At 32.3% G+C, this 71,279-nt stretch overlaps 7 protein-coding genes and 1 non-coding gene across 10 annotated transcripts; 2 read left to right on the top strand and 6 right to left on the bottom strand.

Annotated features, from left to right (window-relative positions):
- Window positions 1–19,050: 19,050 nt before the first annotated feature.
- On the top strand, window positions 19,051–22,639 carry LOC18047440 (beta-glucosidase BoGH3B). 2 transcript variants are annotated; one of them, XM_006443389.2, is made up of 10 exons: window positions 19,051–19,160; window positions 19,683–19,917; window positions 19,998–20,202; window positions 20,294–20,384; window positions 20,479–20,624; window positions 20,770–21,013; window positions 21,121–21,225; window positions 21,318–21,500; window positions 21,580–21,814; window positions 21,906–22,639. In XM_006443389.2, the coding sequence occupies exons 2-10, from the start codon at window positions 19,707–19,709 to the stop codon at window positions 22,391–22,393; spliced, it is 1,908 nt and encodes a 635-aa protein (XP_006443452.2). In that variant the 5' UTR covers window positions 19,051–19,160; window positions 19,683–19,706; the 3' UTR covers window positions 22,394–22,639. The 2 variants fall into 2 exon arrangements, with proteins under 2 accessions (XP_006443452.2, XP_024043593.1); XM_024187825.1 differs by lacking the exon at window positions 19,051–19,160 and having other exon boundaries at window positions 19,827–19,917; window positions 20,081–20,202.
- A 328-nt stretch (window positions 22,640–22,967) lies between these two features.
- Window positions 22,968–26,151, bottom strand: LOC112100081 (DNA ligase 1). Of its 2 annotated transcripts, none has more exons than XM_024187827.1 (2): window positions 25,900–26,151; window positions 22,968–24,239 (listed from the first exon to the last, which is right to left on the bottom strand). In XM_024187827.1, exon 2 carries the CDS (start codon window positions 24,173–24,175, stop codon window positions 23,138–23,140), a length of 1,038 nt encoding a protein of 345 aa, XP_024043595.1. In that variant the 5' UTR covers window positions 24,176–24,239; window positions 25,900–26,151; the 3' UTR covers window positions 22,968–23,137. The 2 variants fall into 2 exon arrangements, with proteins under 2 accessions (XP_024043595.1, XP_024043594.1); XM_024187826.1 differs by having other exon boundaries at window positions 22,968–24,251; window positions 25,900–26,150.
- A 6,798-nt stretch (window positions 26,152–32,949) lies between these two features.
- On the top strand, window positions 32,950–38,618 carry LOC18047439 (syntaxin-132). Its single transcript, XM_024189399.1, has 14 exons — window positions 32,950–33,144; window positions 33,257–33,308; window positions 34,409–34,513; window positions 34,731–34,787; window positions 35,234–35,282; window positions 36,015–36,103; window positions 36,212–36,285; window positions 36,400–36,442; window positions 36,560–36,620; window positions 36,732–36,757; window positions 36,834–36,911; window positions 37,236–37,316; window positions 37,958–38,023; window positions 38,192–38,618. The coding sequence occupies exons 2-14, from the start codon at window positions 33,291–33,293 to the stop codon at window positions 38,363–38,365; spliced, it is 921 nt and encodes a 306-aa protein (XP_024045167.1). The 5' UTR covers window positions 32,950–33,144; window positions 33,257–33,290; the 3' UTR covers window positions 38,366–38,618.
- A 184-nt stretch (window positions 38,619–38,802) lies between these two features.
- Window positions 38,803–45,377, bottom strand: LOC18047438 (protein EMBRYO SAC DEVELOPMENT ARREST 30). The gene is made up of 11 exons (XM_006443386.2): window positions 45,081–45,377; window positions 44,645–44,862; window positions 44,421–44,505; window positions 43,555–43,625; window positions 43,386–43,474; window positions 43,043–43,286; window positions 41,755–41,867; window positions 41,335–41,425; window positions 40,967–41,095; window positions 40,224–40,777; window positions 38,803–39,769 (listed from the first exon to the last, which is right to left on the bottom strand). Exons 2-11 carry the CDS (start codon window positions 44,810–44,812, stop codon window positions 39,337–39,339), a joined length of 1,977 nt encoding a protein of 658 aa, XP_006443449.1. The 5' UTR covers window positions 44,813–44,862; window positions 45,081–45,377; the 3' UTR covers window positions 38,803–39,336.
- A 1,780-nt stretch (window positions 45,378–47,157) lies between these two features.
- Window positions 47,158–50,248, bottom strand: LOC18047437 (probable glycosyltransferase At5g03795). Its single transcript, XM_006443383.2, has 3 exons — window positions 49,812–50,248; window positions 48,591–49,155; window positions 47,158–47,776 (listed from the first exon to the last, which is right to left on the bottom strand). The coding sequence occupies exons 1-3, from the start codon at window positions 50,134–50,136 to the stop codon at window positions 47,269–47,271; spliced, it is 1,398 nt and encodes a 465-aa protein (XP_006443446.1). The 5' UTR covers window positions 50,137–50,248; the 3' UTR covers window positions 47,158–47,268.
- Window positions 50,249–53,079: 2,831 nt separating this feature from the next.
- Window positions 53,080–54,058, bottom strand: LOC18047333 (transcription repressor MYB5). Its single transcript, XM_024187540.1, is given in 2 exon segments — window positions 53,080–53,650; window positions 53,757–54,058. Coding segments are annotated over 2 exon segments (873 nt in total).
- A 2,406-nt stretch (window positions 54,059–56,464) lies between these two features.
- On the bottom strand, window positions 56,465–56,537 carry TRNAE-CUC. Its single transcript has one exon. It is a non-coding gene; the product is annotated as a tRNA-Glu (tRNA).
- Window positions 56,538–56,718: 181 nt separating this feature from the next.
- On the bottom strand, window positions 56,719–62,348 carry LOC18047332 (T-complex protein 1 subunit alpha). Its single transcript, XM_006443381.2, has 17 exons — window positions 62,117–62,348; window positions 61,950–62,014; window positions 61,751–61,840; window positions 61,558–61,644; window positions 61,351–61,410; window positions 61,220–61,270; window positions 60,995–61,090; window positions 60,686–60,751; window positions 60,276–60,493; window positions 59,665–59,761; window positions 59,235–59,321; window positions 58,568–58,702; window positions 58,063–58,167; window positions 57,584–57,712; window positions 57,379–57,482; window positions 57,184–57,274; window positions 56,719–57,085 (listed from the first exon to the last, which is right to left on the bottom strand). The coding sequence occupies exons 1-17, from the start codon at window positions 62,187–62,189 to the stop codon at window positions 57,002–57,004; spliced, it is 1,638 nt and encodes a 545-aa protein (XP_006443444.1). The 5' UTR covers window positions 62,190–62,348; the 3' UTR covers window positions 56,719–57,001.
- Between the last annotated feature and the right edge of the window lie 8,931 nt (window positions 62,349–71,279).

Raw genomic sequence — 71,279 nt, 5'->3', positions numbered from 1 at the left:
TGCCATGCAACGACTGTTACCTTTGCTTATTCTAGTATGCACGTGGGGCTTTCAACTATCCCGTGTTCCCTGTCCCTTTTCAGTTGAGATAAGCGAATGTGCGATAACGGATTACCTTAGTCTCACGCTCCGAATGCGCGTCAAACGCACGCTGTAGACTTCACAAGAGTCAAGACTCAAGAGCGAACTACGATCGACATATTTGGTGCGCAAGCAAGAAATTTCGATTCTAGAGAGAAAAAAAGTGTTGGGTAGCAACTTTGTGTTCCTTGGGGGCAATAAATGAATCACATCAGTGAATTCCTATCAGGGTCCATTTTTTTTGGCATTTAATAAGGACTTTGATGGTTGATGCCGTGAAGTTTTTATTGTTCTTTATGATGGATGGATGCAGTTCTGGAGAAAAGACGAATGGGAGGGAATAATTGTATTTCATTGGTCTAAAAATTCAATTTATAGGACAAATTCAACGACATGATAAGAAAGATCAAAACATTGGAGAGAGAGAAAAAAAAACAATAGCTTAAACAAATCATAAAAGGTAGATTTTGTAAATTGGTAAAATTGATAGGTCATGCTGACATTATCACTAGCAAGTTAGCAATCCACCCAAAATATAAAATTGCAGGAGTGCCCTCGTTGATATTATATCATTGCATTAAATAATTTAAAAAAAATTACTGTATTAAAGCTACTCTATTTAACCCTCGGAGAATTTTCTATCCAAAACAGCTAAATTTTCTCAGTACTCTCTTAGTAACCAAACTCCCCCCAAATGGAATATTGAAGTTTGCTTTTGGTTACCATCGTATTAAAGGCTGATTCTCAAAACCGGTATATTTTACTCAACTTTCATTTATAAAGGAAACGCATTATAACCAAAAATTCTCAAATTCTTAAAGTTAATAAATCAATATCGGTTTTCTTAGCCTCAATTTCCAAAGACTTTGAAAGTGGATTGAAGATTGGCTCTGACATGTAGTCCACATATGTTTGTATATATGTCACAATGACCTAATGTTCTCTTAACACATGGGTTCTCCTAAAAGATTATCTGTAGATAATTGTTTCCTTCGTCGGCTTTTATGCTTTTTCTCATTCGTCAAATACAACAACAGATTTGACTGGAAATTGGAAACTTCCCACATCTAACCCAAAAATGGTCGTAAAAAAAAGTTGTTAGCTTTGATGATGCGGACAGAGTAATTTATTATTATATGATTCCCATTAATTATCCAATAACATATGATATCACCATGCTTAATTATGCACTTATTACTAAATTTTAGTAATTTATTATTATTATTATTGACTTTTGTGCATCTGTCTAGTTTTTTTTTTTTTTTTGAAGTCTGTTATACACAGATATTACTGACATTATATCAGACATTACAATTAGTATTTACAATCATACTATATAACTGGGACCACCATCATACATTGACACACAAAAGTATATGCCCAGATATTTTTAAACCCTCTCTAATATTCGAGGGGTACCTACTCCACTCATATTTTGTGAGGAAGAGACTGTTTCCATTCAATTAATTGATAATTGAGAAAGAACTGTAACTACCAATGAGCATCTGTCTAGTTGCAATCACCTACCCATACTCAACTCCTTGGACCGTAAGAAATTCTTCGTTAACATGCTCCAATGGTGATAGTGACCACCGAAGCAAAGGAATTGCTGGCTGCACATAGCTGTCAGAGGCTATATTACATAATAAAATTTATTGAGTATTTATCATTTTTAAACTAAAGTTTCATATTTATATTTAATATCTTTTTGGGTCTATAATTTTTTTAATGGTAAAAAGTCACCTAAGTGTGGTTTTCATACACTCAATGCATTGCATGCAGACTAGAAAACAAAATTCAGAACGCAAATATTATTATTTTTTTCTGCATTTGTTAAGCAAAGATAGAGAATGAAAATATTTTATTCTCCATACTTTCTCATTATAGCTACGCCGCCCGGCCAAACGCATTTTCTATTTTATAATTTTTATAAAAAGAAAAACGCTCAATAAAAAAAATGATTCCAATCGCACCTTAAGCCTCCATGCAAGTCCAAAACTACAAAAAACCTGGGAATAATGCCAACGTACGACACAAGCATATGAGAATACTTATGGTCCAAAAAGCTAGAAAACTAAAAGTCTTCAAGTGACCTATCATTTCAAAACATGAGAAAGTTAATCAGTACTTTCCAGTAAAATTTCCACACTCATGTTCCAAATCCTACCTCCACTCTTCTCCGTCTAATCGCATTAGTTAATTAATTTTTTAATTACTTGTTTAACTAATTAATTAATTTTCTCAAAAGCAAAATTAGTCTATTTGTTCAGATTTTGAACAAGATTTAATTGCAAGTAAAAATATAACAACAACTCATGAAGCCAACTAAAAAGTACTGACAAAATTAGTAGCCACCCACAACAATAGCAGCAAAAGAAAAGAAAAAAAAAAAAAGTATTCAAACCCAGAAAGAAAAAGACATGCTTCAACATAAAAAGTAATGAAAATTTATGCGGATTTAAGTGTACTGGAATAATAAATTTATGAGGAGTAACAAAAAGTGATTTTACCACCAAACATGAGATAGTATATAGGATTTTAATACTCTATAATCCAAACGTGCCAAACATGCCCTTATAGACCCCTGTAAAATAGAATTACAACTTAAACAAATATATAATCCAAACGTGCGAAACATGCCCTTATCTGGCTCTATTGACCCTTGTAAAATAGAATTACAACTTTATTGAGATAAAATATAAAAATATTTCCTAACCCATGCATGGTACGTAGCCCATAATAGCTTTAAACACCTTGACTGCTTTCTGCACTTTGATCTTGTACTTGCCCCCAGTTGCAATCTCTGCTTCGTTTTGTTCTTTAAAAAACAAAACTTTGTCATCAATTTTAAGCTTCTTCTGCCGAACAAAGCTGCGCCAACCAGCAGATATAACAGGCTTCTTGTGCTTTCCCTTACGAATTATCAAGCGAAACAGCCATTTCTTCCCTTCTTCATCCTCTGCGTTAAAATCCTGAGCATACGTTTGAGCTCCAAAGGGAGGGAAGGATGCAAGGCTCTTGCTTTTCACCGAAAATTTGTTGTTAATGTCTGTCTTGGTGAGAGTCTTTGAGAACAGACACTTTTCATTAGTTTTTCCCATTTTCAGCATGCGATGTGTATTTGCTTACAGAGACTGATTTAGTGATTTGTTTAGAGGATTAAGATTTGAGACAAATAGATTTTAATATTAGATACGTGGGACCACCTCCGGTACGCGCTCGCTTTTCTAAGAATTGAACACCTGTACCGACCTTTCACCGGCAACAACTTTATATCCGTCACTTATTAATTATTTTTAAGTCATATGCCATTTAACCTTTATGTTCAAATAGTAAAAACTGCTTTTCTCTTCTTGTGCGAACGCACAGCGTTTGTATGTGAAAGTGTTAATATGAAAATATAGTCTCAACTCTCAAGTCACCACGGGCGTAGCTAGCATAGGACCACCTGGGGCCTGTTAAAATTTCTTTTGATGGTTATCTTAAAAAAATATATTTGATTTACTATTTATAAAAATGTCCCACCTAAATTGTGGAATTTTGAAAGTGCCACATGTAATTTTTTAAAAAAAAATTCATGTTACCCCTAACTTAAATGTCTAATTCTAAATAATTTAATTAGTTATTATAATTTCATAAAAATTAATAAAGACAACAAGAAAACCGCTTTTTACGGAATGAAATCCATTAAAAAATCAATTAAAGCAAGTGAAGTCCGAAATCCATTAAAAAAATCAATTAAAGCAAGTGAATTCCGAAATCCATTAAAAAGGTCAATTAAAGCAAGTGAATTCCAAAATCCTTTGAAAAAATCAATTAAAGCAAGTGAAGTCTGAACTTTATTCTTTCTTTCGTCTCTTCCATTGAATAAAGTGTGGTGTGTAGACTCCACAGCAGATTTCGTCTCTTTCATGGAATAATGTGTGGTGTCATGGTGTGTGGACTCCACAGCAGATTATCCAATTAGCAGTGCTCGACTGCTAGTCACCGTGTGCCTGAATTTCTTCTCACTTTTCACTTTTCTTTGTTTGTATGGTCTGAGTTTTAAAATTATAAATTTATTAATTCTAATTTTTTATTATTTTGTTATTTTATCCATTTAGAATTCTTAATTTTATTATATATCCATGTTTGATTTTTGTGTTGCCATATATGAATATTTTTGCCATTATTAAAAGATTTAAGAACAAATTAAGTTATTAAGATCAATAGACCCCCTGTACACTGAATTTTTAATGAAGACTCATAATATTTTGTCTAGTTCAGTAACTGTAATTTTCATGTATATTCTTTTTTATTTATGTTGAAAATTTTCTTTGAACAATGAATATCATACTTATTCAATAAATATATTTATTTAAATAGCCATGGATAAATATTTAAGAAAGAATTCAACAATTGCAACCTCATCAAGAAAAATAAGTGGCAATTCAAAAGAAAAAGTTAGAGTTAATTTGCATGATCTTCCAAGGGATCTCGGTTTACGAACGATAATTTCAAAGTTAGATCCTAATATTCAAGACGAAGTTCGGAGATCATACTTGCAAATGGGTCTTTTTCAACCTTAGAGCCATGATTTTCCTACTAGGCCGTTAGGAGAAAAATCACGATGATTTGTCCGGAGTTGGTTCGATAATTATCCTGATTGGTTAGAATAAACAAGGATGCAGCTTTTTGTCTTTACTGTTATGTTTTCAGAGAAGAAAATGGTAGTCAATGGGGTGGTCTATGTTTTACTGGTGAAGGGTTTAGAAATTGGAAGAAAAAAGAAATGTTGAGACAACATGTTGGTGGTACAAGTACAAATAGTGCTCATAACATAGCGAGGCGTCGTTGTGAATCATTGATGAATCAGAAGGCACATGTTGCCACATTTTGCTTTAACCATTCTAAAAAAAATTAAAAGGAAGTACTGAGTTTGTTTAATTGCTGTAATTGATTGCATTTGATTTCTTTTGAGACAAGATCTTGCATTTCGTGATAATAATGAATCTCAAAGCTCAAACAATAGAGGAAACTTTCTTGAGCTTCTACGATTTCTTGTTGATCACAATGATGAAATTAAAAGTGTTATTTTCAACAATGCTCTAGCAAATCTCCAAATGACATCCCCTGATATTCAGAAACAAATTGTAAATGTTTGTTCAGCTGAAACTTCTAGAGCTATCGTTAATCGCCCGAAACGTAGCACTCAATCAGCAATCTACCAACCAAAAGGGCTTTGCATGATTAACTTTGACTGTTTGGCTGTCGTATTGCCCTTATAGAATCCTAACAGTTTTTAATTTTATTTTGTGTTCGTTTAATGCTTTCTATTTTCTGTGAAGATCTGTTTAAGGTATACTAAAATACCCAAAATAACTGATTACCCATTAAATCCACTATTTATTCTTTTTGTCTTCTGGTTATGGAATCGGTTAAATTATTGACTACTGAAATCTGCTAATATTTCTTTAATACAATCTAAGTATTTTCTTATTTATTAATGCTACCATTCACTGGTTTCAAACAACTGCTTAGTCCAACTACAAACCTAGAAATTTTGTCTTTTCTCCTAAATTAATTAGTGGTCTAAAATAAAATTCTCGTCATTGCTAGTACGTGGGTCCAGTTCCAAGTGGTTGATCAGAGGCGAAACGAACCGCCCGCACCGTGGCACAAAGATCCAAAAAACGATGCATCAATTCACAGACAAGTGTGAATCCAACTCCAGAAAATGAGAAAATCCTTTTGACTTTTATTAGAAGAGAAGAGTATTGAACTAAGAATCCGAAAATTCTTATTGAGAGCCAGTTCCTTGTCTTTAATCATAAATTCTTCTTCTACTAATGAATAAAAAATACATAATAATATTGAACTAGGAAATAGGTTAGAAGCGCATGGAATAGATTTGTACTTACAAAACATTTTAAAAGTAGAAAAAAAAAAAAAGCAACTTGCTGCTTGCCCAATATATTTATTTAGAAGATGCTCTGAATTTGAAGTCATTTTCTTTCTTTGTAATTGAAGACACTTTTGTTCTTATATTCAAGTTAATAGTGCTGGCCAACAAAACTCTCTCTCGCCCCTGAGAGTGAAAACTTTTGAGAATTATTTAGAAAACATAAATTTCTCTCTTATTATTAATTCATGAGCTCAAAGGCTTAATTTATATAAGGGTAAAAGCTTGTTTAATCCCTATATTTTGAAGTTAGTGTCCGTTTAGTCTATATATTTTTAAAAATACTTCAAAGCATCCTGTCATTAAATTACTAACACCCTTACCATTATCTTTTGTTCATTTTGACTTATTTTTACAATATTATCCTATTACAATAATGTTTCTTTTTTTAGACATTATTAAAAAGAAAAAATTAAATTACCAATTTAACACAAAAAAAAATAAAAAATAAATAAATATATATATATATATATATATATTACTTTTGTGGAACACTCTCCTGAGGAGTTAATATATTAATTTTTCTAAAATAATTGATAGTCTACTTTTTTACAATATTAATTATTTTGAACATACGTGAGCTTCCACAAAAATTAATATTTACCTTGTTGTTTTTATTTTATTTTTGGTGTAATTTGATAATCGAATTTTTTTAATAATATTAAAAAAAAACATTACTGTAAGAGTGTAATATTGTAAAAGTAAGCTAAAAAGAATAAAAAATAATGGCCCGGGTGTCAATATTTAGCAACGGGGACGTTTTGAGGTGTTTTTAAAAATATAGGAACTAAATAGACACTAATATTATAATATACAGACTAAACAAGTTTTTTCCCTTTATATAAGTATCTGAAATATGAAAAAGAAAATGATGTAATTGGTATATATAATTCGGGAACAATGATTATTAGTAAAGATTGGGTCAATCAATTATTATATTAATTTACTATCAATCTATCGTAATCCATAATTAAAATGAAGGCAATTAATTATTTGATTGATTGTTTTTTCTATTAATATTATTTAATTTTATCATCAATATTGTCAATCTTACATATAATATTTTTATTAAGATTTCTCTTATTCTATTGGTATTGTACTTACGGAATCCAACCGTTGTTACAAGTTACTTTGTGTTTTTGTAATATTTTATGTTTCTATTTTTAGTATATCAACTATGCTTCTAATTTCTAACTCAGCTGGTTTAGGAGTTTTAATATCTAATAATATATTAAATCTGCAATTTCTTTTTATATTTTGGGATCTCTTAATTTGACTATTGGAATATGATAATATTTCTTCACTACAATCTAAGTTTTTTTCTTAATGTATTAATATTACTAATTTCAAAGAACTGTCTACTCCTATTAATAACTTAGAAATTTTGTCTAAATTAATTTCTAGATTTTGTCCTAAATTAATTAATAGATTTGCTATAAAATTTTGTTGACCATTGCTAGTATGTGGTATATGTTTAAACTAATTTCTAAGTGTCGCATATTACAACTAATCTTAATTTTTTTAGATAAATTTACTTTGACCCCTCTATGGTTACTTGTTTCAAGATCTAAATATTCTATGAATTCAAGGAAAATCTCTTTATATTTTTGTGGGACTATGAAAAAAAATTATTTTGGCAAAGTTATTTATTAATTTAAGAAGAGTTTTATATTCTAGTTTTTGCATCATCTTGGTACATGTACTATTCTTTTGACTAAGAAGATTTATGTATGAATTTCATAAGAGATAATGTATATACAAAAATATTAATTAATGTTATGATCATGGACATAAAAGTCCAAAAGTTAATGCAAGTACATTGTATATAGGCACAAAATGATGTGTGTACTTTTTAAAAATAATGCCCAAAAAGGCAAAGTGTTTTACATGCTTAAAGTATATAGGACATAAATTCTATAAATACATCGGTAATTAGTTTTAATTTTAGCTTCAAATCATAAGAAGTATATTTTGAAAAAGAGTTGATTTGAGAAATTGAAGTTCTCAAGAATAGACCTGTTAATATTATGAATTTTATATGTTATTTCTTATTAGTAATTTTTGTTTGACTAATTATTCATTATTATCTATGTATTTAGCCATATTATTAATTTAATATATTAACCTAAGAGGAGACGAAAAGATTTTATTATCAATATTATTAACTTATTGAGTATTTGTTTACCGAGATTTTAATGTAATGATCTCATACGTTTATTTCTAATAAAAAAAAAAAAAGGAGGATATAAATTTATTTTAAGATTAAATTTTATATTAAAAAAATACTATATTTTGATATTTTGTGAGACCGAATCTGCGGCGCTCCCTGCCAAGCAACGCCTGTTACGTTGCTTATTCTAGTATGCACGTGGCGCTTCCAACTATCCCCGTATCGCCGAAAAGCGAAAAAGCGATTACGGATTGCCTCAGTACCACGCTTCGAATGCGCGTCAAACGCACGCTACAGACTTCACAAGAGGCAAGAGCGAACTAAGATCGACATATTTATTTTTTTACCCCGCACATGTAATATTTATTATTTGGCCTCTTTGAGTTTTGCTTTCTTTCACTATAGTTCCAAATTTCGATGGTCTGCCGGCCCTTATAAATGTGCCATTCCGTGACTTATGAAAAAAAATGAGTATTAACTTTCACATTTCATTTTATATGTTCACATACATAATTTTAATTTCCTTTTTACATGCCGAAGCAATGACATTAGACCTATACTGTCAATTCAGAAGTAATAGGCTAATAGCTCGCTGGGTTTTAGCTTTTAATATTATATATACAACTATGCTTTTAATTTCTAATTCAGTTGGTTTAATATGTAATAATATATTGAAGGATGAGATTATTTGAATCCGCTAAAATATTTTATAAACTTATTTATAAAAAAAAAGCTCACTACTAAAATATGAAAATTAAGATTTCACTCTATTCATCCATCTTAATACCAAATATGCTCTTAGATTATTTTAAACACATAAATATACTAACTACTACACCCATTAATTTCCTTCAAATATAAACTCATTTTTAATATAAAAATATTATGGATAAGTATCAATCATCTAAACAAGTATTTGATTGGAATCAATCACAGAAACTAACAAATTCGATTTAAAGAATTTTTCGTTTGCAATACATCCAGACGAGTTTAAATAAATCGCCTATATACATGCCTCTAGTCATTGTCTAACTTGTTTGTGTTCATAACAAATCAAAATAAAAAACCTGTAAAAAGTAAATATCATAGTTAATAAAAAAAAATCTTTGCTGGAAATTATTTTTTGTTGGTTTCATGTACTTTGTAACTAGATATCATCTTGTCTTGGTAGGAAATTTATCTTGCAGACAAACTTCAATTTGTAATCTACATGACACTTAATTCTTCTTCACATTGAAGCTTATCTCAAAGTGCCTAACAATAAACATTATTGTTTTGTTTGGCTTCATGAGTCGAGATTGAAAGCACAATATAAGCGGCTGTTGAAACCTGAAAGAAGAGCATATGAATTAAATTATTTTTCTTTAGTTTTATCGTCTTGTCTAATGTCTAAAATCATAATTTACATTTGGGATATATTAGCAGCAAAAATATTTTTTAAAAGTATGGGTGCAAATAGAACTTTGATGGGTTCAAATATCTTCACCCTATATTAAATCTAACATTTCTTTTTTATATTATGGAATCTCTTAATTTGACTATAAGAATATGATAATATTTTATAAACATGGCTCAGTTCTCACTTTCAAAAGCACCACGCGAGTGAAGAGCATTTGTATGTGAAAGTTTTAATATGAAAATATAGTCTCAACCGCTACAAGGAAGATTATGAATCCTTGAAGTATTTTTTTGGTGAATATTTATCAGATGTTGGTTCTAAATTTAACAATGTTTAATGATGGTAAAACCTTCTTTAAATACTTATTTATTGTTATAATTTATTATTAATGTCGAAATGACATTTATTTATAGATATAGGTTGGAGTATATTTATGTTCAAACAATAAGACTTCTAGATACTTTCAAACTATAAAGAAGTTCTCAAGGCAAGGCTTTGCTCTCCGATGGAAAAATGTTCAATGCACAAAGGAGAACTATTTTTATAATCAATGTACTTTGAACAAAATTGCTTCATTATAAGTAGCCATAAATTTTGTTGGATGTTCTTCTTTTTGTAATAGAACCGTACTCCAAAAACCATTTGGGACAATGAAACTTATAAATCGAAATTGTTTCAGTTGAACAATTGAGAGTGTTGGTTTGTAAGAGTTTGGGTTGTATGATTTTTCAGAATTTTTTATTAACAAACAAAATGAGAGGGGTAATTTAGTACTTTAACAGAGAAATAAATGATATTTTGAGTGTAAATATGTTTAAAGTAGTGGGAAAAATAATATTGAAAAAATGGGATGATTCTGTTGTCTGTGGATGCTAGCAAACGAGAAAACTGGATACTTGCTGCTAATCGCCCGAACCGTAGCACCCAATGAGCAATCTACCTGATTAGCTGTGATTGATTGGCTGTTGTGTTGCACTTGTAGATCCAACTGTCTTTTGACTTTTATTAGAAGAGTATTGGACTAAGAATTCGAAAATTCTTATTGAGATCCAGTTACTTACCTGTTTTATGCTAAAGCTGTTGAATATGTACATTTTATTTTTCACTTACTGAATCTTTTATAATCTTTTGCAGTCTGGAAAAAATGAGATGGTGCAAAAGAATGCTGCCCAAAATATTATACACGTTCAAATGTGGAGAAGCATAAAAGGTGGCCAAATGGCCATATTTTACTTGCATGAAAGTGGAGAACAAAGAAAGATTAATAAACCAAATATGTTATACTTGGTCTATGGAGGATTATGTCAAATTTTTGTTAGATTATCTACATTACTCAAAGTTGTAGTTACTGAGTTTTTTTTTTTTTTTTTTTTGCCAATTACATATGAATCTATAACAATTGCAGCAGCTGTGACCTGTGAAGACATCACAATTATAAGTAGTTATAAATTTTGTTGAATCTTCTTGTTTTTGTAACAGAGAAATAAATAGTATTTTGAGTGTAAATACATTGAGAGTAGTGGGTATAATAATGGGACGACATTGTTGTCTGAGCAATCGCCCGCCCGAGCGAGCGAGTTAATCGCCCGACACGTAGCACTCAATGAGCAATCCTTTTTTTTTTTTTTTTTTATATAAATCTGAAAATATATTAATAAAAAAAAGAGAAGAGTTAGAGCAGCCTACACGATGTCCTTTTCACGATTAACTTTGATTGATTGGCCGACTGCCTTCGTCTTGCACTTATAGAATCCAACAGTTTTTAAATTTATTTTGTGCTCATATATATATATATATATATTGAAGATCTGTTTTAGATATTAAAATACCCAAAATAACTGAATAATCATTAAATCCACCATTTCTTCTTTTTGACTTCTCCGGTTATGGAATTGCTTAAATTGACTGCTGAAATCTCATAATATTTCTTTAATACAATCTAAGTTTTTTCTTAATTATTAATACTACCATAACCACTCACCAGTTTCAAAGAACTGCTTAGTCCGACTAAAATGTAGAAATTTTTTCTCCTAAAGTATGCTCAGAATCTTAACGACCAAAAGATTAATAATTCTTATTGAGATCACTTCACAGATAATCACTCGCCGCTGTGGGAGCTTCATTTGTCCACCGCCAATCAAATGAATCCAACTCCAGAAAATCCTTTTGACTTTTATTAGAAGAGTATTGGACTAAGAATCCGAAAATTCTTATTGAATTTTCTGAATTTGAAGCGATTCTAGAAGCAAAGTTTATCATTTTCTTTCTTTGTAATTACAGACACGTTTGTTCTTATATGCAAATCAATAGTGCTGGCCGACAAAACTCTCTCTCGCCCCTAATAGTGAAAACTTCTGAGAATTATTGAGGAAACATAAATTTCACTCTTATTAATTCGTGAGTACAAAGGCTTAATTTATATAAGTATTTGAAATATGAAAAAGAAAATGATGTAATTGATGTATATAATTCAGGAACAATGATTGTTAACAAAGATTGGGTCAATCAATTATTATATTGATTTACAATCAATCTATCGCAATTCGTAATTAAAATGGAGACAATTAATTATTTGATTGATTGTTTTTTCTATTAATATTATTTAATTTTATCATCAATATTCTCAATTTTACATATAATATTTTTTATTAAGATTTCTCTTATTCTATTCGTATTGTACTTCGGAATCCAACTGTTGTTGCAAGTTACTTGGTGTTTTTGTAATATTTTCTGTTTCTATTTTTAGTAAATCAACTATGATTCCAATTTCTAACTCAGTTCGTTTAGGAGTTTTAATATCTAATAATATATTTAAATCCGCAATTTCTTTTTATATTACGGGATCTCTTAATTTGACTATTGGAATATGATAATATTTCTTCAATACAATCTAAGTTTTTTCTTAATGTATTAATATTACTAATTTCAAAGAACTGTTTACTCCTATTAATAACTTAGAAATTTTGTCTAAATTAATTTCTAAAAATTAATTTCTAAATTTTATCCTAAATTAATTAATAGGTCTGCTATAAAATTTTGTTGACCATTGCTAGTATGTGATGTTTGTTTAAACTAATTTCTTAGTGTCCCATATTACAGCTAAGCTTAATTTTTTTAGGTAAATTTACTTTGACCTCTCTATGGTTACTTGTTTTTAATATCTAAATATTCTAAGAAACCTCTATATATATTTTTTTGGGACTATGAAAAAAAAATTATTTTAGCAAAGTTATTTATTAATTTAAGAAGAGTCTTACGTTCTAATTGTTGCATCATCTCGGTACATGTACTATTCTTTTATTAATATAAAAATAGATATAATTTTAGGAGGCTGCTGATCTGCCCCCATACGCGCGTGTGTATAAAGGCTAATGCGCTTGGCTTTTATTAGTATTAGTTTGGGCTTTGATTTAGTTCAGGCCCAACAAAATAATAGATTTTTATTTTTAGTGATGTATAAAGAGGCTATTAGGCTCAGCTTTTTTTAACTGTTAGTGTGGGCTTTGAATTAGTTTAGGCCCAACAAAATAATTAACTTATATATTCTTAACATAATGACTTATATACACATAAGTCAAGGTATTACAGAAATTTCAATCAAACGGAATGTCAAAATACAAAAGGAAAAGTGATATCTACACGATTTGGAAAATAGTTATGTAGATCTCTAAATTTTTAATAAAAGACACCAAAATTCCTTTTAACGATTTGAAAAAATGGCTATGGCAAGTGCCATGCAGTTGTGATTTGTGAAGACGAGTGAAAAAAGCTGTAGCTAATTGAAGAAAAGTGACGTAACAAAACCTGCTAAGCTAAGCATGTACTACTGTTATCAAATGTCAATATTAATGTAGCAAAGATTGCGCCTGATGGTGAATGAACGATTGGCTAGCATAGATGGTGGAGATGCCGGGTGGGTATTTCTTTGTGGCAATTTTACTTCACAGATTTGGTGGTCTACGTGCATTAACTAAACCAAACTGAATTTTGACATGACAGAAGTAGGCCACGACTAGAAAAAAAAAAAAAGACAACAGCTTTAACAACTAAATAAATGGTAGATCTTGTAATTTAGTAAAAGTTGTTAGGTAATGCTGTCATTAACTAGCAATCCCCATGAACAGGCCCAAAATGCAAAATTAATCTAATGTTATATTTGTAACAGACTTTGTTGATTGAATCAATAGTTTGTCACATTTTAATATTTTTTTCTTTAAAAAATAATAATATTATTTGAGTGATCGTGGTATCAAAGAGCATTCCAAACAAGAAATTTGGTGCTTCAGTGCCATCATATCATATAATCGACTGGTTCTTAAAAGATAAAACAAGTATATTTACTCATATTTTAGCTCTATAGCGGCCAAATCATTACCTAAAATTTTCAAATTCTTAAAAATAATAAATCAATATCAACTTTCTTCGTTTCAGTTTTGGAGAATTGGTATTGGAGATTGGCGATGACATGTATACACCACATCTCTTTTATATCAAAAATAATAAACTGAAAATCATAGCGTTGAGAATGAAAAAAGATCAATTTAATTATCATTTATTAAAGTTCTAGAACTTGTATCCCAGTCTGCAACAAATCTAATTAGTTAGCTAGATTTACTTAGTAGCAGTCCTATCCACGTCTTATATATTTTTTATATATAAATAAAATTAATTTATAGTTTTTCATTATTCAACAATATCTTAAAAAACAGAGATATCATCATCATCATCATCATCATTCATTATCTTCTTATATTATATATCTTCATTTTTTTCGGAAAATTTTAAATGGGTCCATAAGACACAATATAAAATTATACTGAATCCTTTATAAATAATAGATAGAAACTAAACTAAATTCTGGTCTAATTTGATTTTTAAATTCTTTTAACTCAAAATTGTACAAAGCATTTGAATCAGTCAACACGCGAACTAAACAAAACAAATTTCAAATATTCATGGGGAGCACACATTATTCACATGTGACTGCAACAAGGGCTCGATGCTTGCCAAAAGGTCAATTTTTTCCTTTTAACGTATTAATCTTTAAAACTCATTCGTGGATTGGATATATAGGTGACGTCTTCCTTCGTCTAGCATGCATCAAACCAAACTTACCTTTGTAACAAGCAACGGATAAGTAAAAAACAAACAAACAATATAATGGATCCTAAGATACTTAAAGGGTACCTTGGGGATTGGACTGCAATATGGGAGATCAGGGAGAGAAAATGATGGACTATGTGGATATGTAGACTCAGACTTTGCAGGGGATAATGACAGAAGAAGATCTTTAACAGGTTATATGTTCATGTTAAATGGCTGTCTAATCAACTGGAAAGCAAACCTTCAACATATTGTAGCTTTGTCAACTACAGAAGCTGAATACACTGCAGCTACAGAGGCTGTTAAAAAAGCATTGTGGCTTAAGGGTATGTTAGCTGAATTGGGCAAGAAGCAACAGTCTGTTGATATCCATTGTGACAGCTCGAGTGCAATCTATCTGAGCAAGAAATCCAGCACACCATGAAAGAACCAAACATATTGATGTGAAGCTACACTTTATCAGGAATGAAGTGTCTAAAGGAGTCATCAAAATGGTTAAAGTTCACAGTGACAGTAACCCAGCTGACATGCTTACAAATGTGGTACCTACAGCTAAATTCAATCTCTGTTTGGATTTGACTGGAGTGTGCAGCTCCTGAGAAATGCACACGATAATGAGGAGAAAGTTTATCAGGGATGATTTGCTTCAAGGTGGAGTTTTGTTGTGTATTCAGTGAATCAAATCAAAGAGGATGAAACGGCAGTGCTGACTCGCGTTTTGTGATGCACTATAACTTAAGCAAAACGACATACGAAGACTGCGTTTTAATAAGTAAATCAAGTGCTTGTTAGAACGACCAACAATCTTGTTGTTTTGGAGTTAATGAAGCACAAGCAGAACACGTGCAAACAAGAAGGTTGTTAAAGAAGCCGTTATTCCACATGATCATCACGTGTGTTTCTGGAAATGCCTCTGAGGTGGTTTATAAGCTGTTGTACACAGTTGAGAGAAAGAGAGAGTTGACGAGAGACTGAGAGCATTATAACGAGAGAAAGAAAGCTTGATATAGAGGATAGTTTTCTTGTTCTTATTGAGTGCTTGGTAATCTCTGTAATCAAGACTTGAGCAATATCAATAAAGTTGATGCGTTTGTTCCCCCGTGGATGTAAGTCAATGCAAATTGACTGAACTACGTTAGCTAGCTGTGTTCTGTGATTTCTTGTATTTCGATTCAATTCTTTGTTTGTTTCTAAACACAATCTTAGTCTTAGTTAATTGAACATTATTTCGTTAAGCTTTCTAATTGATTTGTGAGGCATCTTGTTGATTCTAATTCAAGATCTTTGGGGGAGTATTCTGTAAAGCTTCTGTTATCAGCTTATCAGGATCTTCACACGTCTTATATTTTTTTTATATGTAAATAAAATTAATTTATAGTTTTTCATTACTCAACAATATCTTAAAAAACAGAGATATTATCATCATCATCATCATCATCATCATTCATTATCTTCTTATATTATATATCTTCATTTTTTTTTGGAAAAATTTAAATGGGTCCATAAGACACAATATAAAATTATACTGAATCCTTTATAAATAATAGATAGAAACTAAATTCTGGTCTAATTTGATTCTTAAATTCTTTTAACTCAAAATTGTACAAAGCATTTGAATCAGTCAACACGCGAACTAAACAAAACAAATTTCAAATATTCATGGGGAGCACACATTATTCACATGTGACTGCAACAAGGGCTCGATGCTTGCCAAAAGGTCATTTTTTTCCTTTTAACGTATTAATCTTTAAAACTCATTCGTGGATTGGATATATAGGTGACGTCTTCGTCGTCTAGCATGCATCAAACCAAACTTACCTTTGCAACAAGCAACGGATAAGTCAAAAATAAGCAAACAAACAAACAAACAATAATTAATAAAGACCCCAATATAATTAATCAATATAAGAAGAATCCAATATGATAAAGAAAAGATTAGCATTAACGTATTTTATACCATCCATTTTACGTCTCTAATTAGAGTATAGATATAGAAAGTGATTGACGACCTAAAATATGTGTACATGCATATAACACTTATATAACGTGGTCTAAACTGCTTCCATCTTAAACAATCAATGCATATATAATCTGTGTTTTAGGCACAAAATATATTGCACGTATTATTACATAATCTTAATGGGCAGTCTTTGAAAGAATTAAATCGTATGAGACACTTCGGGGCTTCACATCTCTTCATCATCACGCCTTATGTTGAATATTTGCATTGTGTATAATTCAACTGAACACAAGTAGAGTTAGAATTGTATTCTTTTGTAATGGATAAGTAATTCTGGGTATTGACACTTTTATTAATTAACCATAATCTTAAGATTATTAGCCACGTCGGTCCATCGTGTCATCTATATCAACAAAAGCTACAAGATCATTAATTGTGCATGTATCTCATATACAAGATCATTGTACGTACGTGTGTATTTCATATAGAACAGAATATTATTAACTCGACGACATTATCCAATTTGATTTCCAAATTGGTACGTGATGTATTAAATTATAATAACAAAAAAATGTTGGATGAGGATATGCTTCTCTGGTCCCAAAGGTTTGAGTTAATTACTTAATTAATTTTGGTATTTTCAAAATTACTCAAAATACTCTGTGGAAATCTATTTGATTCTTATCTACTTTTTACTTATTGGTTGTCACATCTGTTCGAATTTTAATTTAAATAAAAAAAATTCTTTTATTATATCCTTAAAAAAGTCAGATTTAACATCTATAAAAGTTGTGAAGTATAGATATTTTAGGTAAAGTAATTAGACAAATGCTCCATTTGATACAATTTTTCAAGTAAATCTTATTTAAATAAAACTTTTGTTAGTAGATTTTTACACATGGAGTTTTTACCAAAAAAAATTTAGTTGTTTGGTTGTTAGTAAGAACTTTTATTAAAAATTTATGAAATTACTTTAATAAACAAGTTTTTTAAAGTTATGTTATAAAAAAAATAAAATAAGATTGTCAAATAAGTAGATGATATTTTAATATTTAAAAAAAACTTTTTAATTTTTACTCGCAAAAATTTAAAATTTGAGATTTTGTTAGTAGAGGCAAAATAGCTTATTTAAACTTAAAAAACTCTATTAGGAAAACAACCAAATAACGACCAAAATTATGATAAGAATTTATAAGATTAAATAAGTATTTATGATCATTAAATAAATCATACTAAAGAAGAATTAAACCTTAAGAACCAAAATGGCGTTTTACACTAAATTGGGTGTTCAATTCGGACAAGAGATGATAAAATAATTCATACGTCAACTTCTAATTGATTTATAATTAATGCAAATATGCAATGCTAAGCTGGACAAACTATGCCTTTTGATTATTTTTAACAGAAGTAATTGGGCGTATATAATAATATCGATTTGGTGAAAGCTAGCCAGGCAACAAGCAAGCAATAAGCAGACCATTATTTCGTTTGACAGGTAGTATTGGAAGAGCAGTTCACTTAACGGACGTGTTTAAAACAACTACCTTTATTTAAAAACGAAAAAAAAAAGTACCCAACGCACAAGTTGCCAATTTTTTAATTTTTAATTAATCAAATTATCATCAGAAAAAAATGTACTTGTCACAGCGATCTTATATCTTGGCTTGTAAGAAATGCTCAAGAAAAACTGACAGGCGATTATTTTGAAAGATTTTAAGGAAAACAAATCAAACCGACCGAGTTGAAAAAAGATGTTTGTGCGGATAAAATCAATAAATTCAGTTGAAACTCGACATAGCACGATGACGTGAGTTTGATTATTGTTTTGTTGCAGTTGTAGAATTTGTGTATCTTATCCAACTTTGAATTGTAATAAACCCTATCCACTCCAGTCGGGCTTGCGTGAATTACCCTGAATTCAATCACGTTCTTTTCTTCAGGTTCAATCATCAAAATGTGAATGCATTCTTTTTATTTTTTTTCATCATATTTCGAGTAGTTTCCTGTGATTTTGGGACAGTTTTTCCAGTTACTTTATTCGTCATTGTTGTGCTCATCAAGGGTTATTTTCAAATATTTTTTTGTCATTGTGGGGATCAAGCCTGATCAGTGATGGACTTTTAATTGTAATATCAATAAAATTACACTGTAATATTGAAATTAAGAATTGAATTTAAGTTAGATTCAAGATTCTTTCTTTATCTATGCAAGAGGAAGTTTGAACAACCTATTACCTCGGAAGAATTGGATCATTTTATTGTCTAGATATATATTTGTTGACCGTTAGTGTACACTACCACAACTGAATTTCATCCTTCCACGTAACAACCATGTTGTTTTAGAAAAGTAAATTAAGGAGCAAGTTTCTATAAATACCAGCTCAAGCTCTGCAGCATTGTCGTACAAACTGCTGCTTCCCATTTCAAGGAGACAATTTTTTTGAGTCCCCATTTGTGAAACTGAGACATAACAAACAGACTAATCTTTTGGGTATATTTATTTCAATGTAAGTTGTAATCTTTCTTTTCATTTCTCGCATTTTTCTTGAACTTTCTGTGTATGCACTGCTGCTTTCAGTTAATCCTCTGTTTGTTTTCTGAGAAAATGTAGGAAAACAAGAAACCTCTGTTGCTTAAAGACTGACGCGGTTCATTCATATGAGTCCCCTATGACTCTTTTTTGTTTAAATAATTATAATAATGATAAGAATAATAACAATCAAGCTTCATTATTACGAAAGCCAAATGCAATGGTCACCTAAAAGATATTCTTTCACTTTTGTTTGGATGTACACAGCTTTGAATTTTCAATTTTACGTTTTATGGTTTCTGTGTTTGTGTATGCGCCCATTCATATATTCTTATGTTCCTCATAATATTCTGTCTTCATTTGTTAATTAGCCAGTCTCTTTGTTTTTTTATTTCAATCACTTATAATTAATTAGTCTTCAATGTAGAGAACAAATTTTACATTTTTTTTTTGTCTTGTCTCAAATGGGAATTTAATGGACATTTCCGGTTTTTTTCAGCTTTGAAGGTTGGTTTACGAAAATATGGCTAGAACTCTCATCTCCTTGATGGGGCTTCTGCTCTTGTGTTGCTTGGCAGAAGCAGAATACCTGAAATATAAAGATCCCAAGCAGCCATTACATGTCCGAGTGAACGATCTGGTTAGCAGGATGACTTTGGAGGAAAAGATAGGCCAAATGACACAGATTGAACGTGGTGTTGCTTCAGCTGAGGTGATGAAGAAATACTTCATAGGTAAGCAAGCAACGCTAACAGATTGATGATTGATGAAATATGTCTAAAGAAGTTTTTAAAGAATTTTAAGTTTTCGGCAGGGAGTGTTTTGACTGGAGGAGGGAGTGCTCCGGCAAGACAGGCTTCTGCTGAGGCTTGGATTAACATAATCAATGATTTTCAGAAGGGTGCTTTATCCACGCGACTTGGGATTCCAATGATTTATGGGATTGATGCTGTTCATGGTCATAACAATGTTTACAACGCTACAATTTTTCCTCACAATATAGGCCTTGGAGCTACAAGGCAAGTGGATGTAGCTCTGTGGATGATATTGTTCTCTTTAAACTTGGTTTTGTAAATCCGACATGAGTTAACATTCTGTTGATTCATCCAGGGACCCCGATCTTGTTAAAAGGATTGGAGCTGCAACTGCACTTGAAGTTCGAGCTACAGGCATTCCATATACTTTTGCACCTTGTATTGCGGTACCTATCAGATTTTAAATACTGATTTACATAAAAGAAAATGAAAATCCATCTGTGCAAATGGCGATTCCTTATATTTGTTTTGTTTGTTCAGGTCTGCAGGGATCCAAGATGGGGTCGATGCTATGAAAGCTACAGCGAAGACCCCAAGATCGTCCAGGCGATGACTGAGCTTATACCTGGACTCCAGGGGGACATTCCTGCTGGGTCCCCAAAGGGTGTCCCCTATGTTGCTGGAAAGTAAGATATTTAGAAGCACCATCTCTAATTTGCAGATGTTTATTGCATATTATTTATCTTCTTCCTTTCTCAAATGACAGATACGATCAAAGAGATTCATATAGAATGCGCATAACGAAATGATGATTTGATTGTTTTGCAACAGAACAAAGGTTGCAGCTTGTGCTAAGCACTTTGTAGGTGATGGTGGGACAATAAATGGAGTAAATGAGAACAACACTATCATAGACAGACACGGTTTGCTCGCAATACACATGCCTGCATACTACAACTCAATTATCAAGGGTGTCTCAACTGTCATGGTCTCCTACTCTAGCTGGAATGGAATTAAGATGCATGCTAATCAGGAACTTGTCACTGGTTTTCTGAAAAATACTCTTCAATTTAGGGTAAAAAATTCGTTCTTTTGACACATCCTATGGACATCTCTGTATTTTTATTTTACTTGAAAAGGAAGCAACTGAATTGATGACTGACTGCGGAAAATTTTCTTCAGGGTTTTGTCATCACAGATTGGGAAGGTCTGGACAGGATCACATCTCCACCTCATGCTAACTACTCATATTCCGTTGAAGTAGGAATCAAGGCTGGCATTGACATGGTCAGTTCATAGGCTTTGCTTAGGTGCTATAACAAAACTTTTATAAATTTTCATCAAGTCTATTTTAATTCTTTGTTTTGAACGTGCTCCAGGTCATGGTCCCCTATAACTATATAGAATTCATAGATGATCTGACCTTCCAAGTGAAGAATAACATCATACCTATGAGCAGAATTGATGATGCAGTGAGAAGAATTTTGCGAGTCAAATTTGTGATGGGTTTATTCGAGAATCCATTGGCTGATGATAGCCTGGTTGATCAGCTGGGAAGTCAGGTTAGTTACTAAACTACTATTTTACCTCTATGTTGCACGGGTCTCAAAAGTATTCTCATTCATCCTGTTACCGAAGCAGGAGCATAGAGAACTGGCTAGGGAAGCTGTAAGAAAATCACTTGTGCTGCTAAAGAATGGTGATTCAACTGAGGTTCCATTACTACCTCTTCCTAAAAAGACATCAAAGATACTACCCCTTCCTAAAAAAACATCAAAGATACTAGTTGCTGGCAGCCATGCTGACAATCTGGGTTATCAGTGTGGTGGCTGGACAATTGAGTGGCAGGGACTTAGTGGCAACGACCTCACTAGAGGTAAAATAGATGGCTAATGTTGCTGATAAGAACTTTTATACAACAAGTTATTATGGGTAAGACCAACTAACATGGTCCGTCTAATGCGCAGGTACTACAATACTCAATGCCATTAAAAATACTGTTGATCAACAAACTGAAGTTGTCTATCAGGAGAATCCAGATGCCAACTTTGTGAAGTCCAACAACTTCTCATATGCCATTGTGGTAGTTGGAGAGCACCCATATGCAGAGACAAACGGCGACAGCATGAACCTGAATATTGCCGACCCTGGTCCTAACACCATCACAAACGTTTGTGGAGCTGTGGAATGTGTTGTTGTCGTAATCTCTGGCCGTCCTGTTGTGATCCAACCGTATCTTTCATACATTGATGCTCTTGTTGCAGCTTGGCTCCCTGGAACTGAGGGTCAAGGTGTTGCTGATGTTCTGTTTGGTGACTACGATTTCACTGGCAAGCTTCCGCGTACATGGTTCAAGACTGTTGATCAGCTGCCAATGAATGTTGGAGATCCACATTATGATCCTCTCTTCCCATTTGGATTTGGCCTCACTACCAAGTCTAGACAGACAAGCTAGTTTTTTCATGCTTGTTATAAGAAACTTCCTCAAATTGGTATTTATAGTGATTAATAGAATAAAAAAGAAATTAGATGGAGTGATTACAAGAATTCTTGCTAGAGTGTTACGCAGAAGATTTTCGTTATACTGATTGTAAATAAGTCTGGCTACATGTGATTGTATAAGGCCAACTTCAAATCAAATTATAATGTAACTGCTATTGTATGCGCATGTTATAAACATAAGGGCCATGGATTTCACATATACCCATTGCCTGATGCATAATTCATAATTGAAACAATAGTTTCACTAAAATTGCTGATTCAAATGCTGGAGTGTGTTTGAACTTGTCAATTTTAGTGAAACTATTGTTTTTGGATAAACAATAGCAAATATTCACAGGTGATGCGTCAAATAGAACCTTAATCATTCAACATCTAGCTTCTACAGAGACATTACTGATTCTACCTATCAGGTTTACTTCCAGTTGGCAATGCACCTAAGATTTAATTTCATCAAAAAGTGAAAGGAAAGAGCAGATAGGAATGCAAAAATTATATGATAAACATACAACTAAATAATATTGTTACCGTGATAAGGAAGCCAAGCAACTTTTATTTATCGTCGAAATAGATATAGGCTTTTTTTATTCGTCATATCGAGTTCTGAGGTTTATTCAGTCATATGTGGGAGACACATGAACATGTTATTTTATTACAACAGTAGCTTAAGTGCAACACACCTACAACAGTGCTATGATAATCAGCTAGCTTTATCTGTCTCCTTCTCGGTTGTGCCACTGCTCTCGCGTTCAGCTTCTTGAATTTGCCTCATAATATCTGCCTTTTTCTCGATGAGAGCCTCTATTTTGGCATTAACATTCTCCAACTTCTGTTTTAGCTTGCCAATATCCTTGCTCTTACCCTTTCCATCTAGTTTTCTCTTCTTGCCGTCCTTCTTGTCCTTTTCTTTTTTCTTCTCTTTGCCTTCATCTTTCTGCTGGTCTTGTCCTTCACCTTGTGATTCCTTCCCACTTTCTTCTATTTGAATCTCCCTGGTGGTTACTACTACCTCACCCTTTTCCCCATCACTGTCTTTATCCTTCACTAATTCATATTTGTGCTTCTTTTCTTTCTTCTTTTTTTCTTCCTCCTCTTCATCTTCTTCGTCCTGCTTCTTGCTATCTTTCTTCTCCTTACCTTTCATCTTCTTCACTTCTTTCTCCTCATCTTTAATCTTTTTCTTCTTCTTTTCTTCCTCTTCCTCACCTTCTTCATCTTTGTTCTTCTTCTCTTTCATCTCCTTATCCTTCTTCCTTTCCTTTTTCTCTTCTTGCTCGTCATCTTCACGATCACATTCTCTGTCCTCGTCCGCTTTGTCCTTGTGTTTCTTATCTTTCTTCTCGGTACTGCTCTTTATCTTCTCTTCTTTGTCCTTGTCTTTTTTCTTATTCTCTTTCTTGTCTTTCTTTTTTCCTTCATCTAAATCTTCATCTTTGTTCTTCTTCTTCTCCTCTTTTTCTTTGTCCTTTTTCTCTTTCTTCTTTCCATCTTCATCATCAACCTTCTTCTCTTTCTCCTTTTTCTTCGATTTCTTGTCATCCTTCTCTTCATGTTTGTCCTCCTTGTGTTTTTGCTTTTCTTTCTCCACTGATTTGGTCTTCAATTCAAGTTCCACCTCAGGCTTCTGCTCCTTCCCAACATCTGATTCTACATCCTTGGTTTTGACTTTGAGATTCAGTTCTTCCTTCTTGACGACCTTTTCTTGACCTCCAGAAATGGATGCAGATTTTCCTTCCATCTTTGGATTTCACACTGAAACTTGAAATTTCAATTTATATCCTTTTTTCTGAAGCTTAGATGACCTGAAAAAGTTGCTGCAGGCAAGTAAGCAGAAAACCAATGAGGCAACTGAAGGAAAAATATAAACCATGTAGAATTTTTTTTAAAGAACAAATTGAATAACAAATATATCACAGTAATTGGTATGTACCACTTGCTTCTTGCATAGTTGTATTTCACCCCAAAGATCAGTTCATATATTCAGCAAAAACATTAATGTGATTCCTGTTTTATTTTACTTTCAAATCATTCGAATGATTATGAAGCAGAGCAGAAAAACAAGTGCTTCCATCTTTTTGAAGATAATAAAAGTACAGCAGACGCAAACAAGTGCTACTGCAGATTAAAAATTGTTGCATTGCTCATTCCATCCACATTCCGAGATCTCAACAACTCTGTGCACCATTTACCATATAAATATGCAAAGTAAAACCATCCAAAAATGAGATAAAATGTCTCAATTGTTCATTCTGACAGATTTTAATACAGAACAGCAGTTTCATTCCATGTCTCAACAATCCAATTATCAGTAACAGTTAACAGTTCGACCCCAGTTTTCTGTCAGCGCTCTCTAATAATCTGGTCTCTACATCCTTTTAGGGATGGCAGAAATTCCCCACGAAGATGGGGACCCTCTGGAATTTTTCTCATTCGGAGAGATTATGTGGATGTTTTATATCCAATTTCTTATTCAGAGAAGGGACATGGACGATTTTCCCATCCCCTCTCCATTTTTCCATTTTAATTTTAAAAATTATTAGTGAATAAATAATAAAATTTAAATTATAAAATATTAAATATTAGTGTAAAAAACAAATATCAAAATATTTATATTATTAAACTTTTGGCTCTAGTCAACTAGTTACAGTCTTAAATATCTATTTAGAACATTAAAAAAGTCGAACAAGATCTTGTTGGCCCAAATTTTTTTTAATTATAATAGTCATTAAATATTTTAAACTTTTATATAATAAAACAAAAATTAAAGCAAAATCGTAAAACCTAATTTTTAATTTTTGACGGTAGACAGCAGCGGCCTTAACTCTACTTTTATTTAAAATTTTTTTATTTTAATATAATTAAATTAAAATTAAAAACTAAAAATATATCAGTTATTTAAAAATCGAAGATCCTCAATATCTCCTGTTATTATTTAAGGAGATAAACAGAGATTCTCTCAAGAAATTATGATGGAAACGAGGACATATAGAATATCGGGATAGATACGGGATGTCGGTCCCCTCTCCTCCACTGCCCATTGCCATCCCTACGTCCCTTGCGTAAATATAATAACAATCGGGAAATTACATTGCAGCTTCAAAACATCATATAAAATCATAACCCTTCCCATGTACTTATCAACAACAACGACAACAGCTATAATCCAAGAGCCGATCATTAACAGACCAAAAACATTCACGTCAACGACTATCAAATCAACTATTATCCCATGATCAAAGCTTTCAAATATCAATAAGAACAGTCGTAATTTCTATCTAGCAGATTAATCTAACAGTCAATTCTCAAACTAGCTAGCTAGAAACCCAGGGCGGATTCACTAACAAAAGAAAATCAGACCATAAACCTCACAAAATAAAAAAACAGAACCAACCCGTTTGAATCAAAAGAGTAACAAACACGATAACGATAATGGAAAGAAAATCCAAAAGAGCTTGTTTGTACCTTAGTTTAGTCTTTAGTGGTTTGCTTTTGAAGACGAGATCCCCGGAACCGAAGTTGACATTAAAGATAGCTCTGGAAGCACTGCATGTATTTGTTTAATATTTATATCTGTCTGGGCTTCGGTCGTGTCACTCAGGTGGGACCATCAAGGCGGTCACATACACGCAAAGAATTTAGACTGTATGGCGTCGGTTGGATGGTCAAACAGTGATGGCTGACGTGCACTGCGGGTGAGATGAGATGACCCCCCACCAGCACCTTCTGCTTAGTTCCTAAGGTTTTTCAGTATTCGGTGGGCGATGCTACGTGGCATTCAGCGGCTATGACAGGTGGTTTATAATTTTTTTTAATAGGATCCTTTGATTACGAGTAAATTAACGAATTTTACAAAGTGTGTAAAATGTAAATTCCTTATTACAAATCTAAATCCATGATGTAAACTCAATAACTCTACATGAAACATCGGTGGTTGTAAGAAAAATGGAAAATAAGTTTTATTATCAAATAAAAATTTAGTTATATATAATATAAAATTTAAAATATTAAGTGGTTTGTTTGTCTCACCTCATCTTCTTATTAGTTAGTTTATAATATTAAAAGGGAAAATGACAAACACACTCCCAACGTTTAGGTAAAGGGACAAAAATTTTCTTAATGTTTAAAAAAAGACATTCACATCACAATTTATTATAATTTTACCATTATACCCTTCTAGCATATAAAAAAAATTATTAGATTATCCAATTTGTCTATATATTGTTAAGAGTGCTGATGTTTGCACCGGATCAAACCCCGAGTCAAATCCCGAAACTGCGTCAAATGACACCGTTTCGTCCATCATTTTTTTTGTTTTTATTTTTCATGAAACGACGACGTTTAGGGCTTAAAGTAAATGGCAAAGCAAAAGCCATTTCCTTCATCAATCAAAAGCTTCCACAGAGCCCGGGTGGCCTTTCCACAGCTTGATAAATTTGTGAGGAACATCCTAACACATGAATAAGTAGCATCACAACTTGATTGTAGAGCCATTATGACATAGATTTGGAACAGAACAACACTCACTTCCTTTTTCGTTTGTGACTATCAGAAATCCCAGTTGAATAAAAAAGTGAAGCATCCAAAGTGGCAGGGTTTCTTGAAGTAAGGAATGCTGAAATGAGGAGATACTTTGCGGAAGTAGAGATATGGAAGCCTATATCATCAAGATCTCCAGAACCCACTGATTTCCTACCACCTACTTTTCTCTGGTCTCCTGATTGACTTCACATTCAAGGCACGGTTGAGATTAAGAGAACGAAGCAAAAACATTGTCATTAAGAGAACGAAGAGGAAAAAGCAAGGGGTCTGCAGTTGGCTTGAACGAAGAGAAAGTAGAAATCAGAACAAAGAAAAAAAAATAGAAACAGAAACGGTGTCGTTTCAAAACGAATCAAAACAAAAAAAAAAAAAAAACGATGGACGAAACGGCGTCGTTTGACGCAGTTTCGGGGTTTGACCCGGGGCAAACATCATTTTCCTATTGTTAATAAAATTAGAAATATACCTTCATTGCCTCACTCCTCTATTTAAATTTTTATTAATAACCAATTTTCAAAAAAGACATCTACACTTAAAAAAATTGTTAATAAATTATAATTTTAAAAATAAAATTGGTTATTAATACCATAATAAATAACATAGAAAATTAGTTATAAACGTATAAGTTTAAATGATTGACATGTGGAGAATTGTTAAATATAAAAGTTTAAAGTTGAAATAAAATTAGTTATTAATAACTAATTTTATTTTTTAAAATTATAATTTATTTACAATTTTTTTAGGTGTATAGATGTCTTTTTTGAAAATTGGTTATTGATAAAAATTTAAATAGAGGAATTGGGCAATGAGGGTATATTTATAATTTTTTTTATAATATCCAATTTGTGTATTTATAATTTTATTAACAATATATAGACAAATTAGATAATTTAATAATTTTTTTATATGCTAGAAGGGTATAATGGTAAAATTATAATAAATTAGGGTGTAAATGTCTTTTTTGAAATATTAAGAGAGTTTTTGTCTCTTTGCTTAAACGTTGGGGGTGCGTTTGTCCTTTTCCCATACTAAAATGAAAAATATTATAACCATGAAATACATTGACTATTTTCTGTTTATATTAAATGTGTCTTAATTTTTATTAAAATGTCTTTTTTAACATTATTATGTTTAAATAAAGGGTCATTCTATAATGCCGTAACTAAATTTACGGCATTGATGTCGTAATGGACGTGGACCGTTAGATTTGAATAAAAAATCTCTACCATTAATTCTAAATAAATAGGTAACTTGTTACCTAAGTAGCAGGTAATTACTATTTTTAGTTCAAGTTTCAGGTTACATTTACCAATTTTATGTGTGATTTACAAGTTTTATGAAACTTTTAGAAGTTAATGTTGATTTACAAGTTTTATGCAACATTTACAAGTTTTTGTTTTGTTTACAAGTTCTTCTTACAATTTACAACTCTAACATTAATTTACCTATTTTTCCATTAATTTACTAGTTTTATGTGTGGTTTACATATTTTATATTTTATTTCACACTTAATGTGAATTTACTAGTTCTATGTCATTTTTCTAAGTTTTTGTTTTGTTTACAAGTTCTTCGGACAAATTACAACTCCAGCATTAATTTACTCATTTCTTCATCAATTTACTAGTTTTATGTGTGATTTACACATTTTTTGTTTTATTTCACAATTAATGTTAATTTACTAATTTTATGTCATTTTTATAAGTTTTTGTTTTGTTTACAAGTTCTTCGTGCAAATTACAACTCCAACATTAATTTACTCATTTTTCCATCAATTTACTAGTTTTATGTGTGATTTACACATGTTGTGTTTCATTTCACAATTAATGTGAATTTACTAGTTCTATGTCATTTTTCTAAGTTTTTGTTTTGTTCACAAGTTCTTCGTACAAATTACAACTCCAACATTAATTTGCTCATTTTTCCATCAATTTACTAGTTTTATGTGTGATTTACATATTTGTTGTTTTATTTCACAATTAATGTCAATTTACTAGTTCTATGTCATTTTTATAAGTTTTTGTTTTGTTTACAAGTTATTCGTGCAAATTACAATTCCAACATTAATTTACCATTTTTTCATTAATTTACGAGTTTTATGTGTGATTTACATATTTTATGTTTTATTTCACACTTAATGTGAATTTACAAGTTCTATGTCATTTTTCTAAATTTTTGTTTTGTTTACAAGTTCTTCGTACAAATTACAACTCCAACATTAATTTACTCATTTTTCCATCAATTTACTAGTTTTATGTGTGATTTACATATTTGTTGTTTTATTTCACAATTAATGTCAATTTACTAGTTCTATGTCATTTTTATAAGTTTTTATTTTGTTTACAAGTTCTTCGTGTAAATTACAATTCCAACATTAATTTGCCATTTTTTTCATTAATTTACTAGGTTTATGTGTGGTTTACATATTTTTTGTTTTATTTTACACTTAATGTGAATTTACAAGTTCTATGTCATTTTTCAAAATGTTTGTTTTGTTTACAAGTTCTTCGTACAAATTACAACTCCAACATTAATTTACTACATTTTCTATCAATTTACTAGTTTTTTTCTATTTTTTTATTTTTTTTATTTTGTAGACCAATTTACCACTCTAACGCTAATTTACCTGTTTTACCTTGAATCTACGAGTTATACGTGTAGTTTAGAAATTTTTTGTGTTATTTCACATTTATTTGGAATTTAGGTTATTAAGTTTAGGTCAATTGCTTCAACTTAAATCCAATGTGAAAATGGTTAAAGAGTTGGATTATTGGCATTTTATGATTTAGATAGAATGATATAAGGGTGGGCATGAATTGGGTTTGATCGGGTTAGTGAAATTCTAACCTGGTCTACTTTTTAATGAGTTGAGATAAAATCCATCCAACTTAACTAAATAAACTTATTTAACCCAATTCTTCCCAAACCTTATATCGTCTGGTGAAGTTGATTAGCTTGAAGGTCAAATCAAAATTTTAAATTGAACAATGAATGATATGAAACTTGAAATGAAACTTATTAAAATCAAATATAAATCTTTCATAACATGAAATTTTCATTCACTATCTAGTAACGTAAAGAAAGTTAATAAATTAACTATCTTTAAATTAAGAAAATTTTCACAAAAAGCATATAGACTTTATTTCACCTGCATCTCCTTTTCCAATTCCAAATTCGGACTTTTTAGATAATTAACTAGCATCATATACAAAAATAAAATGAAAGTGATATATAATTATGTGCCGTTAAGTATTCACTAAAAAAATAAAAAGAAATTAAAACCAACTTACTTTTATATTAATCTTATAAAATAATGAATTTACTTATAAGAGAGTGTGATTTTGGTTTTGGAATTGTAGTCTAGAATGAAGTAGCCTCTTCTATTAAAAGATTAAAAGAATAAAAAATTAGATAAGCCATTTAAGTCTTTATAATTTTGCAATTGAGAATTAACACATTATTATTATTATTATTATTATTATTATTATTATTATTATTATTATTATTATTATTATTATTATAGATTTGGTTGGGTTAGACTGGTTAATTATAATTTATCCAACCCAAACTAATTATTAATTAGGTTTGAAAAAAACAGACCCAATTAAACCACAATAATCTACTCATGGTGCATTTACTAATCAGTAATCGGAACGGGCTACAATCAGAATCAAGAATGTGAATAAAAATAAGTTATTTATTTAAGCTGTAGAAATTGAAGTTGGAATGAGATTCATTTCCATTGATGTGTTTAATTTGTCTTGAAATCAGAATGAATTATCATACTTTACTTAAATGCCCTTTGTTGATTATTGTCAATTGGTGGTAGTAATAATAATAATAATAATAATAATAATCATTATCATCATCGTCATCGTCATCATCATCATAATATTTATTAAAATAGTATTATAATTATGATTACTAATTCATTATTGTTATTATTTATTAATTTCATGATTTTGTTATATGATTATTATTTATGAAAATATTATTGTAATCAAACTTTATAATTATTATTAAAATAATAAGTTATTATTATTCATATTTTATTATATTATTATTTAGTAAAAATATTATTATATTTATAATTTTGTTGTTATTATTATCAATATGAAATTATTTCATTATTATTTATTATAATATTATTATAATTATAATTCATTATAATTTATTAATCTTTTTATTATTATTATTTATTTAATATTATCTAATTAAAATCCATAATAATTAATTAAAATATTTTTATAGTTATTATTTATTAAAAAAATTCAATATTATAACAATTATGGCATCCTCCCAAATCATAGCAATGACAGGACCAGAGGGTATGCACCCAATAAGAGCACCAAAGAAAGGCTTTGACAACAAATCCTCATAGTGCTTCTGAGCAAAAGGGCGGTCCACAGTCATAAGCTTCAAACCATTCCAAGAGAAACCCTTCTTCTCAAATCTGTTGATGATTTCAGCAACGAGTCTCTTTGGACCCTATCGGGCTTGATCATGATGAAAGTTTGTTCCATTTCTTTGAGATTTAGAGAAACCAACTTGTTTGAGAATTGAGTGAAATAGCACCACACATAGGTGAGAGAATAATGTATGCTCTATAGATATACATATTTGCTGTCTTGGTCAAAACAATGCAAATGCGATAGAGGAGAATCAGTAAAGAATGACGAACCCAGCCCGGTTCTCCTCTTGACTCCCGTCGCCGAGTCGTTATCGTCGGACCGAAACCACTTCACGAACACGAACCATTGTAGAGCTTCTTCTTTCTCGCTTCTTTTTGGCTTCAAACAGTTTTCAAAGCGAAGATTGCAGTAAAAGAGGAACGATCGAGGAAACAAAATTCGGGTTGGCCAGCAAACCCGATTGCTTCGAAAATACAAAATCCGGCGTGCTGCGAGTTTTAGATTCGATTCCGGGACCTTCGAATTATGACCAGACTTTGATTCTATTTGGACTTTCGTAGATTTCAAATTTAAAATATATATAATTTTGAAATTTTAACCGGTTAATTTTTTTAAATAAATGTTTAACTGGTTGTAAACCTGTTAATGAAATTTTTTTAAATACTTTTATTATATTATAGTTATTAGGTACCGTTGATTTAATCCAATGGTCCACGTTTATTACGGTATCAATGCCGTAAATTTATTTACGGCATTATAGAATTTTCCTTAAATAAATTATATTACAATCTATTAAATCATAAATCTAATGAGAGCTCAACTATAATTTCAAAGTCGTATAATTTCAAAGTCCTATATAATCAAGTGCATACTCTAGCTTTGAAACGTCAAAAGTCAATAAGAGTACTCCAACCGTGGCTTCCGGGTAGGCGGGTACGGGAGGCGGCTTCTCTTAACCATAGGGACCTATTTATTTAAAAATAGAAAATATATATCCTCAGTTAAGAAAACTTAGAAATCAAGGATCTAATTGTTATTATTTAATCAGATACCGCGTGTCTATTTCCCCGGTGGCAACAGTGCAGCTGAACCGCTGTGTCTTGTGAGTGCCAGTTCAACTTAGTTGGAAGTAGGGCCCACATGAGGCTAATTTAAAAAAAAAAAGCGCGATAAAGCGGCTAATTATTTTAATGAAAAATAAAAACATTATTACAAGCGGATGAAAGTCATCAACTCATCATGCATCCAACTCGGACCAGACATGCTTTGTACAGGAAATAATCCCCACTCAACCTCCACTTATCAGATCCAGCCTCACTCCCAAAACCTTAATGACACAAATGTCCTCACCAACAGACAATCACACTTGTTAAAAACAATCAAACCGCAGGGCTAAAATAGTCTCGAAAATAACTAATTTCCATTTCAAGATAATTAGTACCAGAACAGTCTTCTCATACAACGTGCCCATTATTTTCCTGTCATTACAAGAATTTAGGACCGTTAATATACGGGACCCACATAACTGACAGTGTAGATTCGACCAAATTCTAAAACGCGTCGTAGATAATTTATTTTCAAAAAAGCCTCCGCACGCTCCACCATCAACGATCTCTGCTCTGTCTCTCTCTTTTTGTTTCAAGCTTCGACACGAAAATCACGAAACTTTTTCATTCTTCATTTCCTTTTCTCTCTCGAAAGGAACCCTAAAAAAGACCTGGTTTTTAAATTATTATTAACCAGGTCTTAATATCTAATGGTAATAATAATTTTGAATTTGAAAAAAAGCAGCAACACTATTACAAATTTTAATTTTAGATCTCATCTCATTGTAAGCTAATATATTTCGTTTGGTCATTCATCGCATAAAGCTTCTCTAGAGGTTCTTCGTCAAGCTTCTCGACAATGAACGACCTATTAGGGGTAACATTTTCAGCTCACTTTTCTTTTTATTTTATTTTGTTTTGTTTATTTGTAGGGATGTTGACTTGTTCTTTTTGGTAATGTCATTGTTATGTTTGTTTTGTCTTGATCTGAGCTTGATTATGATAGGTTTATTAATTTAATTGAGTTGTATAAATGGGAATTTGAAATTTTCTGTTTTTTTGCTATCAATGTGAATTGAAGATTTGAACGATTGATTTGTTGTTCGGAATTGAAAAACCAATATAATAACTGAAGTAAAAATCTAAAATTTTAAAGGAAACTAATGGTATGTATTATTATGTTGTTGGTCTCATATTCAAGGATTGAACTCTCATAATGATAATACATTTTGGAATTAATGGATTCAAATGATTGGTCAAGCATTGGATTGAGTTGATTAATATGGTAGGTAAAGTTCTTGGGGATTAACTGATAAGCATGGACTTTGAAATACTTAAGAATGTAATATTATATTTTGTTGAGCTAAGAGATGATGTGTTTGCTCACAGAGTTGAACATTTCTAATAGTGATTTGTGTGGATCCTTGCTCTGTCGTTTGCAGAACGATGGTGTGAAAACCCAATTTTGTTAGTGAAATTCTGATAGTTTTGTTTTCTTGGTCATATTAAACATGGTTAAATTCAAATGTCCGTCTATATGAGAAGGACTAATTTGATAATTTTTTAAAATTATCAAGTGAAAATCAGCTTCGGCAACTCTAAAATAGGAGAGTTGGTAAACTAAATGCATAGCATTATCCCAATCCTAACTTTATTTACTGATCTCATAATTACATTGATATGTGTTCCTAGTGCTCATTTTCAGTCAAGCTTATGTAGTGTGTTTTGGAAAATTGGGTTCTTTCCAATTCGTACATAGGCTGGCTAAATCTCTGGAATGATCATGAATGCAACTGAACATGCGAGGAGCAAAGCAATAAATTATTTGTTCTAAGCCTTGTACTTTATTCTGCTATTGCCTAAAAATTGATTGCTACTGACTATATTGCTTCATAGATGAGTGGGTGCTGTTATAATTACAATCTAAGGTTTGGTTGGCCAGAGTCTTAATATTTACTAACTTCGTGAGTCTTGCAGGGTTCTTTTGAGCTCCCTCGGGATCAAAGCTCCAGAGGTGGAGATATTGAGTTAGGAGCGCAAATGAATTCTGGAGAACTTGGCTTGGAAAATTTCTTTAAAAAGGTGCTGTTGGACTTCTTACTGCTATTGTTGTTCTTTATATGCCAGACTAAAGGAATGATTAATATAGTTACCTTCTGTTTCTCTTTGCTGCGTTTCCTTATTTTTTGTTCAACTTATAATTGTCTGCTGTCTGCTGTATGGGCTTTAATAAAATTTATGGTTTACAAATATGAAGTATATAATGTCATGCCATATCCATATTTTGTTTATTTGGCAGGTTCAAGATATTGACAAAGAATATGAGAAGTTGGAGAAACTACTCAAAAAGCTACAGGTATGAATTCTCCTTTTTTGGCAGGTTGCTAGCACATTTAACTGTGTAGTTGTCCAATGTTAGAAGGTGTTGAGAAACATTCATTTTGGAAGTTATATGATTACCGGGGTGCTGGAAGGAATAATAAGTGGTTTTCTGGATCAGTGATTAATGTTTACTTACAAAACAACATTGACAGCAGAGGCATTAAAGAAATTCCTAATGGAGAAACTAAATTCCTAATGTAGAGACTAAGTTAGTTTTCCATGGTTAAGAGTACATCAAAAGAATCTGCATTGCACTTGAACCATGTTTTCTGGGAGAGGAAATAATGGATGTCTAAAAAATATGGGCTAAACTTGTACATATTGTAAGCAAAAAAGTGCTAAATCTTGAAAATTCTCTTTAATGAGTTATTTTGTCAGTAAGATATGCTCTATTATCTTTTCTGCGAACCTGGAATGCAGGGTGCACATGAGGAGTCAAAGTCTGTAACCAAGGCTCCTGCCATGAAAGGTATTCAGTAACCTTGTGCAGTTTTCATAATATTTATTCAAGCATGCATGTTTCCGGCAAAGATATTCTTTTATTTCTTCCTTTTTTTTCCCCCTTTCTTTTGTAAGTTAAGGATTATAACTGTGCTTCAGCAAAAAGGAACAAAATTACTCACGAGAAAGCTGGAGCATTATGTTGTACAAAATAACTCTCACCACATAGACTATAAATTGTGTTACATGTTCATGACTAGTCCCAGGTTTTATTGTCTTGTGGTTAGAGAATTCAATAAAAATATTAAAACTAAGTTACTAAATATATCAAACCTGTTGGACTTGGTTGGATGCAAATTATTAGCAGACAGAGGCTTCTGATGAGGAAGGCCTGAAGTGTATTTAATGATTCAATCTTTGAGCTGCAAGCTGTTTACTGGTTTCTGCAAGCCATTAATGACATTTATTGATATATGTAGAGATATATATCTGACATTTAGCGACATATGTAGAGATATATGTTTAACGTTCTGCATATTTGCCTGTTTAAGTGGATTGGTGAATTACAGAAACTTTCTTCCTTGTCCATGAAACTGGAATAGCCTGCTCCCTTGTAGGTGAAAGTCCAGAAATTATGTTATCGTACTGTTTATAAATGTAATAAGGATTTGCCTATATCTATATATACACACACATTTTTTTTTAAATGCCTTTCATACATTTGATTTATATTTATGATAGAATTTTTTATTATCGTTAGCAATCAAGAAGCGAATGGAGAAAGATGTTGATGAAGTTGGGAAAATTTCTCGTTTCATAAAGTCGAAGATTGAAGAACTGGATAGAGAGGTGAGAATGCTTTTCTAGACATTGGCTTAAGGAAAGAATGCTTTGCTGCTTGTGTTCTAGTGATTCAAGTCCATAGATTTCTCATGTATCCTCCTTTATATGGTCTAGAATTTAACAAGTAGGCAGAAGCCTGGCTGTGGAAAAGGAACAGGAGTAGATCGATCAAGAACAGCAACGACTCTGTAATTTACACTTCCAATTTCCCTCTCTTTCACTCAGTTCTCATTACCATATGAACTATGCTATCATGAGATGAATCGATAACTGACTTATTTAGCTGTTATACTTTACGACAGTGGCTTGAAAAAGAAGTTCAAAGACAAAATGGGTGAATTTCAGGTAGCTTGGATATAAATGTATTTGACAAATACTCCTTTATCTCTAATAAATTGTTTGGGATGTACTTTTTTCTGGTTTCTTGTATCTTGCTTTTAAGGTTTCCAAAACTTTTTGCAGGTTCTAAGGGAAAACATCCATCAAGAGTATCGAGAGGTGGTGGAGAGGCGAGTTTATACAGGTTTGAATACTTCACCTGCTACTTATCCGTGGCAGCCAATTTGCATAAGTTGTTTGAAACTTTCTGTGAAATGGAGCTAATTTTAGTTTTAACTGGTTGCAATGATCTTAGTAACCGGCAAAAGGGCTGATGAAGAGGTATAATTCATTTCTCTATGAAATTCCAAGCTTATCTGCATTCTTGTGCTCATTCTTGCTATTCAATGCTGTACAGACAATTGACCAATTGATTGAGACCGGGGACAGTGAACAGATATTCCAGAAAGCAATCCAAGAACAAGGTCGAGGCCAGGTTTGTCTCTCTTTCTTCCTTTATTCCTATCTGAAGTTGTAATTTCCTCTCTACTGGAGGATCTCTCTTTCCTGGTGTATTGAACAATTTATGCCATATTCGCACCTCAATTTAGCTGCTACTAGGACTTAATCTCATTGAATATTGTAATTTTTATTTGTTTTTCATTTTTGGGAGAAGGAAATAGGGATTAGGTTTGGGGGCGAGGTCTTAAGGGATTGTATATTTTAAGTATAATTAAGGCAGTAGGCAGTAAGTTACTGAAAGATTGATCTGACAATATTAGTCGTCGAAAATCTTAAGTGATATATGTTGTGTTTGCAGATAATGGACACTCTGGCTGAAATTCAAGAACGCCATGATGCTGTTAGAGATTTGGAAAGGAAGCTTCTTGAGTTACAACAGGTACTTCACTGGTTTATTAGAGTGAATTTTGTCAATCAAATTATTAAATTGAACATTTGTTGCTGTTATGCTCGTCCGAAACTTCCCAATTTTCTCTTCAATTTTAATGGCTTAAATGGGCAACCCTGCTATACTCTTTAAATTGAGTATCATTCTCAAATTTGATATTAATGAAGACTAGTACTATGCTTCTCAAGTTAATAAAATAAAGTTTATCCGAAGTGACATGACATTGCTATATATATGGATGACAGAAATGTAGCAAATGATATAGCAGTCCAAATTAGTGGAATATGAATTATGAAAGAGTAGTATTTCTCATTTACAATATCTACTAGTGCTGCTGGATCTATTTCATGATAATGGCTTATAAAGAGGCAAGCCATGAGCAACGTAAAATTATCCTTAAGCTGGGGTTCTATAAGTTACTTTCAGTGAGACAATATCCTTTAGCCCAATGGGTGGAAATAGAGGTCAATAGGATGATTTGAAAATCAAAAGGAGTTTCAATAAGCCAATGGCTGCCTGTTGGTATAGGATCAGTATGCTTCTGAAAAGGGTCATATAAGTTGGAGAGGCTAGTATAATGGTCAAGGAGCTCATATATTTTATTCCATTTGTTAATCACTTGTCTTATGCAGATCTTTCTGGATATGGCGGTGTTGGTAGATGCACAGGGAGACATGCTGGACAATATAGAATCTCAGGTAAATTAAACTCATTCTCATCTTCTCTTCTTAGTATAAATTCTCTGCATGCATATAAATTTTTATATTGAAAAGGGTTATATCCATTAACATTCCTGTTTATGTTTTTATCAAGTAGAATTAATGGTGTTAGTTAACGCTGACATGCCCGTTTATGCTCTTTTTCAGGTGTCAAGTGCTGTAGATCACGTGCAGTCAGGCAATACTGCCCTCCAAAAGGCGAAAAAGCTACAGAAGAACTCCAGGAAATGGATGTGCATTGCCATCATCATCCTTCTCATTATTGTTGCAATCATAGTTGTTGCGGTGATCAAGCCATGGAGTAGCAACAAAGGTGCTTAGCTGCTGGACATTTGTTTGTATAGATATGAGTGGTCAATGGTCATTTGCCTTTTCTTTACCCTTCCTGCCAATTTCTGTGATTCGAGTTCCATGTTCCGATTCTGTAGCTCTTTCATTCCCTCCCTCGCCCTTTTCTGATCAAGTCAACTCTGTGTCATGCCATTTTAACCGAAGTATATATTTCTATATTCTTTGACATACTTTATGTAACATTTGAATTTGTTTGGCTTTGAAAATGAATCGTTTCATATCAGTGATTTCAGCTAGCATGATAACCGCAATCACACTATATTTCCTTTTCATGGCACCCTACCGAAACATCATGATCGGCACATGCTCATGGAGGGATATGACATTTCTATATATTTTACCATTTTATTTTTAGTACCACAGAGTTGAAACATGAAAAAAAAAAAAGTAAATAAATAAATGTACACTTTATCATTGAAATATTCCCGAAGCAAAATTTGCACTATTGACAGGGCAAACAGTTTAACAAGATACAAATTAAAATTCTCTGTACCTCAGAATTTCAGATGGATCTAACAATCATTTGAGTCCAACCTCATACAACTTCATCCATAATGAAAAATCTGACTCTTCGATGGCGTGTAATCCTGTCCTCACTGCATAGGTCTTTCCAAAACTTGTTCGAAATGTCTGACGTATGAAAGTATACAAGTATTTCTTTTCTGTAATTGGAAGATTTCTTGAATCTACTCAAAAAGAATAAATTTGAAGATTTATTTCTCTCAAGCACTAAGCTAGAAATGTGGAAAAAAAATTGACCTTAGCAGGTTACCTTCATTTTCCCCCCCCAAAATTTCAGTCTCAAGCACTAAGCTAGAAATGTGGAGAAAAAAAAATTGACCTTAGCAGGTTACCTTCTTTTTTCCCCCAAAAATTTCAGCCCAGAGGAAATTGCTGGAAACTGAATGCCGCCTTCAATGATAAACAAGGAAACAATATCACTAGTCATTAGGATCCCATTCCTCATCTCGATCAAAGACTAAAGTTGTACCATTTTTGCTGTCACCATCATCAGATTCTGGCAGTTCATCATAGTCTGATGATTCACTATCATCAGTTTTTCCACCTGCTGACTCCAACGAACCAGCTTCCTGCCCATGCTGTATCCATTTGGGGCACTCATCTTCACCTCCATACAAGAATCGCCCATCCTTACCTTTTAATTCATTTGGAACCGTTGCAGATGAAGTTCTACAGGAACATTCAGGAAGAGGGTGCGAAAGGAATGAGACTGGTTTCGAAAACAGGGATTGCCTAATAAACCCATTCTCATCCAAGCTTCTATTCAGATGTTCTTTCACTGAAACCGTCCAGTTATGCTTCGGATGGTACATATTTTCACGAGTAATGTTAAAAAGTTCCGCAAGAAGTTTTCTGTTTGAACAAAAATATTGTTAGAAAACTATTCTCAAGATGCATAATTTCTCACTATAATTTAGACCATACAGCTTCATTAAAATAAGCAGAAGTCCAGTAAAAATAAAAAATAAAATAAAAGGTCAGGATGCTGTGGAGATGATTATCAAAGAATAGTATGTATTTTATGGTCAGAGAGACACATCTAGATAATATCAAGAAAGCCATAATAGAACTCTAAAAATTTTTTATTCAACTACCACTACTCCTTCGTAATTGATTCACCTTGAGCAAAAGTCAAACTGATCAAGGATCAGTTTCTCTATAAAAAGTGGCCGAATGTTGGTAAAAGACAAAACAGTCATTGTGCTCAAAGCAAGTTGAATATCAGGAACTATATAGCTGGATGTGTTTGGTTGTGTACTGCAAAGCAAATACACATCAAAATTGAGAACATCAATGCACATCTTACCTGTCTGGTCGATATGTTCTAGAAGCAGCACTCTCATAAAGTCGCTGTCCCATGACCAAGCTTGCGAAATCAGGCCATTTACTTCCATCATTGTGAAAACCAGGAAAGAATGCGTCAGCTTCCACTGAGACTATATAATCAAGAGCATCCCAGAGCAACCTGTGGGCTTGATTCCTCAGATCCATGGCCGAAGGACTTGGTTCTGTGTCACTCTCAGTGATCCAACCATACCAGCCTTCCTTTTCATGTAGATAAATGGGTCTATCGGGAGGTGGTGAAAGGGGCCGAGGCCGAGGACCAGCCTTATTCCACTCTTCTTTAAGTTGTTTCTCACTTTTGGCAGGAGGTGGTTGGAAAAGATCTTGAGGTAGGGATGTTTCAGGACCAATGAGGTCAGAAAACTCTTTCTGGCTGCACAAGGAAGTGCGATCCACTAAATTGGAAAACATGGCTCGTAGAGGGATTAGAACACGATGACCGCCAAAAGTTTCAGAACCTGCAAGGTATATAATTGTTTTAGGAGGATAGCCCATTGCTCGAAGGAGAATTCCAACCTGAAAAGGTTCAATGTCAAAATTCCAATTAATTTTTAAATTTTAAATGAACATGGATTTCCTAAGATTAACAAAAACCAAAAATTAAGATCTCGGGATAATGAGCATGGTCCACCTAATAAATAAACCAGTCAAAGCTAGTAGTACAAGGCTTCTGTAAATTATTAGCAAGTTTGACATCTAACTTACTTCTTCAGGCATGAGAGGGCATGAACCATTATCTCTACGCAAGTGAGAGTCAACACTTAGTTCTTCATTAACAATTCCTTGTCTGATCATCTGTGCCCTTCGATATTGTATGAGTTCAGTGTGAACATCCTAGAAGAAGCACCAAATTGTAAGATAATAAGCAAAATTACAGAGAAATCCATAAACAAGTTTGTTCATTCCTTCTCAGACTATTTTGAGGCAAAGACAAATTGTTTTTGGGGGGGGGGGAGGCTTCCCCTGTACTGGTTGGCCTTCCATTTTTACATTAGAATTAAAAGAGCAAAGAGTAGGAAACATGCAACTCGACATAGAAATGGTAAGAAAAGTAAACTGCTCAAGCAACTAACCTGGAAGAGTTCTGCACAACCATGATATGCCAAGGTTTCTCTCACCAAGCCAGGATGATAAGCTAGAAAAGGTTGGCCCCATGCTCGTAACCTGGGGAAAGAGGATTAGATAGCTAAGATTCATCAAGGGCAGGCAAAAATTTCTGGCATATGAAGCCATAGAAAGCAGACAACTAGCCGAACACGGTAGTATATTTAAAACAAAATAGAAAAAGAAAAAAAAATTAAGTTCAAATACTCAATGTATAACTTCATTGGTTAATTCATGTCACAGTCAGATCCATTGTAAGAATTCATGTCACACAGTCAGATCCATTGTAAGAATAACTGCCACAGATAAATTAAACCGCAAATGATGTGTATCCCTCAACTTTTACTCATCACATGAATTAAAATTCTCACAAAATAGGAAAGTTATACCTCTCCACCATCAGCCTGCCAAGAATCTCAATTTCAGGACGAAACTGGAGTGCATGGAAGGCAACCCTGCATCTAAGCCTCTGAAGCTCGGACATGCTAGGTGGAAGAATTGACTGAAAAGAAGAAAGAAAATACTTTAACAGCAGCACTATTTATTTTCATCTAAAAATATCTAGGATTCCAAACAACATTAAGTAAACTAAAAATTAACGGAGAAGCAACTAATACAGCTCTAACATGAACAAGGCTCCACTATAACTTCTGTGCTCCAAAATCGTCACTTAAATAAGGGAAAAAAGACACTATGACTGTGAATCAAACCAATCTTGAAAAGTTGACTGAGTGACCAAAAGACACTAGCACCACATTACTGTACATAATACACTTAAGGCATCCAAATCCACTTTTGAGCCAAAGATAATGGCCTTTAATCATCATGCAATAAAAACTACCAATATGACTACAATCATGGGAATCCGCTGCGCTCCTGGTTGCTCGACTTTGCCTCTTTTACTTCCTACATCCTATGCCTTGGCTTAAGTGCTTAACCTGGTGATGATTCAGGCATCTTGACAAATAGACTGAATAAGATAAAAGACGCAAGCAGCCAACAGCAACTAAGTTGCTCACAGTGCCAACAAGGAGGGAAAAATGACTAGAATATCTCAAGCAGACAGTTCAATAAATTAAATACCGTCTACGCGCGAGAAAAATGAGTTTTTTCTGCTGTTTGAATTGTTAGCCTATATATGTTTAGTAGAGGAAAGAGTCCCCATATGTTGGAGAGTTGACAGTGTTCACTCTCAGTTTGTTTTAGTGTTCTTCCTGCTGTCAGAAGGTATTTTTCCTTTGGTATGTAACAAGCCAAAATTCCTGAGTAAGGGACTTTTAAGATGGAAAACCTCATGACACCATCAAATTTCCCACAAGAACATCAATCAAACCATTTTGCAACAGTGAAGCAAGGACCAATTTGAAATGATGGTCCTATTTGCTACCCGAAGTTGGGAAATTTTTCCCTTTTCTTCTTAACAACCAAATCTCCAAGCAGGATTTTTCTTTTTCTTTAAAATATATAAATAAATAAATAAATATAGCAGAAGACAATGGTAAAAGTGGAAATCAACATCAGCAAAACATGTCAGTGAGCAAGTTGAAAGCGGCAATCCTGAACAACTTCAACCACCCCATAATTCATATGTAAGACTTGAAATTATAAACTGTCTGAAGAGGACATCATTTGCGGAAAAGGTCCAAGTAAACTAATGCATTTAAGATATTAACATACCTGCAGGCATCCTCCATCAGTAAGAATCAACCCAATAACTTGTGTTCTCTTTAATTTTGGTAAAACTTCTTGGATATAATAATTTGGAGAAGTGGAAACTTTGGGCTTAAACGTTGGGAACTCATTCCTCTTCCTTGCTGCCTTCAAATTTTCAGGGAGACTCTTCACGATAATCACATCTCTTGTGAGTGATGCTATGAATTGCTCCTCATTGTAAAGATAGGAAAAACTCTTGAACTTGTAACTGCGTGATTATACAAAGGGTAAAAAGCAAAAAACAGTCAGTTTTACTGGCATACCAGACTTACATTAAACAAATAATTAACTGAGCAAGTGTAAACACCTGATTCCCTTTGAGCGAAGACTTTCTTGAATCTCTGGAATGACAAGTGTAGCATTTAAAAGCCTGGATATGGTGACAAGATCACAGATCTAGAAAATTAACAAAAATGTTATGAACTCCCTATAGAAAATATAATAAAGATACATATATTTCGTCGAACTAATCATACCGAAGATCTTATCTTCTCAAAGCCACCAAAAACTTTTGCATAGATGAAACCATTGTTCTCTTCATTTGGAGCTGTATAAAAAATATGAAAAAAAATTGTTGATAACCCGGGATGAGTATGTTGAGTTGAAAAACTGTTTTAATTAAAAATTAAATAATAATCAATATAAAAATGTTCTGGTTCTTGTAAAGTTGTTTTGCTCACCAAATTCACCATATGATACAGAAATCAACAACATAAGATGATCCCTTAAAATGCAAAGTGAATTTTAATCTAAATGTCATAAACTCAATTTGCATGGACCCTTCTGCCCATAGAAGCTAAATGAGCAACTGTTACAAGCCATACCTTCTGAATAAAAATAAATTCACGTGTGAGTATGAAATTATAAACTCCTATCAGAATCACATTCATCGTTTTCAAGACAAGACAACAGCTATTTAATTTATTACATTTTAGACTTCAACTTTGAAGATAGCTCAAACATAGGAAAGACAACAAATATAGATAAATGCATAAAGATTTACAAAGTTCTGTTGCAGTCATAGGCAAGGCCATTCTTAAATTTAACGAAACAACAATTATAGATAACAAAAATTTACTCAAAATGCTCTTCACATAAATACACAGGTCAATAACACATCTAGCTTAACATATCTATCTATACGACCATTTAGCTTAAAATTAACAGCATAATTAGATGCCACCTCTCAAGAAGAAAAATCCATTATTCTATCAGACTATAGCTATTTCAAATCCCACCTCAGATAAAATTAGAAAAGAGTTGAAGAAAAGTACAATAAAAAATAAATAAATAGAACAAAGGTTTCAATTAAATGAATAGCAGTTTGAAGAAAACTCATTACCAGGATAGTTGGTCCTAGGATTTGCATAAGGTTGCAAAGACTCAAAAGCCTTCACATTCCCCCACAGCTTTTTGCTCCTACTGCCCTGCAACATTACCAAACTCAATAGCTAATACATTTTAGTTAACCGTATCATGCATGCAACCACGCACACACAGAGGCAATACTGTAGTTACATAGACAAAATCAACATAAATATAGAAAAAAGAAGATGAAAAGCTCACCTGGGTACCAATCAAAGAACCAAAATCCTGGCGAAGGGCAGCCAATGGACTGTACTGAACCAATCCCGCGGCCGAAAACTTTGTGATAGAAAGATGCACCAAAAGAGATCCCATCGACAAAGCCAGCACGAATAAAGCTACCCATTTGATCTTAGATTTAAAAACCATCTTCCCTCATGAGAAAAAAACAGTCTTGAAACGAAATTCAACCACAAACCCTACATTACATTTCAAGAACCAAAAATCACATCTTGAAACAATGAACAAACAAACGAATAAACCAAAAATCACATCTTGAAACAATGAACAAACAAACGAATAAACCAAAAATCACATCTTCAAACAATAAACAAACAAACGAATAAATAACTAAATATTGGTAAAATTAACAAATCCAAGAAAGTAGTGAACTGCCAAGAAATGAGATTTGAAGTACCCGAAAAGTGTAATGAGTAGAAGATAACTCATAGTAGAAGGGGTGAAATTGTAAGATTTCGGTTCAAGATTTGACTTTATTTTAGTTTTCTCTCGATTCTTTCGGCATCCAAACATAGGGGGCGGCGTTAAGGGAGATTTTGAATCTGGGATAGTTAAGAAATTTCTCGAGAAATCTTAATAGAAAATGATTTTCCGGGAAAACTTCATTTTAGGGTGTGGACAGTAGAGAGAGTATGGAACTTTCTCACCTCCTTTTTTAATTGGTCAAGATTCTTCTGTTAACTGAACCTGCGAACAGAACAGATTTTTCTTAATTTTTGAATATTTTACTGTTTATATTTAAAAAAAAAAGGGAAAATAGTTTTTTGTGTTTACTACTTCTGTATACAAAACAAAAGTTCAGATAATAACATCCAGATCCCTTTTCTTTAAACATACTACAAAAGGAACACATTTTACAAGATTTCTATATTTAATTCCCTGCCAACTGCCGAGAAATTTGATTGAGAGTCCATTATTATTTATTAATATCAATGATTTAATCTTTTTTTTTCCTTGAAAACTCCTAAATATCTGAAAGCAAACCAACCTCTACTGTTATAATAATATTGTTTGGATACCAATAAAGTATTGGCTCCACTGGCAATGAAGTCTCCTTAAGTGGCTTGACTGGGTTTGCTCCTCAGTTCAAATCGCAGGGAAGTCGCCTTTGTTGGGAGAATCTGTGCCTCCCAGTTCGACCGGGGACTTTTAAGTATAGGCTTAAAGGTACCTCCCACAGTTGGGGCCATGTACCTCCCACAGTTGGGGCCATTCCCAGGATACCTCATGGTTAAGACAAAAAAAAAAAAAATACCGTTTAGATATTCAGGTTTACAAATTAGTTGAATCTACTCTCAAATATTTAATAAAAAAAAAAGTCACCGTGTTATTCATTGATTTTATTAACAAGGCTTTAACAAAATTATATGAGGACCCATACAAAAACAATTATTTTATTAAAATTCAGCTCTTTCAAAATAAAGTATTGATATCCTATCTCTAAAATAATAATAATAATAAGTAGTTAATTTTCTTCCATGACAAGAAACTGATAAAGAATGGGACTACCAAAAGATTATTGTTATTTCATAAAATAAAGTAGAAGCAAATTATTAAGGAAAAAAATTTAAAATAATAATAAATAAGACATGTTAAATTCCGGGTAAAACCTCATTTTATCCTGAAGATGTAGCACCAAAGTTTCAAAAAATAATGGCAAAGTTTCAATTGCTCAGAGAAGAAAAGAACATGATCTTGGTAATGGAAACAGGACCATTGTTCTTGATCAACTCTTCAAATTCTAATATGATCCAGTAAATTTTCTTCTTGGTTCCTTTGCTATTATCGACCAAATTCACCACATAAATAAATAATGAAGAATGAACATGTCGCAAATTATCAATCTAAAATTCTAGAATTATGTATTCAAAATTTATCTAAAATTTTGATGGTGTTATTTAATTTTATTAGTAATTTTTTTTGCATAGAAATAAGAGATTCCGAGTTCCACCCTGCTAAGGGAGGAATCAGGTTGCTTAGGCTATAATTTAAAAAAAAAAAAAAAAAATTCTCTAAGATTTTTTTTTTTATTTACGGAATAAATAAAAACAAGCTTTTAACACTTAGTCCTCGTAATCTTATTAAATTGACGGCTGGACCGTCTGTCCATTGTACAAATCCACAACCAAGAAGTTGATGAATCGGCCATGGCAAATGACACCAAATTTGTGCTCTGTTGTCAATTTCTCTTTTGAACATTCCCCTCTTCTGTTTTTGTGGAGTTTTGGAAACAATTTCAGTCAAAAGCAAACATGTTTTCAGAAAACAATAAAATACATCAAATCTCAGAAAAATGATGATGAACAAGTGTTTGTGGGGGTCCTAAAGACTCATTTTGGTCTTAGAATCAAAACAAATCTGCAAAATTCCAAAATTTCCTCTGATAAAAATACTACTGCGTAATAGTAATTAAAATTATTATATACTGTTGAAAATTCCATTATGAATAATCAAATTAAAAACACGAAAGGAATTGGACTTCTGAGCTCACAGGCTTTATCAGGAGTAAAAGAATCGGTCATAAAAATATACAAAAGCCAACGGCCAGTGGCACCAACCAAATCACCAGAGAGAATAACGTATAATTACCAATTGGAATCAAGGGAAGTACTCCATTGAACTCTGACAGAACTTCGCCGAAGCCACAAATCGTACATAACCATGTAAAAAGCATCGTAATCACTGGGGAAAACATGCCACTGGAAATGTTTTCGCACCTTTAACACGTTGTTTTGTAACAATAAATATTCTTCGGAGCTGATCCCTTTAAGAATTTTCTTCAGTAATGGGATATCTAAAGTGGCCACGACAATAGAGAAGCTCTTCCAATTTAGTATGTCAGCAAATGGAAGATCATAGTGGTTTGCAATAATCACAGGAACGCATCCATAATACAGTGAATCTGCTATACGAGCTGTGTTTACTTCAAAGCCTTTGACATGGAGACAAAACTTGCTTCCAAGTAGCCCATCAGCATAGGGTGTTTTGAGCCGACCAGAGTGGGCATAAATCTCAGAGTCATTTCTCCAAACTTGAAGAAGCTTCTCACGCACTGGGGAGTTGACAGCTCCAGCAAAAAAGGCAAGCTTGTTCCTGCAATTTCATTATTTTTTATGGTGGTAGAATTACAAAAGTGAAAATCATGACTAGAGTAAGAATTAGAATCAACTCTGAAGAACAAAGACTAAGGTTTAGAATCTATTCATAATATAAATAGCCATGTGAACTTCGCATCAGTTTTTTGGAGGAAATATTTGGGACAGTTATCAAATGAATTATATAAGGGCTCAATACATTGCAAATCTTGAACAAAAAATGGCTGCAGTGAAGTTCAACAGCAACCTAGCTGGGATATATCAAATACTACGTTGTAATTATGTTTGTTCACGCTCTTATGAGTGCTTCTAGCACTTCCAAATGAGCAGAGACTGGCAAAATCATGCATGAAGAAATTAGCCCAAAAGCACAGAGTCGAAATTAGCCCAAAAGCACAGAGTCGAAATTTTCCCCTTCGCCTGATGCAGATGTGTAGAGGAACATTACCGATAAGCTAAATTAGATTGCAATTAAGCACAAGGTTTTCTAATGTACAACTAGTCTAGTTTAGACTAAATTCTAAGTCATACAAACTACAAAATGCCTCGGACAAGAAGACTTCCAATTCTGTATATGAGTGAACAGAAACAAGATTAACGGATATGGTAAAAGATAATCACATTTTCATTTCTTAAAAAATGGAAGAAATTATATAATAATTTTTTGAACACGTAATTCATCTCTGGTATATGATACTCAAAATTGTAACCAGTGAATGTATATCTAGGAGTAAAGTTTACTGTTTGAAATTCAGTATGTATAGTATGTATTGAATGAGAAAGTGGCAAATGGGTGGAGTAAGTATGTTCACCTTTTTGATGAGCCAAGCTTTGGGGGATCTTCTTGTCTTGGCCAAATTTGAGGCAAAGAGACATCCTTATGAGCTATGTGTCCTGATATAAAATAGCTTGACGAGCACACAACTTGGATGGCATTGAGTTTCACTTCCCATGCTTTTTCCATGGCAGACCTTCCAATGGAATGACAAGCAACATAAAAATGATCAGCCCCACCAGTCCGATTCCAATAAGGGTACTTCTGACTAATATTGAAGATGTAATGACTGATAAAATCTGGAATACCCTCTGTACCAATTCTACGATCATGCCGCATCCTTGCAATGGAGAAAGGCAAGAAGAAAAGATCTGCTTTTGATGGATCCTTTGTGACAAAATGGCTCTTCATGAAAACCTTCTTAAAGTAACTTTCACTAGCGTAATTACCACGGGGTTCAAAATCCACAGGCAAGAGTACATTTGCAAAAGGATCATTTCGACGATGAGGATAAACATACACCCTAAAGCTCCTATTCATTTGCTTATAGTCTTCCAGAAAGATATCTCTGTCATGGAACACCTCCTTATTCATACTGTTTCCTGAAGCATAAAAACCAGAAGTTTCCAGATTCTGTGATTAAGAAAATAAAAGTTCAATACACATATAGTGAAGTCTCTTCAACCTTTCTGTTCACCCTACCCACTCTAAAAGCGATGCTATGGATCTAACAATGAACAAATTATAAAAAAATTTATGTTTCCAGAAGCAAATTATTGGTAACTGAGGCAACTATGAATCAAAAGTGGAGGAAGATAAAAAGGACGCTTTATGTTTCCGTGCTGTTTGTATCAGAACTATACAATAAAACAAAATAAACTAAGCAATCGTACAAGCCAAAAATTCAAAATTTTCTCCCCTAACTACAACAAGTATTAAACAAAAAGCTCAAAATATCCATAAAATTGAACCACTAAAAATTTTCAAATAATGCAGATAATCCACCGCTTCCAATTGTCCTGATTGCCTTTTTAACACAACAATGGTAATAGCAAAACAGCCAACCAAATAACCCATAAAAAATATCAAACAAATTTGGAAACCAAGCAACACCCAAAAGCACAACACTAAATGACATCAAAATTCAAGTCCAACAGAATCTCCAGACAACTAAAAACAGAAGCTTTACATCAAAACATCATCACACAATTTCATAGAGCATGCATACCCATAAACAAAAATCCGAAAAATCACATACCATTAGCTTCCATCGGAACATTCACAGACCGTTGATTCCTCACTCTCCCATCACCGTGGCTGTTGTTAGACACGTTGAGAAGTGACACTAGGACTGGCGAGGACTTGAGTGGTGGTGGCAGGGGGTTGTTTTTTAGAATAAAAGGAGTGAGCTGGTGTTGATGATGGCGTTGGTGGTGATTGAAGAAGAGATGGGAAGTAGTGGAAATATAAAAAAGAATAAAGAGAGTGGATAAGAGAGCCAATGTTGTGGGAATGAAGAAGAAGGTTTTGACTAAGCCACGGTTGCGAGAGAAATAGAGGATCAATGAAGAGTTATTAGCCATTTGAATCTTGAAGAAGCTTCAAAGATTTACAGAAAAACACCAAGAAAAGAGCTGCTGAGGTTCCAGAAACAGAGGCAACAGAGGGCAGCTTCTTCAGTTGAGTTAAGTTGACTTAACAACCTACACAAATGCCAAAACTTCAGACGCTCGCACACGCGACTTAAGAGTAAGTCAAGCGCGCTAATTGGGTTTCCAGCGGACAAGTGGCGCAACCAACAAGTATGGTGGCGGCTGGTCACAGTCAGACTCAAAATAACATTGGCACCCTATAGTTTTAAGATATCTTAAAAAATGACATATGTACTTCATTTTCACCAAATAGGTCCCTATTTCCGATCGGCATGACTGAACTACCTTCTTTCGTGTTAAGTACCTACGTTTCACGATCTTCTCAAAATTGATTACTACAAGAAGGGAAAACTCAATACTGTTTATGCTCCTAGTCATAGATCTTGCATGTGTTACTATAAATTATAAAAGATTCTGATATGTCATCTACATAATAAAATTCTAATGACAGGTCATTTGATTTTTACTCTCAAATCAAAACTATGTAACACGTTATTTATATGCTGAAAATATAAACTATATGTCATCATGCTATTTGATCATTTGTATTGTATCATCACAATATTTTGATAACAAAATTTTACAGACACATACAGACTGCTTCTTAGGTACTTAGCTAACAGTGTGTTTCACTACTAGTTAAATTGAAACTTACTGACAGAAGTAATAATAATGGAAAGTTAGAGAAGGGTAGGTCTCGCTTAATTGATATGTGTGTGAAAGAAGAAGCGTGCGTGTTTCCTTAGAGTAGAACGTTTAACGCTCTCACGCTTGAACTACAACCTACACACAGCGGCAAAAACAAACCACCCATATTCTTTATTCTTTCTTCCTTAATTCTATGAATTAGTTCATTATTATTATTTTTTCAATCAGAACTACCTCTATTGTTTGTTTCTTCAGTTAGTGATTAAACACTCTTCAACAATGAAGGGCATTTCAGCTAGCCAGCCAGGTTTTGCATTTCCATTTTTCCAGGTCAGTGAATTATTTTTCTGCTTCGGTGCTTTTAATTTTGTTCTTCTTCGGTTTCTTCTACCAAATGGGAAAACAGTTACATTAAAAAAAAAAAAAAATGTGTCATAACTTTGAAAATGGCTTTACAAGAAAAATTATATTGCTTGCCTTGGTTTCTATCTCTTGGTCCTTGCGTTTGGGAAAATTTACCAAGAGTACGTTGCTTACAGAAGAGGTTAACCATTTTCTTAAATCATATAAATTAAATTATTAATCATTTTGTATTTAGACCGCGATTATATGCTATCATAATTACATATCTAATTTATCTTAAATTTTATGTGAGTTGCATATGTGTGAATATTGTGCACATCTGTTGTATCTCCCTTTTAATAAATTACTTTCATATATCGGTGCTAATTAGTTTGTTTAGTAATATCTCTTAAGGATGATCCAGGAGGTATTGGTAACATCTCTTAAGGGTGATATAAGAAGTTCAAGATTTAAACTCTGCTCATATTAGTGAAAGGGAGTGTAACGTTGCCATTGGTGATTATCAAAAAGAGTTTGGGACATTATTAGATGACAAAATTATACACAACCCCATCCCATCAGTATTGGTCAAATGGGCATGCCATCCACCAACTTACAAATATGTACAATATTGGTCAAATGAGCATGCCATCCACCAACTTACAAATATGTACTTACCTCTCACACACATGTATGTTTTATCAATCATCTCCCATTCTTATAGCTTCTCCAAGGAATTAAATATCATGTGGTGAGTAATAGTTATACATGTGTGTGTGTGTGGACACACCAAACCTAATTAAAACTTAATTGGTATTTACTTTATAGTCAATTTTGTAAAAATCATTGTTCAGTTGTTTGTTAATATAAGGCTACAAATTGTGTTGTTCTATGCTATATTAATTATTTGACTATATATGAGAAGTAAAATGGAAACATAGCATGCAAAAGATATAATGTCTTATAAAGATGAGACCTGCAGATTATGAGAAAGAGAGAGATCGATCATAAATAAAGATGATAATGAAGAGAGAATTAAATTTTGCCATATATGTATGTTAAATTGTTAACATAAACATGAAGAGAAGAAGTGAAAAAGATTCAGTATATCCGCATATCTTAACATTAGTTGGGTACATTTAGACTAATAATAGCCCGATTGTGAATTAAATTACACTAAAATAATAGCTAAGCTAATTGCATAAATGAATTACAAAAAATAAAGCAAGTACATGCATGTAGTTTTGTCTGAGTTTTCGTCAACTTCTCGATATCTAGTATAAATTAAGAAATCAAGGATGAAAAGAAAATAATTAAAACGGATTGAAACTAAAGAAACCCTTGCCAATGAAACAATCTGCACACATAAACTGTGATGAAAGAAGTAAAATGAAAGCAGTATAACTAAACACATGCATCTATATAAAATATAGAAGAAATGGAATTTTCGAATTGAGTCTTATAATTGAGAAACAATAACGAAATATTAATGTATATGATCCACCAATATACTGCTAACAAAGAGCAGAAAGTTCACTCATACATCATAAAATGAAAGATTAATTAATGTGATTCATCATCTCTTCATCTTTAGCCTAATTTTCTTTGTATGAGTTCAAAAGAGAGAGAAAAAAACTATGAGCATATTCATATATGCATATGTTCACAAGCATTACGTAATAATATTGAAACAATTAATAATACAAACGTAAAGGGTTTTCACAAGAAAATTGCTATATGAACACAACAACAAGGGAAATTAAAGTAAGCGAAAAAACTAGTAGAAAAACAAACAATATTATCACAAACATAAAATTATATATAATCAAGCCAAAATATAACTAATATTTAATCTTGTTGTGCAGTCATTTGTAGCTTCACTACTCAAAGTTGATCATTCAAGCTGGCTGCAGCACCATGTTGATCATCTGAACCCACCTTTTTGGATAGGACATCAGCGAATTCCCAATCAATGGTGCCAATATTATTGTAGCTGGAAGTGCTTGACTGCTGCTGCTGTTCATTGATATGATTCATGAAATCGTCATCGTTAACCAGAGAATCGAGAAATGAAGAGAATGTATCCGCGTCACAGTTGTCGATATAATCTTCAATGCAGTTGTATCCATGACCATGACTACTTGGTAATAATGACCCCATCATGAACCCACCATCAATTGGGATATTATAATTAGTCGTGAAATTTGCTGCTGCTGCTTGGTGAGTACTTCTGACACCAGCTTCTTCCATGATCTCTAAAGAAGGAGTATTAGGGTTTGAAGTTGATGATGATGATGCAAGTTGATCATGAAGTACTACTTGGTTAAATATTAATGGCTTGTGGGTTGTTGGATCAATCCCTTGACTAATGAGCTTCTTTCTAAGACATGTATTCCAATAATTCTTGATCCCATTATCCGTCCTTCCTGGGATTCTTCCAGCTATCAGAGACCACCTAATTAATTAAGAGAGTGAGCTAGAGACCATAACCACAAAGATTAATTAATTATCACCATTAACAGAAAACCCTAAAATTGTTAGAGCAACAGTCTATATAGTACCTGTTACCAAGCAAGCGGTGAAGGCGAAGAATGAGATCCTCTTCGTCGGGAGCGATGTGGCCGCGCTTTATAGATGGACGGAGATAGTTCATCCACCTGAGACGGCAGCTCTTGCCGCAACGAAGCAGCCCTGCACGCTTCGGCAGGGTACGCCACTAGCCTTCGCCTTCTCTCTTGATGTAATTTGATAAGATTTCATCTTCCTCCGGAGTCCATGGCCCTTTCTTGATACCCACTTTGCTACAACATGGCGTAATCTTCTTTGTACCGTCAGAAGACGATGAAGATGATGGGTTTCTCATTCTTAATTTTGATTAATATTTATATACATGTGGAATAAAGTTGAACAATCTAATCGAAGTTCCTTTAATTTAATTGGTTTCAAAGTTTGATCAAGTCAAAATTTAAGTGGGGAGAGCTGCTGCATAAGGGGAAAGAAGAAGCAACGATTGATTCAAGTAAAGATAACTCTAAAATAGAAATGATTCACACAAAATAGCTAGAATAATATGACCCTATACTGATCAGTTTTTTGTATACTTACACCGACCATATTTAATAAATTCACATCAACTTATGCATTTTTTTTTAGGAGAACTATTGCTAATGATATTTATACCATACAAATTACTGAGATCAGTTTACATCAACTCTGATATGGCACCGTTCAGAGTTTTTAACCCTCTCAAATATTCGAGGGACGCCCAACTCTCATTGTGAGAGAAAAACTGTCTTCACTCAAGCTCTGAGGCTCTAAGGAAGAAAATTTAAATTAAATCCCTGCAAGGCGTCTGCGGGGACTCGAACCACTTCCCTCATATTTGTGAGGGAGTGGCTCTAGCCACTTGGGTTAAGCCCAAGTGATTTAATTTATGCATTAAGTTAGGTGAATTACTATTTTCCTCTGATAATGTGGATTTGAGTTATCCATATTGATGGGTCTATTCCATCAATTATAACTTTTATTTTTTTTTTAATTTGTTACTACAAATTTTATAATCAATCTACTAACTATGATTTAAAAATTTACTATCATTAGAAATATGATCTACCGTTACTTATGAGGGATTTATCTATGTCCATTATTATTCAAGAAAAATTATTTTTCAAACTCATATTTTAAGAGGAAATTTTGTATTAAGCTCACCAACAAAGGGACTTAAAATAATGTCATTAACATTGTTGAAGGCACCCACCTACTACTATAGCCTGGGTGGCAACTATTATAAATTTCTAAGTGCAACATTAAATTTTGTCACTGATGGACTGGAGTTCAGTAGGCCTCTCAACATAATTTCTTATTAAAAATTTAGCTTTATTTTGAGAGGTCCCCGAAAATCTCGGGAAATTTACTAAAATAATCACAAAATTTTAGTGTTTTTCAAATTTGACTCCCCTAATTTTTTTTCTATTATAATTAGTCCAAAATACTCCTATCAAACCATCAGCCGAAATTGTTCTTCTCACTGAATTCTCTCTCAATGCAATGTAATCCACCCGTCATTGGTGGCTTCCTGTCAAATCTCTCACCAAAATCGTTCTTGTCACCCAAGTCCCTCTCAGCAAATCACTGAAATTAGAGTCAATGGTGGCAAAAATCACTAACATCAATTATGCAGTGAGAAGAACCAAGATTAGCTATTTTCTTTATGCTCTATTTCATTAGTTAAGAATGAAATTTGAGAGTAATGTTGGTAGTTGTTTGAGCATAATGTGGTGGTGGTGGTTGTTTGAGACTTGAGAGTGTGCAATGGGCTGGCCATTGCAAGACTTTTGGGTGCCATGAGTGCTGGCCATCGCACGGATATTCTGTCATACAATTGTGTTTTTATGCGATGGGTAGCACCGAGCACAAAAACAGATTTCTTGTATTTTTTTCATAATTTTTATTAATTTATTAATTTATTATTATTATTTTATAAATTTTAATAACAAACAAATTTTGGATTTTGTTATAGATACATTGCGAAAAATAATTTGGCAAAGTGTAATTGACTGGCACTGAGGAACGATATGTGCATGATGAAGTTAGGCTTTGATGATCATTTCCTGGGCTATATTGCAGAGACATCAAAATTTAAAAATGTCCTCAAAACTATCTGGAGTAAGTTAACGCGAAAACAATTATTGTTATTTAAGAATTATATTTTCAGGCATTTTATCAATTTGAAGAGTTATGCATTCAGTAGTGTTATAATCCACAACTTATTGCTTAAGCAAGTGGCACGTGAAGAAATCAATGAAGATTAGCTTTGTTTTCATATTGAAGAGCATTTGATATGTTTATTGATTAGAGAATGGTGCCTAGTTACGAAGCTTTTCAGTGATTGAGATGTCATACCAAAAAATTCAAATACATACGTTGTTTGATAAGTACTTCGATAATAAGTTTAAAGACTTGAAAATCTAATTGACACATGATGAGCATATCTGTCTAAGTTTAGACATAAATTTGACATATTATTTTACGGAATTAATTTAATTAAGGTTGGTCAGAAATTACCTTAAAAAAATGGCTACATTTGACTTTTTTTTTATGAGTGAACCAAATGTAATAAAAAACCAGACATATACTCGCATTATGTTAGTAATTGATGGATTAAAATAGTAATAAAACTAGACGAATATGTCTTACAAGTAGCAAAATTTCTGACAAACCCGATTCGAGCTTTAAAACTTCAAATAATAGAAAAAGAGAAAAAAAAAATTTCCGTTGCCGGGAATCGAACCCGGGTCTTTCGGGTGAGAGCCGAATATCCTAACCGACTAGACTACAACGGATGGTTGGTAAACGTGCGTTCTTGAAAATTTTTATTTGTCTAGAAAAAATTCACAGATGGACAATTCAATTCCATATCGTTGTAATGTAAAAAGGCTATTAAAATGTCCAATTAAACCGAATAAAAAACGTAACCAAACAACCTTTACACCAAAGGGAAAATAATAAAAAGCATCAGTTCTTGCAACTACCAGCCTCTTGATAAGGTCTTAAATTTTTGGGGGCAAGCTCGAGATTTTGCTTCCTACATCAAGCTCTCGGGAGAGAGTTTTGCATATGGAGAAATTTTTTGAATCGTAAGTGCCAAAATTCTATCACAGGAAAATTACAAGGGCCACAATCAGTGAACAAAATTAGTTCTGGTAGGACTGAATCGGCACAATGTAAACTATAAGCCCTTTACAATTCATCCAAAAACAGCCCGAAATCCAAAAATAGTGCAATTTTAAATTCAGACAAACTGATCCTACTCTTCATTCTGACTTTCATCTTTCATAAGCTTGATCATATCATCAATACGAAGAATTGTGATTGCTGCTTCCGTTGCAAACTGTTGACCAGATTTTAAGAAACAAAACAAAATCAGGGGAAAATGTGAAGATAAACTTCACCATAAACTAAAGCATTCATGTGTTTCATGATCATTACCTGAATAATTTTCACTTTGCTCATTGCAGGCTCTATGACTCCAGCTTCCAAGTTGTTACGAATGGTCCCCTTTGCAAGATCCAGTCCCATGCTACATCAATTTGACAAAGCAAAATCAAATACACAATAGAGAATAGAAACACAATCAGGTATGCTATTGGTTGAGGATGAACCATAATCCATAAAGCAGAATACCTAGACAAGTGTTTTTTATCAGCCTTCGTTTGTGCAGCATGGTGGTAGGCCCGTAGTTTTGCAACCAACTCAGTCGCATCCTTAGCAGCATTTACAGCAAGCACCTGCAGCAGCATAGAAGCATTAAAACTATCTCAACATAATAAGACAAGTGGAAATAAGACATTAAAGTTCGTGCATTGAGCCTCCAAAGCTCATATTAGACCTTTGGTATGATTAATAAAGATTCAGCAAACTCAGCAAGTGCCAACTGCTCTCGGGATCCTAGCGTTGTAGCTAGGTATTCCAAATAGACAGACAAGGCAGACTCAACTGCACCTCCACCTGCCACCACCTGCATTACCAATACAACAATGAACAAAGAAGAGTTAATACAAGAATAACAATAAGTACTCCCTGTATTCAATGCCCAATTTTGGAAGCCAAACAGATTCAAATCATTTCCATATTTGGAGCTCATTTTATGTATATTTCCCACACTTTGAATGGCAAAGGCCCATAAAAACCAATACTCTTATCTATAATAGGTTTCTCATGTCCTAATCAATATCATTCCACCAGATATTCCTATTCCATTATCTAAACTTGGAAAAAACATGAAGAAAAAAGTCTAAATTTTAAATGTATCAATTTAAAACTCAGAAAGTAAATAGAAGAATATAATCTGAAAGTGCTGAAGTTTACCGTGTTGGATTCAAGGGTCCTCTTGACAGTACATATAGCATCATGCAGGGCTCTCTCCATCTCATCAAGCATATAGTCATTTGCTCCTCTAAGTATCAAGGAAACCTAGAGAAAAACAAGACAGGGAGGCCCCCCCCAAAAAAAAAAAAAAATAAGGCTTCACCAATCAAAATAATAAGCATTTATCAATAATTAATCCAATATGCTATATATTAAATTCAAACTTGATAAACTGTCTTCTTATTTTGCATTGGCCAAATAAAAAACACAGAAAATGTTGCTACCCTGCCTTTTAACTCTGTTGGTAAAGCAGTTGGGTGGAGTTGAAGGCTTAGGCTTGATTACCACTCCAGATGAATAGAAACCTCAAAATGATACTAGGAACTTTACCTAAAATGATGTACTGGGAACTTTACCCAAAATGAGTCATGTCCGAAAGATATAAAAGGTTTTAAAGTTGAGCAGTCACCAAATTTATAAATGCGAATTAAATTAAACCACATACCGCACTTGTAGTTTTAGTCCCCTTTATCATAATCACATCATCATCGGCAACACGCTCTTCTACCACTTCATCAGCAGATCCAAGAAGTGACGAATCAAATGTTTCCTCCCCTTCCATGTCAGCGAATGTTGAAACCTGACAAATTGACAACCAATTAACAACATGCTCAATAGAATATCAATTCATCTATGAAGGAAAATGCTAATGTCAACCACACAAATGACATGAAAATAGGATCTCAACTCCAAGTCTGGTAGGTTGGTTCTTCAACATGCAAAATACTAATGTCAACCACACAAATGACTTGAAAATAGGATCTCAACTTCAAGTCTGGTAGGTTGGTTCTTCAACATGCAAAATACCCTTAGCACTCATTAGTTAGCAGAGTAAAGTCCTGTAGGTTCCAATACATAAAATGGAAGACCAAATGTGGATTAACTCAAGTTATTTAGTATAACAGAAACAATTTGGCCATTTCTCCAACAAAAACAGGTTAAACTCTGAGCGCTCAGGAAGAGTCTATACAGAAGTCAAAACATAAGAATTGTTCAATCATAAACCTTTAAGCTCATTTCCTCAATGATAGCACAAGCATTTAGTGAGGTCAAAAGCAGATTAGAGTAGTTATGGAAGTCAGTGATATGACTGAGCTTGTTTAAAAAAATACCATAGTTGCACCAGTTGCCTTGGCAATGTGTCGCATATCCTCCTTCCGAACACGTCTAACAGCAATAGCCCCAGCCTCCACAAAGTACTGAGAACCAAACAAAAAAAGCATGTTATACATATGACAAAGCCAGGCTCACACACATGGTACAAGGTAAACTAGAAATAAAAACAAGGCACACAAGTACAGCCGGCTAAGCATGGGACGAGGCCATCCTGAGCACACTGTTGCAGAATCACTAATTTTACATGGTTATCACATTTCCCAAAATATTATTGATTTTGCATAGAAACAGTTCATTTGGAAATATTTTTGGACAAAACACCATAAAGCTAGAGGCATGATATTTGTAAATGCAGAGTATATAACACAATATTGTCACATGGCTAAGCAGGCACTAAACAAAAGGGGAAAAATATAAACGGCTTGCCTTCAGTGCCATGTCATCGATGCCTTTTGTTGTCAGAATAACATTGGCTCCAGCTTTCAGAAGTTTCTCAATACGTTCCTTCGTCATATCAGCTTCTCTGTGAAAGCAGTGGTATCATCAGAGACCGATTAAGTGATTAACATAAATTAAGTGTCCATTAAAGAAAGGAAAATAGAACAAAACAACTGAAGCTATAACCCAACTGCTGCTTGAAGAGAAGATGCAGTATTCACAAACAAAGGAATCAATAACTAAAGTGACTGAATCATCCAAGCTATTTGCAGTTCAAAGACACAAAGACCTTCAATTTTTCTTCGGTCATAGTCCAGCTATAAGTTCATAGTTGTTTCTTTTTAATCTGATAACACAATTCATAGTCCAGCCATAAGTTCATAGTTGTTTCTTTTTAATCTGATAACACAATCTTCCATTCTATAATTAATAGGTTCAAAAAGGGAGAGATACGACCACACTATCACCATGCATGCTCCCATATCTAAATATACAGGGCAAAACCAATCAAACTGGCTGCAATCAGATATAGAATGTTTTAAAAGAGTGAACAGCATAATAAAATCCATGTTGTAAATTACAACCCACTGTCAGATCACCTTTGACGAATTTTCTCAAGTTCCCTCGGATCGGTGACTAAGACTTGGACACCCAATTGCATTTTTGTCTTCTGGAGATTAAAGTCAAGACAGGCAATCTTTGCAGGGGCAACTCTAAGAGGCATTCCTTGAGCAGCACGAAAAGCGTTAAGAGCATACCCATTTAGAAAGTAGCTATCTCTGGCACTTTTGCCATGAGCTTTCAAAATATTGATCCCCTGGAATGTGCAGAAAGTAACTATTAGTATTGCAACTTTTGCAAACAAAAGCAGCACCAAAAAGATAAATAAATAAAGAAGTACTTTACATGTTGGAAAATGAAACTCCAAGAAAAGAAACATAAAACATCTTTCAATCCCATAATAGGATCGACATACGGGTAATATATTGAACAATCATAAAATACCAACCTTGATTGGGTACTTGACTTCACCTCGTTGATTAGTCATCTTTACTGCTTGAACTGCTTCTACAACCTAGAAAGAGATCAAAACATTAATTACAATTGAAATACATGATACATAATACAGATTAACGTTTTTTTTTCCCCTTCTTTCATTTTTGGATATGATAAGATAAAGATAGATGTAGCAGTAATAAAATATTGTCCTGGAGCATCAAAATACGGCTCAGTGACAAGTGGGATTAACTTATAACAAGGCATGAAGGAATATGAATATGTTTCAATGAAAATCTATATTTTTGCGACAAGAGCATACCAAATTAGCAAAGAAGTCGCTGTCACCACCAATCAACTTCGAGGACATGCTTGTCTTGGCACAATTTACCAAAGAATCTTTTCCAAGCTTTTCCACCTGTAAAAAAGAAACCATGAAAGACGCTAACCAATGAAACAAATACCAGAATGCTTAATTATAAAAATAAAAAATTAAATCAATGATTTACTGCTTATCAGACATATAGATTGAATACCGGAGACTTACCTTCACTGCCAACTTTTCGTCAACATACTTGCATGCTTCCCTCATTGCAAGCTATCCATATGATCAAAAAATGAGAAAATATGGAGGATAAATCTATAATGAAACGAACGAGTTAAACAAGAGTAACTCACTCTGTATCCACTGATAATAGATGTTGGGTGAATCTTATTCCGAACCAGATCATTAGCCCTCTGCAAAAAGTATGATAAAATCATAAATTACCACCAAGTCCGCATACTCCCATATAAAAAATTTCCTACTAATCCGTAAGAGTTTAAAGCTGAGAATGAAGACAAAAGTATCAGCATATCATCTAGCAAAACACTAGCTTCAATTACCTTCAGCAACTCCGCAGCGACAATAACCACTGATGTAGTTCCATCTCCAACTTCCCTATCTTGAAGCTCAGCCAACTCCACAAGTACCTGTCACCTCAGAAAAGAAAAATCAAACATAAGGAACTGTGAATAAATAAGAATCATAGCAAACATATAGTATACAATGAGAAAAAAAGTAACTATTATATCCTACCTTGGCAGCCGGATGCTCAACTTCTAACATCTTCAGAATTGTAGCACCGTCATTAGTTATTGTTACATCACCAATATCATCAACAAGCATCTGCAATTAATCCACAAAAAAAAAGCTTTTAATGAAATACACACACTCAATAACTCAACTAAGCTATTCAAATTGCACCTTTTGCAGTATTAACAGAAATGAAAAATACCTTGTCGAGTCCAACAGGACCGAGCGAGGATTTAACAATGTTAGCAACTGCTTGACACGCCATCACTATATACACACATATAAACGAAACAAAACAATCTTCAGTCAAAACTTGAAAGAAAATGAATGATATGCGAACAAATTTTTAGAGTGAGAGAAGGCGAGTACCGTTTTGAGTGCGAACATCTTGGCCGGCTTGGCGTTCACCTAGAATATCAAGCGTTTGTGATGAAATAGCCATTTCTATAACTCACGATAAGAGCAAAACCCTAGATCTGGTATGTGATAATAGTGAGTTGAGTGAGTTGAGGCTTTTGAGTTTAGTGGGAAGTCGAGAAATTGCAGGCGGCCTCTCCAGTCGAAGGTTCAAAGACAAACGGTGAGGTTTCAATTAATTAATTTATTTTTTCAGGTTGAAAAGAACAAAATATAAAAGGCCAATGGGCTGCGAGCCCATTCCCACGACCATGCACTTACGGTTTGAGTGTACTTTAACGGTGGTGCATAGGTTTGAGTCCGAATAATAGTTAGAACTTAATTTTCCTCTCAATAAAAATAGATAAGGTGAAATTATTTTTTTATAATACTGGATAGAGTAAATATTTCTTCGATATAATGTGAGGGTCGAAATTTAATAATAAAATAAATATCTCTTTGTTATGTGAGGGTAGAAATTTAAATTATGCCATAATAGATATTCCTTCGCTATAATATGAGGATAGAAAATAGATTTTTAACTGTAAATATTAGTAGAATTGTTCTTATAATATATTAGTATATAAAAAAAAAAAAGAACAAATATGAAAGGAGAATGCTTTCTTTTTTACTTAATTGTAAAATACTAAAGTTGAAATTAAGGCCCTTGCGTATACACTTTGGTCTTATGACGTTGGGAATTCTTGGGTCTTTTTAACTCATATATTATTCAACAAGGGTCAAGGATCTAGGTTTTTTTACTTGAAGTTGGAACCCTTTATTTATTTTGAATGGTTTGTAATTTGTACTTAAATATTGAGAATCCTAACATTATCTTTTATTTTTATACAATATACAATAAAAAATAATATTTTAATGCCAAGAAAATAACATAAAGATTAGAATGACCATATGCAGAATTGATATGGTTCTGGTTTGTTCCTGCTGTTTAAATATCAAGCTACAAAAAACACGGCTGTTTCTCCTGTTCATGAAGTCCTTTATCATTAGTAGTGGTGCCAAAATCCCCAATTTGATAGTCAACGACCATGTAATAAGAATAGTAAACAAGTATTAAAAGAAAATCATCAAATGTAAACATTATTATTCTCTGATGATTTACTAAGTTTGAAAATCAACAGTTTGATAATGTTACAAATTTAGAAAAATTCAACAGCTGCAGCAAAGTAAACCAGCATTAATTTTCAAGCACAGAAGATGCAATTTCAAGTTCAAGTCCATTTCCCCAGAACGGAGAGCATTCCAAACCCTTGAGTTGAACCTGCATCAAATGGATGCATTTGGACTTGAAATTGTTTCTTCTGTGCTTGAAAATGAGTTTGATAATTGGATAGGATGGGTGTGCTAAGTCTTATAATGAGCAACAGCAGTTATGCTTAAATTAAATTGTCTAAATAATAAATTCCATTGAGGATATTTTTGTAATAAAAAAACTATAAAAATTTAGGTGCTCATGATAAAGGATGAAACTATTTGAACCCACTAATTTTCTTTATAATCCTTGTATTAAATAAATTTTTATTTTCATAACAATTTTTTTTATAAAATTACTTAATAAACCTACAATAAAGAAAGAATATCAATAAGTTTTTACAAGTCCTAGAAATTATAAAAGTTTATTTGGGTTTCATAATTGTCCTTGAAACAACAAATCTAAGATGAAGAAAAAGAAAAGAATGGTAATAAGAAGAAAGAAATGGAGTTTGATTTACTTAAGAAAGAAATAATCAATGGCCAAAAGAATAAAACTGAAATTTCAAGATGTATAACGTGATAATAGAGAGATAAAATATAAATCTTAAAGTAAAGAGAGAAAATGAGTGAATGGTAACTTTAAAATTTTGAAAATTCTAATATATATGTTTATACATACATACATACATACATACATACATACATACATACATATTTATTTATTTATTTAGGTGGATATAGAGAGAAATTTAGTGAGTTCAAATATTCTCACCTCATGATAAATTTTAGAGTGAAGATAACCACACAATTTTTTTTACAAGATAAACAAAAGGTTACCATTGGTCTACTTTTTACATAAATTACAAAATATTAATAAAAAATTGGAGCGCCAACATAACAAATAATTTAAAATTGGGTAGAATTAATCTTTTTTTATGTATTTTTCAATTAACAGTGTAAACTAGACTTGTTCTTACCTTATTTTTATATGTATTAATTTTTCGAGTGATAATAGAATTATAAATTCTTGTATAAATTAATGTAATATAAATTTATTGACTGGATAAAAATACAAAAAGAAATTATATGCCAAGAGCTATTTTATCTAAAAAAAATTGAATTATACCACATAAATTTGTACAATAATTTATAAGTCTATCATTTCTCTAAATTTTTTTGTCTAGTTTAATATTGTTATTATATGCAATGGCCTGCTTATTTTATCTAGATTTTAATTTAAGGATATTAGGGATGGTAATTTGGGTCAGTATTCATTTATTCGATTCAATTCAAAATGAATTAAATGGGTTTGGGTTTCAAAAAATTGATTCGTTTAATAAATAGCTAAATTCAATTCGATTTGCTAATTAAACCAATTGAATCATGTTTGAGGATTTTGATTCATTTATTTGTAGGGGTGGGAAAAATCAATGGACTCAACCCAACCCAACCCAATTAAATTTTGACGGGTTGATTGGCTTTTTATGGGTTTGTTTGGTCAATTTTTTTAATCCAAATTTATAATTGGGTTGGGTTAATTATGATGAACTCATCAAACCCTATCCAACCCATAATAATAATAATAATAATAATAATAATAATAATAATAATAATAATAATAATTTTAATTGCAAAACCCTAAAGATCCAAATGGCTAATCTATTTTTTATCCTTTTTTATTATTTGTATGAAAGAGACTATTTCATTATTGTATTTACTACTCTAAACTCTAATTCTAAATCTAAACTCGCTCTCTCAATTCTCAAATCTCTATTCTCAGACAAGTAAGTATTTTCTCTTATATATTTATTCTAGATACTTTTTTATTTTATGAACATGCATGTTTCGACTATAGAATATTAGAAGTTGGAACTCACAGCCATAAGAAGACAAGTCATGAAAACATTATAAAAATGATTCTTTATTTAAATATAGATTGTTTTACTGTTATCAATATTTATTCATTCATTGTTATTGTTTTTGATAAATGGATCACAATTCAACTTTGCAAGTGAATGATGTTAATGTTCCTGTAACTGAAAATCCTAATGTCGAGCGTAAAAAGCGAAAACTTACGAGATCACCATCAAATGTGTGGGAACATTTTACCAAGTATGACGGAGGTAATAAATGTAAGCGTAATTATTGTGAAAAAGATTGTTCTTGTGAATCAGGTTTTGGGACTAAAAATATGTTGAATCATTTGAAATTTAGATGTCCAAAATATAATAATATTGTGGCAGGAGAGGATAAAAAGCAAAAGGTTTTGGTGAATGCAAAAATTACCTATATATGTGCTCCTGGTAGTCTAGTATCTGTGGGATTTAGTAAGGAAGAATGTAGAAAGGTATGAGCTAGGATGGTAATTCTTGATGAGATGTCTTTTAGCTCTGTTGAGAAGGAAGGGTTTTGATATTTTTGTAGGGTTGCTTGTCTGAAATTTACTCCTCCTTTCAGAAGAACAATTGCCATGGATATTTATCAGCTTTACTTAGATGAGAAATTAAATTATTGAAAATGCCCAAAGAGTTTGTATAACCACTGATTGTTGGACTTCTATTCAAAGTATTAATTATATGGCAATCACTGCCCATTTTATTGAGATTATGAATGGAAGTTACACAAGGGAATATTGAGTTTTTCTACAATGCCCAACCATAAAGGAGAGACAATAGGGAAGTTGATTGAGAGTTGTTTACTAGAGTGGGGTATTGAGAGAATCTTTACAATCACGGTTTATAATGCAACTTCAAATGATGTGACTATAAATTATGTTAAAAAGAGACTAACAAAATTGGAATAATGATTGCCTAGTGTTAGATGGGGAATTTATACACATAAGATGTTGTGCTCATATTGTTAACTTAATTATAGCTGATGGGACGAAAGACATGCATGATTCAATTGCTGGCATTCGCAAAGTCGTGTGATATGTAAGATCTTCAACCTCATGGTTACAAAAATTTAAGAAATGTTGTGAGCATGAAAAAAGTTGAAAGTAAAAGTATAGCGACATTAGATGTGCCTGGTGGAGCTCTACTTACCTGATGTTAACAAGTGCTTTAAAATTTCAAAAAACTTTTGATAGGTTGGTAGACGATGATGAACCTTATATGATATATTTTTCAGAAGGTGACAGTGGAAAAAAAGAAGAAGGATCCGGCAAAGGATATGGACTGGGCTAATGTTGAAGTATTTGTGAAATTTTGGAGTCTTTTTATAAAGTTACTTTAAAATTTAGGGCTTCTTTATCTGTTACTTCTCACATGTACTTTCATGACTTATATTTAATTCAATATGAGTTGACATCTTTGGCTGAAAGTGAAGACTTTTTATTGGGTAGTATGACTGCTAATATGAAAAAAGAAGTATGATAAGTATTCGGGCACAATTGAAAACGTTAACACATTGCTGGTTTTTGCAATTATTCTTGATCCAAGGTATAAATTGGATTATGTTACATTTTTTATTGGTGAAATGTATGGTGAAACAAAAGTAGAAGAGGTGGCAAAAGGAATCAAAGGGCTTATGTCACGCCTTTATGAATTCTACCTTAGAGATAGTCACATAATTGCCAATAACCAAGTTTCTAATGATGCACCTTTGGTTAATGTGGTTGATGTGGAAAAGGAAAATGGTGATAAGGATTTTCACACAGCAATGCTATTGAAGTTGAAGAAAATGAAAGAGAAGGTACACGTTTTAATAATAATAAAAAAAAGGTATATAGGCATATGTTGGAGCCCAATGAAGATCCATGTGATACTAAATTTGATATTTTAGAATGGTGGAAAGTTAATTCTTCGAAATATCAAATTTTATCACATGTTGCAAGAGATGTGTTTGCAATTCCAGTATCAACAGTAGCTTTTAAGTCTGCATTTGGTGCTAGAGGGCGTATTCTTTATCTATTTTGAAGTTCATTATATCAAAAAACAATAAAAGCTTTAATATGCTCACAAAATTGGTTACGATATTCACTAGTTGCATTAGATAGTGAGCCATCAATGGAGGAGAAATAATTTTATGAATCACTTGAAATAAGTAATATATTTTTTATGTGTGTGTGTATTGTATATTTTTTGTCTTGTTTATTTATTGTTTCTTAAACTAATTTTTCACTAATATATATTTGTTTTAGAGTTGGTAATTATTCCAGCTAAGCCTGTGGCTATTGATTGATGTAGTAGCATATAATTGCTGGTAAATTTATTATCTTATAAATTTAATTTTGAAAGTAAGTTAGTTTCTATTTCTCTTTATTTTTTAGTAAATAATTAACAAGTTAGCAGTACATAATTATAAATCAATTTCATTTTATTGCAGGATGTGATACTAGCTAATTATCTAAAAGGTCTGAATTTGGAATTCAAAAAAGAGATGTGGGAAGCCGATAATAAAGTTTAGAAGCTCATTATTGAAATTTTCTTGATTTTAATGTAGTTGGTTTTTCAGTTTTTTTTTTTGTCAAATACCATACCGTGAATACAATTTTCATGTTATAATATATTTATATTTGATTTCAATAAATTTTATTTCAAGTTTCATATATTTTCTTTATTTAATTTTTAATTTTGATTTGAACTTCAAATCATCAACCCAATCAATCAAACCCAATCCGATTATCTAAGGGTTGAGTTAAACATGTTTATTTAATTGGATCAGATTGATTTTATTTCAACCCATTTAATAATGGGTTGGGTTTGGTCTTGATAAACCCTATCCAACCCAACCCAACCCATATCCACCCATATCATCCAGGTGTCATTAATCCTCTTCCAAAATACAAACTTATTATCATTTATAATTACTAGATTAACCTTCAAACTTTAAATTTTTTTCATATTTATTAAAGATTAATAAGTAATTTAATTAAATAAATAATAAACGAATTTTAAATGGGTAGATTGCATTCGATTCGTTTATGACTTTTTTTTTCTTTTTGGACAACTATCAAAAAGGGAAAATATGTGACAAATCTTTAACTTTTCCATTAACTTTAACAAAATTGATTGGCCTTTGGTGAAATAACGTATCTACCCCATGTGATTTTAAAAAAAAAAATATTAGTGTTAATGTCACCTAAGTGACACGTGTTTCAACATTTATCACACAAGTGACAAATTATTTGAAAATACTCCTATAGGTGACAAACCATTAACTTTCTTTGTTAACGCTAATGAAAGTAATCGGTTAATTAGAAAATGATATTTCTATTGCTAGTCATTGATTTTTAATTTTCTTTTATAAAAATATAAATTAAATCTAAATATAAACTTGTTTGGGGGTTAAATTAAGCTAATGTTTAAAGAAAAAATCACCAAACTAATTCTTTAACATAAAAGAAAGAAGCAAATCTCTCACTAATCATGAAGCATGACATAAATCCAATATTTGTTTTTATCTCATTAGCATTAATTTTGCAAATATTAGACTCAAATCTTCAAGAATCCAATATGATGGCTTAGTGAACATTTGTTATTTTAAAATCATGTTCATAGCAACCAATCTATCTACCCAGTCCAATAGCAACAAAGGTATCCAATATATTTTTTTAGCAAAATTCTATCAATATCCTTTTGTCATATTCTCTATCAATTACAATATTTTTGTATCGTCAGAGTTAACGACAGAACTTAACAGTTTGTTATGTGTAAGAGTGTTTTTCCAAACAATAGTCACATGTATGATAGATGTCAAAACATGTGTCGCTAAAATGTCATTAACCATTTGCTCTTTATTATTTGTATCAATTATTCCTATTTTACCCTTACCTCATTATAATTAACGGTAAAAATTAACGATTTGTCATCTGTTTGCCTAGTTTTAAAATTTCTATTAACTTTTCTATATTTTTCGAAAAATGTATCATCCAAATGAGATTAACCCTCTGTAGGATGTTAAATTTGTGGTATTTTCATATTTTATTTTGGTTAACTTTTGTTTATTAATTATATTTGTAAATAAATTCATATTTAATTCAATTCGTTATGGATTTGTTATAGGATAAATAAACAGTAAATGAATGCAGATTCCATTTGATTCATTTATTAATTTTACTAAACGAATTAAACAAATCGAATTGAATATTCGATTAATAAACAAATTGAATCTAAATCAGCAGAGTGTTGACCCATTCGTTTGTGATTCAATTCAAATTCGATTCGTTTATTTGCTTTGTCGTCCCTACAATAAGTCATGCCACTAATGCAACTAGTGGTGACACTTTACAAACTACACTAGTTTATTTAAAATTTACAAGGATTATGTAAAAACTTTGTTTCATTAAAATATATTTCAAGGATTGAAATCATTATGAATTTCCAATTAATGTTCAAAAATTCCAGATTTATAACAATATTTCTTTCTTCAACAATTTTTAACACATGTTAGAATCGCTTTGAAAGCTTTGGAAATTTTCGTACTGATGACAATTTTTATCACATAACATAATGGGGGGTTTGTATGGTTGATTAAAATTGAAAAGCAAAAGAACAGTGCTTGCACGAGTGATTCAAGAACAACAACACCCCTCCCCCCTACCCAAGCCTTTGGCTTAAAATGTTTGAATGCAAATTTGAAATCTCACCCATATTTGTAGTCAATTGAGCTATGTCCGAGGATATGCTTTCGAGTGATTATCACGAACAAAGTTAGATAAATCAATACTATTATATCCAAACGCAAGGGGAAAACATGAGATGTGGATTTAATGTTGATGTGATTCCTGTGTTGACTGAATAAAAAGAATCTGAAACATTTGAAGTCTCTTTGACATTGCTGTATAAATCCATTTAGTAATTATACTTCCATGGGTGGGAAGTACTAGAAGGTAGTGTTTACTTTCTGCAGTGGGAGTGTGGAATGTGAATTCCTCCCACTCCAGTGTTTACTTACCTTAAAAATGGGGAGAGTGGGAGTAGGAATCCGTGGGTCCCACCCAAATTTGGAGTGGGGAGTGGGATTCCCACTCCCATTGAGGGAGGTGGGAGTGGGAATCCACTCTCCCCTCTTCCCATTTTATCCTTATAAAATTAAAATAAATAAATAATATTTAATAAAATAAATAAATAATATTTAATAAAATAAATAAATAATATTTAATAAAATAAATAATATTTCATAAAATAAATAATATCATATTTATTAAAAATAATAATTATATCATATTTATTTTATTAAATTTAATAAAATAAAAATAAATAAATATTATATTTAAATTAATAATATTAAACATTAATTTTAATTATTTATTTAATTAATAATAATAAATATTTTATTCTAAAAAATATTAATTTTGTACTATATTATCAATAATAATATTTCATTTGTGTTGCTATTATTAATAATTTTTATTCACATAATTTAAATTAAAATTAATAAAAAATTATGATTTACATAATTAAGAATATTAGTAATTATTATTAATTTATAAATATAATAAAATATTTATTTTATTTTCCAAATATATTTTTTATTAATTTTTTAATTACAAATTATAATTCTGTACATAAGGATAAAATTGTAATTTAAAATAATTTACTCCCAATCCAAGACAAAATAAACAAATAATTGGGATTCTAATTGACAATCCATACTTTCATTTAGTATAAGTAAACACCCTACTCTCACTCCCACTCCACACTCCTAATCCAATGATTCCCACTTCAATCCAAAAAGTAAACGCAGCAGAAGGGTAACGATACTGTATTTTGAATTCGTTTTTGCCTAATCCTCTATATGATTCTAAGACTTTATTCAACCCCCCGCTAAGGTAATTATTACAATTTATTTTACTAAATGGAGTGTGATTACACAAATTAATTTGATGGATGAGGAAAAAATGTTTTAATTTAAGTGACTATGAAATATTCTGATTCTCAAAAGCCAGGTAGAGTAGCTTTCTAAAATCTTGCATTTG

Source organism: Citrus clementina, unplaced genomic scaffold (genome assembly GCF_000493195.1).
Source record: "Citrus clementina cultivar Clemenules unplaced genomic scaffold, Citrus_clementina_v1.0 scaffold_3, whole genome shotgun sequence".
Lineage (NCBI taxonomy): Eukaryota > Viridiplantae > Streptophyta > Magnoliopsida > Sapindales > Rutaceae > Citrus > Citrus x clementina.
Note: the sequence above shows the minus strand (reverse complement) of the source record. Positions and strands in the feature narration are given on the sequence as shown.

Excerpts from the sequence above, each read along its gene's own strand:
- LOC18047332 (XM_006443381.2), bottom strand. The coding sequence starts at position 62,189 with ATGGCTATTTCATCACAAACGCTTGATATTCTAGGTGAACGCCAAGCC. Across the intron at positions 61,091-61,219 it reads ACGAAAAGTTGGCAGTGAAG|GTGGAAAAGCTTGGAAAAGA; the intron begins GTAAGTCTCCGG and ends TCTTTTTTACAG. Across the intron at positions 57,713-58,062 it reads GGACCCTTGAATCCAACACG|GTGGTGGCAGGTGGAGGTGC; the intron begins GTAAACTTCAGC and ends TTGGTAATGCAG.
- LOC18047440 (XM_006443389.2), top strand. The coding sequence starts at position 19,707 with ATGGCTAGAACTCTCATCTCCTTGATGGGGCTTCTGCTCTTGTGTTGC. Across the intron at positions 21,014-21,120 it reads AAAATACTCTTCAATTTAGG|GGTTTTGTCATCACAGATTG; the intron begins GTAAAAAATTCG and ends AATTTTCTTCAG. Across the intron at positions 21,815-21,905 it reads TGGCAACGACCTCACTAGAG|GTACTACAATACTCAATGCC; the intron begins GTAAAATAGATG and ends TCTAATGCGCAG.
- LOC18047438 (XM_006443386.2), bottom strand. The coding sequence starts at position 44,812 with ATGGTTTTTAAATCTAAGATCAAATGGGTAGCTTTATTCGTGCTGGCT. Across the intron at positions 43,475-43,554 it reads TTGAGAAGATAAGATCTTCG|ATCTGTGATCTTGTCACCAT; the intron begins GTATGATTAGTT and ends TTAATTTTCTAG. Across the intron at positions 41,426-41,754 it reads GGCAGGCTGATGGTGGAGAG|GTTACGAGCATGGGGCCAAC; the intron begins GTATAACTTTCC and ends CTCTTTCCCCAG.
- LOC112100081 (XM_024187827.1), bottom strand. The coding sequence starts at position 24,175 with ATGGAAGGAAAATCTGCATCCATTTCTGGAGGTCAAGAAAAGGTCGTC.
- LOC18047439 (XM_024189399.1), top strand. Across the intron at positions 35,283-36,014 it reads CAAGGCTCCTGCCATGAAAG|CAATCAAGAAGCGAATGGAG; the intron begins GTATTCAGTAAC and ends TATTATCGTTAG. Across the intron at positions 36,621-36,731 it reads GGAGAGGCGAGTTTATACAG|TAACCGGCAAAAGGGCTGAT; the intron begins GTTTGAATACTT and ends CAATGATCTTAG.
- LOC18047437 (XM_006443383.2), bottom strand. The coding sequence starts at position 50,136 with ATGGCTAATAACTCTTCATTGATCCTCTATTTCTCTCGCAACCGTGGC. Across the intron at positions 49,156-49,811 it reads TGTTCCGATGGAAGCTAATG|GAAACAGTATGAATAAGGAG; the intron begins GTATGTGATTTT and ends TTTATGCTTCAG. Across the intron at positions 47,777-48,590 it reads AAGCTTGGCTCATCAAAAAG|GAACAAGCTTGCCTTTTTTG; the intron begins GTGAACATACTT and ends ATGAAATTGCAG.